Source organism: Trematomus bernacchii, unplaced genomic scaffold (assembly GCF_902827165.1).
Source record: "Trematomus bernacchii unplaced genomic scaffold, fTreBer1.1, whole genome shotgun sequence".
Lineage (NCBI taxonomy): Eukaryota > Metazoa > Chordata > Actinopteri > Perciformes > Nototheniidae > Trematomus > Trematomus bernacchii.
The window spans coordinates 10,932,835-11,003,428 of NW_022987739.1; the positions used below are offsets into that span (position 1 = coordinate 10,932,835).

Below are 70,594 nucleotides of genomic sequence, written 5' to 3' on the forward strand. Positions count from 1 at the left end.
CTGTCGGTGCCACCATTTTGATTTGGCTGTGGCTCGAGCAGTTTTTCCGCAAAAAGAAGAATCCCTGACACCATTAAACAAACTAAATATTTCATACACGCGGCAACTCAAAAGCTTCGAAGTTCAGGCTTGGGAGCACACCTATCCATTTATTACCCATCACAACTAGCATCATGAAAGTCTTATAATGACCAAGTTAGAGGTGTTATTCTTGAACTTCTAAGTTGTCCCTTGAACAGAGAGAATGTCATGTAAAGTGCAAGAAAAAAAGTGGTAAAAGTGGTGATGCTGCAGTGTGGCTATGTCCACACTTCCACGAGTAAAATATGTATGTTCGGCTGATCTGCAATATTCAACAAGCCCCAGTGTTATAGTGCATAATCCGAGCGCATCCTTACAATACCCCAACCCAGTTTGTCCGGGTCAATCAGTGATCAAGCCTGGGGAATGAGATTGGGGGGAAAAAATAAGTTTAAGACCCAGTGAACTCCACCTGCCCTTGCTGCCCTCTTTCGCCAGAAAAACACAGTTCATCAAAGGTTCACGTCTATTATCATCTTTGAATTTGGCTGTATATGCCTCGTAACATTTGGCAGGGAAGGAGGAGGAGTGAGCTTACCAAACTTACCCCGACAACCACTGCTGATATGACACACGACGTGTTCTGCGCTTCTGACCCTGATAGGCAGGGTCGTTGTTCGGTCAGACTACCGCTATAGGCTGTGTGTGTGTGTGTGTGTGTGTGTGTGTGTGTGTGTGTGTGTGTGTGTGTGTGTGTGTTGGCCCAGTTTAATAAAACAAATTGTGAAACCCCAAAATATCTCTGTTACTGGCCCTGTGTCGTAACATTTCTGAGCCCGCCCAACATCAAAACAGGTTCACATAGAGTTCAAGTCCGAGGCCACGCCCCCTCGCCATGGCGTCAGCAGACAGACGGCGCGACGTCACAGGTGAGAAAGACCCCAACTCTCCCAGTTTCTGGCTCTGCCGGCGAGGCTGCAGCGACCCCCAGTGGGGCCGGGTCCCCACGTTTTCACACTGTGTTAACAACTCCAGGTTTAGAAATGTGCTCCGTTTCACTTTTGTTAAACATGTTTGTGGTCTAAAATCATCTGAAAACTAAGAAGGTCTATGATACTAAATTCCTTTTTTATCAACAATTAGTTTTTTTTCTAAATTTGAATCTCATATTTTATGATAATTTATTATTTATAATTTCCAAAAAGTTAAATACAATTTCCAATAATTCATTTTCAATAGATAATGCAGCATGCCATTTATAAATAACAATTCACAAAAATGTGTGATTTGCAATTCTGAATTTAAAATGAATTTGAAAACATTTTAAATGTGTAATTAATTCTGTATCCTCGATTCATTAAGAAGACAAAATAAATAAAAGGTAAACATCATTTCGTTTTTAGAATATTTTAATTATTTTATTTTAAGTACACAGTTCATGTATAGTCTTGTATTTATTTACACAGTGATCATATTTAATTACTTTGAAAATTATCTTTTCTATATAAAATGATTCTACTCAATTGAAATTAAATATAGTGTTACATGCAATTTCATGTATTAGGAAGATACATTTTCATAAAAACGTCTTACATTTTTATTTGTGACATTACCCTACTATTACGACTTTAGTTGTCTTAGTTTTATATCAAATTTGAGACGGGTATTATTTTTATTTTAATATAATTTTCATTGTCAATATTTGTTCCTTTTAATAATACAAATATAATTATAATTAGTAATTCAAAACAAAATATGTTGATTATTTGACTGCAGGTGTAAGCTCTCTACTAACCCTGATGAAAGTGTCACTACATATTTAAAAAAATATTAAGTTATTAATTTTTACAATAAAAACATTTGTATCCTTTAAAAAAAAAAGACTACAAAAACGAAACTATATTTTTTAAATCCCACTTTAAGAAAATGGCTTACATCCTAAATTGTTCTTCTGTTTTATATAGGTTCTCTTTAATATGTAACTGTCAAACAAAAAAGGCATACAATTAAGAATTCATGTTAAACAATTGTTTTAATGTTTGATAAAATTATAATTATATTTTAAAAACGTATTTTACTCTACACATGCACTCATTTCACTCTAGAGAATAACAAAACACAAGCCAATAGAGTATAGTGAATATTTATTTTACTTGTAACACAAGTAACACATAAAAAAAAGTTGTTCTTGTAGGGGCTCATAACATATCTAATAAATAGATGCATAATAAATAATAAATAAACAGTCTCATAATTCATAAAGTTGTTTGTGTTTGTGTAAAAAAAAAAACCTGAACAAATTATAAAGAGGTACACCACAAAATGTAAAGCCTTAATATTATTGGATTTATTAGTGTCTGTTTTCTGTACTGCCACCTAAAACCGTGAAAGGCTGTTTTTCTACAACAAAGTTCCCACCCCAGCTGTTTTTCCCTAGATGTGTATTTGTGACAGTGCACTGTATGGAGTTATGTATGGAGTTATGTACAGACTGCGATCATAAGGCTCAGCAGTAACAACAGGGATATACTTCAGTAGACTAAGAGCTCCCACTAGTGTTACACAATGGTACTGCTCTGTTTTTTCAAAGCAGGAAATGTATTTTATCCTTTCTTCGCCCTCACAGCAGGAATATTAGATCTTCAATTAACAACCTTCAATCAGGGTTTGACAGACCTCAATAGTATTTAGTGTTTCCCTTAGAAAGTGTATTACTGGTATTTAAAGTAATGTTTCAAATAAAGATTTCTGATTCACCATGGCATGAAAAACCGTTTAAATACATTTATTTAATATTTTGTGTTAGTGTTAGTAGTTATTTTAGTGACCAAACATATTGCATCAATAGTAGAGGCAAGAATAAAAGTATTAATTTCTAAAAACACACAAATTTACATTTAAAACAAAAATAATCGTTTCTGTAAATATTTTGCTGTTCAAGGAGAAAGCTTCCTATATCAGATGTAAATGGAATGAAGTGGATTTAAATGATATTTTGTCAAGGTTGAAATACTTTGGGTTTATGGGCAAAGTAATGTCTTGGTCTTAATTTTGAATATTTTACTACAATAAAGCCTGATTTTCTAACCGTCAAAAACAACCCTGACGCCAAGCTTTTGGTAGTTTCACCAACCCAGCTCTTCAGGGAGCTGGTTAATTAAGTTAAAGAACAAGTGTTAAGGTTAAACAGCTCATTTACACTCCTACAGCTCATGGACAGCTACAACAGCTTACGATTTGGCATGTTCATTGATATCAGAATGTGAGAGATGGTACTCAGTGCAGAACAAAAACACGGAAACCATTAATCCAAAGCTTGCACACACTGTGTCAGCAGGACTCCATATTTCCATGGGAAATGTATACATGCACCATATGAGTGCTTTGATCAGCCTCTGCACGCAAAGTCCAAGTGTTAGGTTAGCCCTCAGGAGGTGATGAGGTGTGTGTGTGTGTGTGTGTGTGTGTGTGTCGTCACCCTGCTTGCTGGTCCCAGTGCAGAAAGTGAAACATTGGATGGACTGTTAAGTGCAGGACAGGGAATCTCCCACTGTACACAGGCAGAAAGGAAATAAATGCAGGGTGAGGGGCAGTAAGGTGGTAGACAAGGCTGCTATCTGATAAGAGTGAAGTACACATTGCAAAACAATAACATAGATCAATTTATCGTTATAGCTACTCATATTATGTATGCATTCAAGAACGAAAATGGTCTTGCATTAATACCATTCAATTCTCTTGTAAGTCAATTTGGATAAATCTATGTAATGCAATGTCTCTTTTCATATTAGTATTAAAAGCTACCTTTTATATCCACGTTTATCCCATCTGCCTTCTGCTGGTTTAGCCAACGTTGTCCGAGTCATCCATTTGCTCCTCTACAGCAGGTGGAAGCAACCGGTCGTATGAGAAAGCCAGCGTAACCTGTACAGAAAAAAATATTTTATTATAATATATTTGATTTAAACAAAAAAGACAAAAGGAAGAAAAAGGGAGAAAATGTACAGCAAGGAAGCTCTGAGTGGCAAAGCAATTGTTGGATTTCCTTCTTTCTTTCTTTTAGATCTCTCTCAGTAATAACATCCAATGAGAAATACAAATGTTATGGTTTCCTCAAAAAGGATTTCCTTATGCATCTGACAAAATACATTAGAATAAACATCAAAAAGCCTGAGCAAATAATTGTTGTTGGCACAAAGCACTTTTCTCCACTCAGTTGCAAAGTGAATCCTGAAAATTGACTGATTGGGAAAACCCCAGAAACCCTGCTTCAGAGCCGTCAGACAAAAAATAGCCTGTCCTTTACAATGACAAATAATGAAAGACAGAAAAAATGAGGCTATCAAAGAGGCTTCCTGTTAAACCAAATGTAAGGTGAAAGTTAGATTCCTCTTATCCTCCTGGTTTAACAGTGCCTACACCAAGTTATTTTCAAACAGGCTCATATTCAAGTTTTATTTTGTTCTTTCTTAAGGATAGTGGAACATTTAGTTGTTGGGCCGTGGTTCGCCCACACTTCTTAACAGAAGAGGAGCTGCTGGCTATAAGATGTCAACTCACATCTCCTGTTCCTAACTGTAAAACATTTTCTCTGTGGTTTGTTTGTTTCTGATCTATTCTAATTGTATTCTCAATGCAAAAGACACCCTCTGCGCAATTTTTTCCTTCAACAGAAATGAGACTCACATTTACACAAATCTTTTTAACCATTGCAAGTGCTGTGTCTTATGCACATGAAGTATTAGTTAACTCCATCTGTAGTGACACTCACAGCTAAACGAGGCTCTCTGCTTCAAGGTGCAGGATGAAAATACAGAGGCAAGCTTTGGGACAAACTCCCCTATCTCCGGCAGAAACAGGAAAATCCGTAACTTTCCGTTACAACGGTTGCAAATCAGTATTTCTTGGACAAAAATGTGTTTAACAAATAACTGAAATAAAACTCCAAAAACATTTAATGCCGTTTCTTTTTTTGTAAACATCTTTTTTTTTGTATCTGATGTTTATAAGCTGCTTGGTTTTTGCAACAGTCCCTGTAAATATACAAAACTTTACAATCAAATGCACATGATTACCGTTTTCAAGACACAAGTAGATGATCCTAAGTCATACAAATACGAGGCAACCATGAAGATGCTAATGTATGACGATATGAAATGTCTAGTAAGTTTACTAGTTAATGTTTGCACTGTTTGTAAACAGCATGACCGACACAAACAGCGTTGTGTCGGTCAGGTAGTGCAGGTGGTTGAGTCAGGACCAATGCAGACACGCTGGTGAAGGGCTTGATAACCCACTCCCCCTGGATTGGAATGGAAAAACATAATGTGGGGGACCCTCCGCGCGAACAGAGTGGTAGTGTGAAGGGGTAGGGTGTAGGGGTCGGTAGTAATTGGGCCTAAATCTCATCATTCTGAAGAAAATCAATGCATTTTGGGAGAGGTCAAGCATGTCCAGCAAGCTCATGCCCCATAATCAGAAATTCTTGCTAATGTAGTATGCATTGTAGTATGCACTGGTTATTACCCATCCCCTTTTTGTGTAGCTTTTTATGCATGTAAACGGTCTGCAGAGTCAAAAACCCTCAAAGTACACCCTGTAGCGAGTAAAACTCTAACACAGAAAAGACCTGTCTATGCTGCCCCAAAACGCCTCATTGGAGATTTTTCTTTTTCCATTTGTTTCTTCCGGGAACCTCGTGAAGTAACGATTACCCCATGGACCAATCCGAGGAGCCGTTACGTTACGTCCGCGGAGCCGTTACGTTCAAATCTCGAAAATTCCTCACACACACACACTCAATCTTTTCTCAGCTGCAGCTCCGCAGATTTCTCAGCCTGAGACGGCGGGACGCGGCGAGGCTGTGAGTCTGTGTATAAGCACACACACAGACTCACAGCCAGGCTGCGGGTGTTTGTGTGTGCTCGGGCTGGTTTCGGGCTGGGTTTCGCTGTGTCTCGCTGTCTCGCCGACCCGGAAACCACACCAGCAACCCAGCTCACACTGTCCGCTCCTCGCAGCAGCGAGCCTCGCAACGTCCCGCCAACACGGCACCCAGACCCCACGCAGCATTCTCATCTGTTTGTCATTACTGGTGTCATTTTCTGGTTGCTAACGCCATTGTAACACATAATCACTGATGTTCCGCTGTAACGGTGGTGTACTCATCAGAACAGAGTGGGCGAGCTGACCAATCAGAGCACAGTGGGCTCATAGGGAGGGGGGGGGGGCAGGAGCTCCAACAAGCCGTTTAGGACAGAGAGTGAATACACATACTATACAGAGATGCTGTATGAGAAACCAATGTGAGTTTGGAAAATTGCACAATGTAAATGTATTCTAGTAGACCTCAACAATGGAAGAATGATCAGTAGAAATGGCCATGTCATTGGACCTTTAAAATCCACATACAATGCAGTTAGAACACACCTTAAACACCCCAACTCCCTTGCAGCCATAATGTCCATCCGACAACCACATACTACATCTTTGAGTTTCTTTTGACATACCGTAAGCAGTGCCAGCAGTCCCATCATCACCCCCATCATGATATACATGTTGTCTGTGAGGCCCCCAGCCCACAGAGGACCCAGGATGGTAGCTAGACCCCCCACTGAGCGGCGCACGCCCTGATTGAAACCTGCAATACAAGCGAGACACAGAGAATCAACCTTAGTCTATTGCATCGACCCACCAAACAATGAAAGGTGTAGAACGTATTTTCCAATATGCAATGCTGTTTATGTTCCACTAGATGATGCAGTTTCTCACCTTGTGTTTTCTCAGAAGTGATTTTGGAAAAGAGGGAAACCTGAGCCACAGCTACAAATGGCAAACCCAAAACCTGCAGAAACACTCCAATGACGAATTCAGTCAGCTGCAATGGGAAAACACCTTCAGAAAAAAGTGAAATAGAAAGAAAAAAAAACACTGAGTGAATAGGCATCATGATGATTTAAAATGTTTGATTGTGTAATATAATTTAGATCTGTTGGATATGACTGAGTTACCAATTGTGAGAATGTTTTGAATATAACAAATGATTCATATAAATATGTATTAAACAAAATGTTGGTGGGGGATCAGGATTTTGTGGCAGCATCAGTTCTAGTTGACCTATGTGTACAAAATGATGTAAGCTGTTTTTCCAATGCATTCTGACCTAGTGGGTTTGCCAGGAAGATTAAGCACCAGACAGCAGAGATGTTGCAGATCGTCAGTCCGATGACAAGGATAACTCGCTCAGTAACACGCTGGCTCAGCCAGCGCACTAACAGGAAGGCAACGATCACCTCCACCCCGCAGAGGCAGTACATCAAGCTGTTCTCCAGCTCCCCATAGCCAAAGTACTTCTGGGTCATCGGGGTCACCATGGTCTGAGAAAGAAATGTATCGAGACGTTTGCACAGTGCATAAATCCCCATATAAAAAAGGTATTTCGTCCAGTTTTCTCTTGCCGAGTAAAAATGTCTGCCATCTCCTGGCTTCACAGATACTCCACTAGTTTTAGTTAAGTGATCCCTACTGTAAGGAACATAAAGATAACTTTTTTGTTCAATCATTTAATATCTATGTGAGTGTTACAGTCTGTATATCTTTACTCTACCTCCAGTGCCGTCTGATTGAAGAGAGTGATGAACTGAGCAGCCAGCAGCACAACCACCTCTTCTCTCAGGAACTCTACAGAGAGGGAGAAAGACATTACATTTAGAGAATGTGTCTTCCAGCTTTTTAAGAACCCCTGAGAGAAAGAGACCCTGTCAGTCACCCACCTCGAGATATGCTAGAGAACTTAGAGGGGCTGGAAGACTCATGGGACTCTGGTGGCTCTGGAGAGAGAGGTGGAGAGATGTGATTCAGCGTAGCATTTGAGGTAGCAGAAGGGTCTGACATGGCTGTGTTGGACGCTACCACTGAGCCGTAGGACCCCCCTATCTCCTGGGAACCCATTAGCGGCTTTTCCTCATCATTGTCCTCTTCCACAAGCCCTTGCTCGTCCTCCTCGTCCTTGCTCTGGCCTCTTAATCTGTCTTTGGCCTTCTCTTTCTCCAGAGGAGGTAGGTCCCAGTACATGAAGATTACCGCCAGTTGAATGAGAGTCCACAGCAGACACATGAACAGCTGCAGAAGGTGGAAGAAGAGCATTACAACTTCTCTTTGAGGGGGTTAAAAAAAAGTGCAGAGTTATAGCTTAATGTGGACCCTTACCCCTGGCGCTGTATATTTATTGACAGAAAAAGGACCCAGTTGGAAATCACACAACCTCAGGAAGATGTTAAATGCTGGACCTGTCAAACACAAGGTTAAACATGCATCATGTCATAATCAGATATCAGAAACAGGTTTATTGCCAAGTAGGTTTAGACATACAAGGAATTTGCCTTGGTGTACACACCCAAACATTAGAAAAACATGAGTCTTCACTGATTTTCAGGCCTAGGGACCCTTTATAACAGGGGTGTCAAACTCAAGGCCCGGGGGCCAAATCCAGCCCGGGGGCCAAATCCGGCCCGTGACTTGATTTTCTGTGGCCCCACAAGAGGTTGCAAAGGATATTATATGTTTATTATACGGTTACATGATGATTTACAGAAGCACGTTGCCCATAAACTACATGTCCCACAATGCATCTCAAATTAGACTTTTTTCTCAGAATTTCACTTTTTTTCTTCTAAATATGCCTTTTTTCTTAGAATGTGCCCTTTTCTCAGAATTTGATCAGTGTTTCCCACAGAATTTGATTCTATTTGTGGGGGCACCGCACCGCATGTCACTTATTTTTTTTTAAATGTCACTTCCTTTTTTTAAACGTCACCTCTTTTTTTGATTTTGACTTTTTTTCCAGAATTTGGCTTTTCTTTTTATATCATTTTGTGACATTCTCACTGAAGAGACTTGCAATTATTTGCCCCAGACTTCTGCTTTCAGACGTAGTTAATTATGAAGTTATTACCCTATCTGATAATAATCCAATGCAGAGGCAATAATGTAATATAATACATTATTTTATATATATATTTATATATGTATTTTTATATAGTCTTAAAGTTACAACCGGCCCTTTGAGTGCAGCCATAATGCTGATGTGGCCCGCGATTAAATTGAGTTTGACACCCCTGCTTTATAAGGAGCAGGGATCAACGGCCTACTTCAATATTTGTACCAACATTAAACTCTTCTATGACTGGCGGCCTATAGTGCCATTTATAAACATGCTTTTTTTATGTTGCATACATTCTTAAGCCAATAAAATAATACTGCGCTGTTACTGGCCAAATGAATATGCCACCAGAAAGCAGTGGAGCACTGACCAATCAGAAGGCCAGCTTGTCGACATGCCATGACTGCAGCAAAAGCAGTGGCGCGGTCCTCGGGGGCGGTGATTCTGGTCAGTAAACCAAAGATAGATGAGCCAGAACCTGTTCCGATACCTGAGGAAAATTTCAACAAATTGAGGTTAAACCTGGAGCTCTGGACATATATTGTTGCATCACGTCTTATTATCTTCAAAAAACTACAATAATATTACCATTATTTATATATCAACCTCTAAATCCCATTTAAATAAACAAATATTTGTTAAGCTTTGGGATATTTTTAGATGGTCAACCACACGATATTACCGATAATCATTTTCAAGTTAAACATGTGTCACATTTAAAAGATAATGAACAGTATCTGTTAAAAAACCAAAAGGATGATGCATCATAGTATGTACAGGCTCAAATGTATACCTTTACATAATGTACCTTTTCAGCTACTCTGGTTAAGTCTATTCTACTAGCTTAGCTTGACACCTGGAATGGATAATAAGTCAGTGTCTTTGAGCGGACTCACCTGCCACCAGTCTGCTTGACAGTAAGAGCCACTTGGAATATCCCATAAAGTACATAAAATTACCTGGAGAGCAGAAAGGAGAAGAAAAATGAAGTGAGTCATATACTTTACACTAATACCACAAAACTAATAGTGAATGAAGTTTGTTGTTTCAAGGTAGAAATGGTGGAAGTGGTGGAAATACAATAAAATAAGTGGACTCACCAATCATCTCAAAAAGATTGGCAAACAAGATGATCTTCTTAGTGGTCCGTGTTTTGTCGGACCAGTAGCCAAACAGTGGTCCTGTGAGGAGGCCGGTCAAGCTGAATGCTGACAGCGCCAAACCCAGAAAGTAAGGTGCTGCTTCTAAAGTCTGCAAGTACCTCCATATTGTGGGCAGTATTACAGCTGGGGAGACAGAAGGAACAGTTTTCATCTGATATACACTTTCTTTTGAAGTTACAGTGTTTGATTTAAAAAACTAAATGTAAAAGTTAACACATGGAAAGTGAACATTGTTTTCCAGTTCTTTTTAACTTAAACTGCCTAACACAGTGTTGCTGAGTCATAATTAGGTATATGAGGATTTAAATGAGCACACTGTAGCTCTGTTGGGATGCATTTAAGAGGCATCTTAACAATGTTTATTGCAAACCTGTGACTCCCATGAGCCCTATGGAGATATTTATCAGAGGAGTTGGAGAGGTGAACTTTAAATCTTTTTCATATCAGTGATAGTAATGCCAAGAGAGCAAGCAGTGGTAACAATTTCTCCCTGTCAATACCTCAAGCATAATCATTAATCATCTAGACAGAGAATAGTGCTTACCAAATACAGTCCCAATGTCATTCTTAGGTCAGAAGACACATGGTAAAGTGTGCTTTCTGGAAAAACCAGAGGAAATTATTGCTTAAATTGTCTTGGCATCTGTGACCATGCAAAAGTGATAAAACTAATTGAGCCTTGCTTTTTGTCACAGCTTTTAGAACATCAGTAAGTGACTATGACAACAACAAATTCACTGCATTGTAAGATAACAGTCATATACTCAATAATATCTTTATGAATCTTATCAAGAGAGCTATGCTTTAATTCCTTGGAAAGTTTTTAAAGGGTGTGGTTGAATTTGCTGTTCTTTTGTATGCATTATATACTTCCTTGTAAGGTGGCCTCTGTGCCAACCTCTGTGCCAACCTCACCCATATTTGAGTAAAATATGGACTGGTGGATTCAGGTGAGAGTATCACTGTTATTTATTACATTTTTGAGTTAATGAATACGTTTCTAAGTAACAAAGCCAGTGAGGTGACAGCTGTAAGACATATGACAAAGGTAAATGTAATCAAATGACCAAACAATGAAATAGTTAAATAAGTAAAGTGTACACTACAGTCCTTTGTATTACTCCTGACTACTCAAAACCTTGCCTAAGTATCCTTTCCCTGATCAAATCACATAATGGTTGAGTCAAAATACCTCATCAATAGGAGAAATACACACTCAACATGCCAAACCAATAACTTCCAGTACACCATGTTCCACCAAAAAACATAGAGTGAACATGAATAGTAGCCTCTTATTCAATCATTTAGGTGATTATGGGAACACTACATAGTGATTGTACTGTCATATTTTAGTGTCCCATTCAATTCAATGGTCAATGTCAGTGTTGCAACACAGGCAAAAGAAACAATAACAACACAAAACAGATCTTACCATATTCCACACCGCTAAGTAGAAATATGAGCCCAATGGTGAAGAATGTCAGCTTCTTCTTCCGTCGATAATCCATCGTATTTGGCAGCTATAATATTATTGTTATGCTTGAAGATACATGTCCATTCTAGTTTGTCTACAACACACCAAAACTGACATAATTCCGAGTGCAGTGCTTCCAATTAGAGCCTCTGTCTCTGTGCCTTTCTCCGGACAGTTTGAAAAACACTTTAAATCAGAGTGCGTGTTGTTCTACATAACTCTGAAGTGAGTGTGCAAAGAGCCTGTTACCTGAGCAGGTAATGCTTGAAGCGCCAGTCCCACCGTGCAAACATTACACAGGTATTTGCAAACGAGCAGCAATGCTTCTGCGCAGTTTAGCCCAAACTACATCACTTCCGGTGGTTTCACTTACACTTTGGAACAGTCCCAAGCAGGGAAGCCCCACTCTGCTTCGGTTTAATTCGCACACAGATTCATTGTTGCTTTTAGATGGATTAGCATTTATTATTATAATACAATTTCGACACTGTGGTTTTTACCAAGTTTTTCTTTTAGATAATGATGCTGTAGGAACCTGATCCTGTTGGTAAAATGCGACTATATTTAAGTCATTGTGTTTGTAGGCTATATGGAAAAAAAACTATTAAAAACACATTTTCACCGTACAAATACATCTAAATCATTAACTGCTATAAGGAAAATTCTAAAAGAAAAAAAAGAAAACTGGGATAAGCTTGGGAAAAATGTGTTGTGTCCTTTCTTTACATTTTTTTGTAAATCAAAAACAGACCAACTACAGTCCTAATATTAGACACACAAGATGTCATAATGAAATCGTTTTTAAAAATAGTAAATACAATCTGTGGTATCATAGCATCGGAGTACAAGCCTGCTCCAGTATAGCTCAAATAATGTGCAATCATCTATGTTATCTCTTGTTTTACAATTTAATGCAGATTACAGTTGCAGTTACTATACCACGATTGTCACAATCTGAACATGATATTCATTTAGGGTTTTATCAAACCTGCTGACACCAGTGGAAAGATAATGTTGTTTGATGACTTACTCTGACCATTCCCCATGGTGGGCATGTGGGCAAATAACCAACAGCAGGCCACTTAAAATGCATCATGTCAGAGGCACATACTTTAATAAATCTGGGACAGATTATAGTAAAAAATAATGTTTCAGACACTTTTATACCCTGACAAGAGAATTCTGAATTATTTTAAGTATTTGGGCAGCTGCGGTATTAAAGTACTGGTGCTGGCTTTCAAAAACATATATTTTACAATTCAAATCGAATATGTCCAACCGGATTGTCCCTATAAAACTTTGTGGTACTTATACAATGTTTTACTTTAATATTGTACATCATTGCTGTACTTTTTTAAGGCTACAAGCATATACGACAGTACTAAGTCTGCCTTCCATGCATACATTAAGAATATATGAATCACTGGCAGTGTTCCCTCCAGTCCTGTGACAACCATTACCACTGTCATTGGGAAGCTTGTGTCACACACAAAGCTTCTTCTTCAGCCTTAATTCAATCTTGTCTCCTGAGCATCCACATTTTGGCTTGCTGCCATGTAAGCAACTATAGAACCATTGCGTAAGACATGCTGGCAGCTGGGAAAAACTATTATTTAATTTTCTAAATACTTACCTAAGGATTTATTCAATATCTGAACTTCAAATGTTCTACTTATGTTGCTGAGAAGACATGTTGCAGACTGCTCTGTTGTTTTAAAGGTCACTTCTCGGATGTGTGTGTAGTCAATCTAAGCTATTCCCTATGACATGAACAGACATGTCAGTACTTGATTTACTGGACTTTTTGAAACCATGCATTAATTTATGCTCACATTTAATGTTATTTGAAAATGTACAGTTGTAAAAATGTTCACAAAGCCGTGTGAAATACAAAAACAACAGTACTTAGTACTTTAAAACCTTTTGTGAAAATGCAACAAAATGAAACCAAATAAACATTTATAAGATCAACTTAACAGTTGCAAGGGTATTTTCTGGTTGGAAGAAAACAAGAATAAACTCACTCACAGATTTTAAAAAAAAATAGTCATTTTGAAAAAGGTGACAGACCATCTAAGAATCAATTAGTATAAAAGAAATCTTTATTTACAGTTTACCAGCAGATGGAGGTTGCAGCAGTTCGTATGTGTCACAGTCAATAATCTGTAGTCCATCTCCTTGAAGGAAACATTTTGTAATTACAAGAGTAAAAAAACGAAATATGTTGTTTCCATGTGTGTGTGAGTTGCTCTTGGATGATATTTGCATACTCCAGGGTTGAGAATATGAATGTTTTCAGTATGCAGTTCCTTATAAAGTTGCCTGTGACATTGGGAACAACTGAGTGAGCAGAGCTGGGGGTTAGAAGGCGAGTTTCTTCATGAGGAGGTAGACCCGGGAGTCCACCTCGAAGCCGTGAAGGTTGTTGGCGTCTCCCTGCAGCCTCATGAGGAGGCCGCCGTACGACACATAGGCAGATCTGAGAGAAGAAGCACATGGAACTTGATTAAAGACAACCAATGAGATTTAAAGTTTGCAAAAAATGATAAGAAAATATTACCATCGCATTATCTGTCTATCACACACAGACTTCTGTTGGGCAAGCTAAATAATCTTGATCAATGCAATACACAGCTGATGGTGATCATTTACAAAAGAATAGTGTAGTTATAATAATACACTTAAAATCCAACTTAAGTATATTCTTCTTATAACCAGTGACATATAATACAAATATATTTTCACAACTAAATAATATTTCTAAGCTGAAAAATGTAGAATTCTTTAAAAAAAAGAGTTTCTGTGGTCATTTATATATGAGAAATTGCTGCACTAATGATTTACCAATAACAATAGCAAAGCTACTTGTTAGTATGCTAACAGTTTATTTAAAAGGTAAACATATTAACATTTATATTTATAAGTTATAAGCTTAACTTAAAAAAAGCATGTCATATTACTCACAGGCGTGTGGCTGCTTCTGTTGAAGTCTCATCACCCTCAATCTTGTAAACCTTCCCATACATCACATAATCAAACTGGTCCGCCCTGGAAATGTAAACAAAGTCAAATAAGAGCATCTATCAAAACATGCTGTACATCACAGGGAACAGGCACACTAAACATTTACACACAAATGGTGTTAGATCCTTAAAAACATGAAAGAACAAAGGAAGCATTTGTTGGTTAAGTTACAGTCATCAATGTTTGAAGAGAAAACGCCTTACCTAGAAGGCCGGTCATCCTGAGGATTGTACTCTCCGTCGTCTGGCGTTCCATCTTCATATAACGTGCTGGCAATGACCAGTCGGAACTTGTCACCTTAAAGAAATAAAACACATGCAAACAAAGAGGTTTTATATATTGGAAACTTGGACACCCTGGATTATGATTCATGGTGCTTTACACCTTAATCTAAGTGTAGCCTCACACACTGACAAAAGAGGAATATATAGCGGTTTGGCGTAGCGCTACTTACTCACATGTACACCAGAGTATATAAGGAAAAAACTAAAACTAAAGGTGCAAGTGATGATAACCAGACAATTATGTGACCACCTTGTCTAAAGGTAAAAGGATTTCTATATATTTAGGAGGTAAAAATGTTGGGAAAATAACTGATTGTTCCGAGCATACTGTATACAAGATATGTTTAGAATGTGATTGTGTGAGACAAAATCAACAATCAAAAGACTTCTTGTCTTTACCTTAGAATTAATATAGACAAGAAAAAAGAGGTTGCTTCTTACCAAGATCCACAGGATAGATTTGAATGTTCACATCCAAGATGAGGTCCATCTTGAAAGATTCACTCTCACAATGTAGACGAGATACTGTAGAACAAAACAGGAAGAAGTTGACATTGGATAAATTCATTGCTACTTTAAAAGTGAAATATACTAATTGAAAATAAATAATAGTAACACAAATGTAATATAGTTAAATGCTTTTAGAAGGTTAAATTATTAAAGCTAGACAACTAAAAGCAAAGGAGAGAGGCAAAACAACAACAAACTAAAATGTAAATAATTTCCACAAAAAAGAAATCTGGGTCTTTACCTTAAAAATATGCCAGACTTAATTTAATACTTAAGATCATACAATATTTTACAGATATAAGAATAAGGTGTACCAGTACAGTAGTAGTCCCTCCACCCTTTTCAACTTTTAATCATAATGAGATGTCACACACCTCTGTCAAACTTCATGCCATCTGGATCAATGTCCTTTACATCGAAGATATCCTCAAACAGAATTCCAGCCATCTTTACCCTCGTCTACCAACCTGGAAAGGAAAAAGACAAGTACCATTAGTCCAGCTTTTGTTGGAGGAAGAAAAAGTTTAATGAAAATAACTGATAGCTTTGGTCTGCGTTGATAGAGCCCATGTTTTAGTTAGTAATGGGGGAAATCTGATTATACAAAAACAAAGGATGTGAATGTTTCAAAAAGTCATCACATTTCTAAGCCATTTTCTTGGAAATGAATAGTATGGCTCGTCATATGTACATCAACACAAATATCTTGCGTGATAAAAAGAACAAGCAAAGGATAAGACTTAAGTTTACCGGCTTATGTTACACGACTGACTGAAGCAGTAAACTAGTAAAAACACAATGCAAAGAAAACAGCAGAAAAGGGTCGTATTTTGTGTCAGTAAAAACTGTCTTAAATGCATGTTTATGTTAGGTGTTTTGATTAAAGGTATTGTATTGTGCTGCTCGTTATGATTCTGCTATCATTTATGTCACAATGAAGATGCTGAAATTGTAAACATATTGAAAGTGATTGAGAATGTTGAGTGTTTCCAGTTGCCTTCCTGACATTAGACATATTGTTTACGAGCTTTAGTCTTAATCTAATAAAATATGCCAAGACGTAGTTTTTAAAAAACTAGATAACGCTTCTTGAGAAACATGAATATTAACTGTAGCTTGACATGTAACGTTCAATTATTTGTTGGTTACTTACAAACTCTCACTCGATAATAATTCAACAACGTTGGTGCCTGAGTTAGCCGAGTTAGCGTTATTTAAAGTATTGCTATAACGTTAGCTGACTACTACTTTATAAGTGTCTCCTATTCAGGCTAGCTGTTAGCTTTAGCATGTAGAACACCCACTTCCCCAAGCTTACCTCAAATAAGTTCTTGACCAATTTTTCTCACAGAAAAGTCTCACTCGCTATTGTTCTGCGGTGATGTCTGTTTAAATTGTGCCTTATATATATTATAGCGGTAAAACTTAATTCATTTACGCTTCAGTGTGAGACCGATTGTACCGCCATGGGAGAAACAATGTGCTCAACCTCTGACACGCAAACTGCTTCCGGTTGAAAATGCAAACATGATGTTTTTTTACTGTCAATCCCAAAAAAACTTGAATACATTATTTAAAAACTCAATGTCGTACCTATCTGTGTGTAGTTGCTTTAATGTTTAAAACACATTGTGCTTTACACGTTGTTTTGCTAAATAAAGCACGATTCACGACATCTGCCTCTACTTTCCAGCTTGCATTTCCTAACGTTTGGTTGCTAGGTGTATTAGCGTCCTATCTGTGTACGGTTGCTAGCTAATGGCTAGCTGGCTAAAAGCAGCGTAAACACACATGCCGTGTCGAAAATGGATCATATAAGTTCCAGTTCCGGATGAGCACGCTGAAACGATATAAACCTATATTTACCAAATGCATATGTGAAACGGTGAGAACGATTCCTTATCTTTTACCGTCAGATGATGTTAGCTTGTCAGCTAGTAACGTTACTAACGTTAGCTTGCCACACGTTTGCTTACAAAGGCAGAACAAATCGGATTTTCTGTTAACGGTGTTGTTTTAAAAGCTGTATACATCCAGTATAAAATGGATATCCATTTTATTTTTGTCTAAGAATAGTAGGCCTACTATAACAAAAAAGCATTTATATCGCTATAGCTGAATTCTCTAAAAACAATAATACTCTAAAACAAAAATTGCACTATAGTTAAAGTTATTTGACAGCCCTTTGTTGCCTGTTTGTTATTTTGGTGCTACACACATTTGCCTAATTATAATGTCCTGTACTGTGCTTTTGGATCTGCAGAATTGGTACAAATGTTGTTTATTGAAAACAGACTTATTTTCTCACAGTAGGTGTTTTGAAGTTTTGGGGCACTCACATGAGTTCCAGGGAGGCAGCCAAGATGGGGGACATCTTGGCAACTGAAGCCGATCTTCTTGGGATGATCAAGGAGGTAACACATTTACATTTTTGTGAATGCACACAGAGCAATACGCCAAACAGCATGAGCATCACTACAAGTCAATTACAAGAGTTTTTAAGTTTGTGTAATTTGGATGATGTCAAACTAAACTCCATTGTGTTCTGGTTAAGGTAGATTTGAAACCACTATGCTTGTTTTTTTGTCTTTTGTAGTACCTTAAGTTTGAAGAATTTGAAGAGACTGTTCACAGTTTGGAAAAGGACTGCAAAAGCAAAGGCAAGCTCGTCTCAAAGCCTCAAGGAAGTACTCTCAGAGACTCAAAGATTCGTGTTATCCAGGTAAATCATACAATTATTATGACCTATTCCTGCAGGTTTGTTAATCATTTGTGATAGTGGCAACAAGGGATGTGCTGCGATTTATCCCTAGCATTAAGCTTTTTTGTATTTTGGTATTGATTCTATCTCTAAATATTGTTGGGTTTTCCAAACATTTTGGTCATATTATCATATATACATTATCATTATAACATTTCAGAAAAAATGGTAGATTACATCCTTCCAGAGTTATTACTATTTCTCCAACCAACTTCTCTTTAACTTTGACTTTTCTAGAAAGACCTCCTTGGCTGTTTTGACGACGGAGACCACAAAGTGTTCTTTGAACTGTGGACTGAGAATATTCCCTCTGAGGTTAAAGACACGGACGCTGAGGCCCAGAGCCTGGAGTTCTACCTCTACATCCACTTCACCATCTTCCCACTGAGGAGGCACCCTGGTAGACATGTATGTTGTTTTTAATTGTTAAATACATTTCATTTAAACAAGAGCATTACTTTTCTTAAGATTATCCGCAGACAAAACACAACTATCATTGAATATCATGATATGCAATTTTTCGAAATGTCCACTAAGCTGTGCTACAGTCTTGTTCTCAGCAGGGAAAGAAACAGAATGATGTAATTGGAAGAATATTGTGTATATTACAAATGGGAAAGAAACAGAATTATCTAATTGGAAAAATATTATGTATATTACAGATGTTTTAAATTATGTTGTAAGCTAAACAGACATTTTGAAATAAATCTACTCCTTTGAAAACCTTACTCATTCTTCAGGACCGGGCTGATTTTGAGGAGAGGATTTCCCACTTTAAGCAGTACCTGGAGACTCGCGGAGCGTCATTGAGCCAGACCGCAGAGTTCCTGCCTTACTATGCTTTGCCTTTTGTTCCAAACCCCACTGTCCATCCCTCCTTCAAAAATCTTTTCCAGGTGATCAGCTAACACTATCTTTTTGGTTATTGTCAACAACTTATTATATATTATGCAACATTACTACCTGGTGCTACTTTCAGAATGAGCATAACCATATTTTCTTCCATTCTAAATTCTGTTTATTTAGGATTCCTGGATACCACAGTTGAAAGATAAGCTGGAGCAGTTTCTGTCGGTGACACTGAAGTCATCCAACACCCCACGGCTGCTGAATTTATATGTATCCTTTATTGAGACTCACTCACATGCCACATGTACAGCACAGATGGGTGACATATTGTATATTTATGAACAATAGATGATATTATATTTTAATTTAAATGTGTGTGCTGTGCCTTTCTGTTTTACAAGTTGCATTCATTTCACCACAGCTAAATAGTTGTTTATAAAATAAGTTTTATGTTTGTGCTCAACTTCTTACTTGGCCATTAAATTCGATATATACCAGTGTTATCCTACTGAATGGCCAGTGGTTCCTCTTCTGGATGAGCTGCACATTTAAATCTCAGCAAAAAGCCTTTCTGTTGGTGACTTGAGAATTCATTAACAGTCATAGCCCAGACTTGGACGTTTCCTATCATGTAAGCAAATCCTGTCTGATTTACATTTATTTATGGCCGTGTTTCAGTCTGGAAGAAAGTAATCCAACACTAACTCATCCGAAGTCATTCAGGGTAGAAGGGCAAGTGAAGGATAACACGAGTTGTTGCTTGAACTGGAAACCCAGTGGCTCGACTTTCCTCCCTCAACATGAAACTAAACCCTATCCCTACTGGCTGACAATCAAAGTACACAGATTAACATAGTGAGCATCCTCTCAAGGGCTGACCAAAGAAATACTGTCTATTTGTACATACATGAAGCATAAAAGAGCAGGGTTACATAAGCTAATATTTCAATATGTAAACACAGCAGCTGCCACAGCACACTCACAAATGAAAAGGTTCTGTGGTTAGTGGAGTTCCAACCATTCCAGGACACGTTCACATGCTTATGTGCTCTGAATTATAGGTGTTGATCTTAAATAGACACTATTATCTTCCAGTCCTGTGTAAATGTTTGTTTTCATAAAAATGTGTCCGCTTCAAACAGGATGTAAAACAGACTGTGTTTGCTATGTGTCCAGTCAAATTGAAGCTCAAAAGTGCAACTTACACAATCCCTTGTCTGTATTTATCATTGGATAACGAAACAAATACATATAATTGTTTGACTTGTTCCATTGAATGCTAGTGCGTATTCTTTAACAAGCGTCATGCAGAAGGAGGGAGGAAGGAGCACTAAAGGTAAATATCCCTCTCTAGCTACTTTTGCAATGTGATAACACAAATACTAACTGCAGACTGCCTAAACAACAACTTGTTTTGTCAACGCCAGTCACTCAATGATTTAATTAAAAACAAAAAGCTTCCCATACCTTGAAATCTTTAGACCACAACAGCCTATTACTTAACAGTGGTGGTCAAATATTCAAGATAAGGATTTCCAAACTCTTTCCCTGGCCCAAACCTCATAATATTTGAACTTTCTGTCGTAAAACTCATCATTACTTGTGCGTAATTGACAGTCCACAGCCATTCAAAGTGCCATAAGAGATGGGAGGCTTTGCCAAAGATTAAAAAAAAAAAAATAACATGTTAACCATCATTTACACAAAGAAGGTCGCTTGTGATATGAATGCTGTTAATTATTATTTGTTTCTATATGGCAACCTTTGTGTGTTTGTGTGAATGCACAGGGGCCATACAGCAGTTACAGCTCCAGCTGGTGGAATCAGACAGACGCATAAATAGCTACGTACGGAAGTTCAACAAGATGCAGGCCGACTACCACAACCTGATTGGAATCACGGCTGAGCTGGTCGACTCGTTGGAGGCCACTGTCAGCGGAAAAATGGTAGGTCTGCTTGACTGTGGAGCACACAGACACACACACATTCTAACACACAGGCTACAGGCACTAACTACATAGACTGGCACACACACTGACACAAATGAGCCAATTAGTGGTATGCACACACAAATACTGGACACCAAAAGGTTGTTTGATGTGGTATAAGCAAACACTTGAATATCAAAAAACATATCTGTACGAAACATTTTTACAAATTGAATATGCATATTAATGAATACACACATACACCTCACTATTAGACAAGGCTATTAAACAGGGACACCAAAATGGCATCCCTGCCCTCCCTCCCTCCACCCACATACAGCATCTTAAAGCTCAAGGGGCCTGCTGTGTTTTTGCAGATCTCCCCTGAGTACCTGCAGAGTGTGTGTGTCCGCCTGTTCAGCAGCCAGATGAGGCAGAGCGTGGTGCAGAGCACTGACTTCACCAGACCTGGCACTGTGAGTGAGAGCACACACACACACCTCTCTTCACCCTCATTCTCCTTCACAGCAGAATAACAAAACACAATACATCAGGGCAAGATGATTTCAGTACAAGCCTGGAAAATGTCAAGCGTCTCAAACTTTTAAACAAGCGTAGGAAAGTGCTCTCGGGGCCGTACATCACACAGGTAGTGGTAACGATGACGTTGTGTTTGAAAAGGATAGGAGGGTTAATCTGCATTAACTTGTCCACACGTCCTCTACATCCTGTACATTGTGTAGCCTGGTTAAAGCCATCTAGTAATCCTGTAGTTAGTATCCTGGAAATAGGTGCCTGGATCCTGCTGTTGCATTAACACACACAGGCTTGGAAGGCTTGTAGAAAAGCTCACAAAGTCCAAAGATTATTAACCAATTGAAATGTTACTTTGATTATAATGGTTAAAATGATGGTTAGCTGCATGAAGCAGTTTGAACAAAATACAAAATATTCATATTAAACATCAAATAGCTATGTCTTGGCTTTGTCTATGGCTTTGTCGCCATGGTTTTGTATCTGTTAAAGTGTGAGTCAAGGACACAGCTGATCATAAAACCTCAACAATCACGCTTGCTGTCAGTGGCCTTCATTGTGGTGTTAAACTGTAGTTTGTGAAATCTTGTTTCTTTCTGTTTTAAACTGAACCACTTCTTTCTGTGTGTTTGTGTGTGTGTGATACTTTTGTCCTCAAAGGGATATTACTCTATGAGTCCCTATGATGACGGATATGTAAGTTTCATATGTTTTCATCTTTACCTCCTCCATCTTTCAGGTCCCTACCTATCATCCTGCTTGCGCCTCGCCTTGTCTCCTTTCCTCCTTCCCTCCTTCTCCTTGTGTCTGCCTCCTCTTCCCTCACTATAGATATACTACATTTCATCTGTCTATATGCAGGGCCATTTTCCTCTGGTTCCTATGAGATTGTGCCCAGTTTAAAGGGATATTCAGCCTTGTTTTCTGTAAGAATGGCCTCTTTTGTCAGAGCCCTTGTTAAGCCAAACAAGAGCGTCTCTCAGGGCGGACCCTCATCATTAAATACATTTGTTCTCATAAGCCGCAGTCATTGTTCCTCCTCTAAACTCTCTCTCAAAAGTAAATGCTGTCAGTTTCAGTTTACTCTCCTTACCATTTGGTACAATGGTACAGGTTTTAAGATAATTTCGTTGTAATAAACACTTCTCTAACGTTAAGTTTGTCAAAAAGGGTGGGTTAACTACAGCTCTTTTGAAAAGAGACACAAAAGAGCCTTTCATATCATTTTGATGGTTCACATTAAATAGCAAGCAATCATGATGGAACCAATTCAATAATAATACTTATTTAAGTAATGTCCAGGGAATGTCAGGTCGAGGTTTTAACTGTTGAAGGAGAAAAGAATGGAAATGAGATTAAAATAAATAAAACCGCCACAGCTGAAATATAACGGATTAAACGGATGCTTAATTTACATTTTCTGAAGGCTAAGAGATGAACAAGTTAACTATTCCGTTAACTTTTCTTCTCCGCCATGTCAGGGACAAATCCTGACTTAGATCAGGGAGCAGCGCCATCTACTCTGACAATAACTTCAACAATAGATAGAAACGGTATCTCTTATTTAAACTCAGCTTCGACAGAGAATTCAGGTCAAGTCTTTGCTCTGGGTAGATGATTGGCTGAAATGTGTCAATACACGTGGTCTTTAAGTTTTATAAGGACCATTTAGAAATGCCTTGTTGTAGTTTTCCTTCTGCCTCTAATCATTTAGTTTGACCCCACTATGTGTACGTTCATTATAGGTGTATGGCTTTCCTGTTAGAAAGAAATGAATAGAACTGGTTCAAAATGTTTTGTATATACATCTCTTTATCAGGCCACCTTGGGTCAACGTAAGGGGAAGGCTCAAATGTCTCAGGGAAACCTTTCCCCTTGCCCCTCAGCATTTTTCAGGGCAACTGAAGTGTTTACAAAGAAAGAATTTGGGAATGAATCCAGGTATTGGTGCTTTCCCCCACTTCCGTATTACCTGCTGCACACCAAAGCAAAAATGTGGGCAGCCCACCCGATACTACAGACCACACGGATCACTCCCCTGACCTTACACTGCTCTGCTGTAGGCTTAACCACCCGGGCTTCAGATTGGATTTCAGGGCTCAAAATTCCTTTTCAATAGTAAAAACCCCCACTAATAATTAGATCTCTCACCCTTCCTCTACACACATTCACCAACACCCAATGGACATATTAGTCTTTAGTTCAGTAGTGTCCACTTTATTTTCTCTAAAAACAACAACAAACAGGGCCACAGTTCAGGTACACTGGGGTGTAACACATGAAGGTCTGGCTGTTTCACACTAACCTGCCCTCTGTGGAACTTAACAATTACTGACTTATGTTATCCTACTTGTTACTGACTGCATGGGCAATGTTGCCAAACGGTACTGTTCTTGTATAGTTGCGGATTCGGCATGTACCTTGAGCATGATGTACGCATGTCCCAAAAAAATACTCATTACCTCTTTAGACAGTAGCTAACTTTTTCTCATCGTTTTGGATGGATAACACGGAGTTGGTTGGGGGACCATTTAGTCCAAATTATGAAACAGATGAGCAGTCGCATGGGTTATGTATTCCACACTTAAATAAATAACGATGTGGTAAAATTCTAACATATACTCTTCCTCTCCGACATCTTTCTTAATCTTCCTCTCTTTTATAGGCCTCCTCGTTGCTTCGAGCTTCCATTGCACCGCAGTAAGTCTTGAATATGAATGTTTTTTCTGTTATAAGTTTATAAGTTCCATAATAAACTTGCTGACTTTGGTGTTTTTTTAAAGGAGACCCAAAGAGGTGCCAATGCTGCCCTCACTGGACTATGAAAAGTTAAAGAAAGACCTGGTTGAAGGCTCCGACAGACGCAGGGCGCTGCTGCTTCAGGCGCTGCGCTGGGTGAGTAATAATAATCTACGCCGCATCATAATCACACTTTACAGAAAGGCTAGTGTTCTGTACTTAAAAGTGTATAGTATGGAGATTTAATAAAAGGTTTTTAAGTCTTAACTTTTACCGTTCACACTAAGATTTGACTTTGACGCAGCTCATTAGTGTAGCAGTTTGTGAGCATCACTCATATTCACTCACTCCTTTGAGACTTCATTGCTGGGTCTGTTTCTCACGTCTTTTCTCAGAGACTGACTCGCTCTCTGCCTGGTGAGCAAAGAGACACCATGCTTCAGGCCTTCATCAGCAACGATCTGCTGGAGCGCTACAGCACAAAACAGGTGGGATGATAAAGTAAACGTTTTGATATATTTGTAATGTGGCAAGTTTTGACACAAAGCAGTTACTATGACAGAGGTCTCACCTGGTAAATCTGAACTGAAATGACTGTGATTTTGTTATCCTCAACCCACCTTCCAGTGCAACCAGAACCAAAGTATAAGATAACTTCTTGTCAATTGGCCTCAGAGTGTAATTAATCCCCAGACTCTAATCTAAGACAGGTGGGGAATTGGCATCTTTGCTGGCGACACACATTTGTTTCTGTCCTGCCTTGACTTTGTGTGGAGTGGGTGAAGAGCATAGACTGTAGACAAACTGGACCAAGCATTTCACATTGATTGTCTACAGATATCAGACATAAGAGCTGAAATAATCAATCATTGATACATTGGTAAAAAAATAAATGTCTGTCCAGTTCCTATCTATTTTTGAATGAGGTAACACAATGTAGAATCAGCCCATGAGCATCAGTTTTAAATAATTCCAAATCATTTTGTATATTTTGGCCACATTTGTTGAGCCTGCTCAAAAGTATGATACCGTGAAAGTACTAGATATCATTCTAAACTACCCTACATTTGATGTCTTTTACAGAAAACTGTGCTTCATTTAATGAGCTCCAGGAACGAGATTGTCCGCCAATACATGGCTCGTCTCATCAATGCATTCGCTTCCCTTGCAGAGGGTAAGTGCCTAAGCATCATTATTTCTTTTTAACATGAGTCATTGTCTGACTGGATGCATTTGTAGAGATAGCTTCAAGGAAGACCTCAAAAGCTTTTACAATAACTTCCATTCAGTTCCGCTAATGATCCTCTGCAGCAGCAACTTTGGAAATAAATGGACAATGTTGTTCGGAATGATATGATTTATGCTGACACGCATGACTTTCTTTTATGTACTCAGTGGTTGAGTTCAAATTATTTTTATTGAAGATCAATAAGCTAACATTGATTTGCAAGAACAAGGAAAAGTTTTATTGGAAAGTTAAGTCAGAAGTAGCTTTTTTAATTTTCTAAAAGTTGGAAATTACAAAACATATTATATATAAATTGTGAACCTCATGCAACTAAATGTATTCATAGTAACAGGTTGAGATGGTAGGAATATGTTTGCATCAGGTTTACCCATCATGGTGAATCTGGTCAGCTTTGCTGTGTGAAGGAGATCATTCTGTTGCAATAAAACTGTATTGTGAAATGTTTGGCTTTCACTGTTGAAGCCACTGCTTGTAACTTAGATTAAACTGGTGTATTTGAGTGTCCAGTGAGGCCTTAAAATAAATAATTTTATTGCATTTTGATCTTAATTTGATTTTGTGTTAATCCTTATAGGTCGGGTTTACCTCTCCCAAATCCCCATTCTGCTGAAACGTCTGACGGAGGCGCTGAGGATGGAGGAAAAAGACTCCGTAACGAGAGAGAACGTGCTAGTGGCGCTGCAGAAGCTCAGCCTCAGGTGAAACTCTACTCTTTCAAACAATTTTAAAACTGAATGGTGTGTTTATCAACCAAATGAAATACCAGTTTGTCGAATTAATTACCAATCATCACCTAATTGTCTTATTATTTTTGACTTGTAGATGGGCTAGTGTCATATAAAACAAATATCACCTTGACAAAAACCCTGAAGAAGCAACAGATTATTGAAATCAAATTGTTAAATCTTCTATTTGATTTAATTTAAAATTAAATTCATGCTTGCCGTTTTGCTTTAAATATGATGAAACATCAGGGATCACGTTTTCTGGATATCAACCAGAATTCCTTTCCCGCTCAGTAACACAAATGTTGTATGACATCTATAACTTTTTATTATGTCTTCTTGGTAGGAGGAGCCAGCAGACGGCCATGATAGCAGACGATCTGATTGGCTGGCTGGTGGATGAGCTGCAGGACTCTGACTGCCTGAGCGACTACACCCTGGAGTACTCTGCTGCTCTGCTCATGAACCTGTGTCTGCGAACAAAAGGTAAGGACGAGGCTCAGGTACATGAAGCACAGACCCACAGATTCATATTGCATGAGACCCCAATCTGTTGAGATTTGGCTGGGAATGTTCCTCACAATACACTTTGCTTATAAAGTTAAATTGATAAAGAAATACTCAGCATAACTCAATGGGAGTTTAACTCTCATTTATAAACCCACATTCAGGCATAAATACAACGTTCCTCTCTTCATATATGGTATACTACTATATATACATATGTATATATACATCTTGCAGGTCCTCTTTACTATATATTGTGTTACTTGAATGGAATCCAAGAAACATATGGAGGAAATGGAATCTTATAAATACTAACTGATGTCAGTGTAAATCAACTTGTATGTCTTACTAATGTATGTTTAACTGTTGGATGATTTTATTATAGGCAGAGTAAAAGCCGATATGTTTTTAGTTTTCGTTCGACACAACATTTTAGCTTTTACAGCTTCTTCTGAACACACACATTTTTTATTATTTCCTCTTAGACCATATCTATAGTGTATCTGTGTTCATGTTACACCCCTTAATACACATATATTATATATATAAACCATCAACAGATATACTCTCTTTCTTTCTCACTACTTCAGTTTCAGTTTCACTATCTTCAGTTTTGGGGCCTGCTGTTTATGCCAAAGTGAAAAAGCTGGACTGGTATTATCTTACAAACGGAGAGATAAAACTAATGGAAAAACATTTGGAGAAAATCATATTAATCAGTAAAAGGTCACCCTATCCTTAATCAAACAAATGAGTCACATTGTAGGATAAAATTATTTTGGGCTGTTAGATTGATTGTGTGTGTGTGTGTGTGCGTTTGTGTTTGTGTTGGATGTCTGTCTTTGTACAGGAAAAAGGAAGTGTGAGGAGAACGCCAAGCATGTGCTCAAGGTTCTAACTGACCTCCTTGGACATGAGAACCACGAGGTGATACACACATCCGCCCACACTGGCACACAGATGTTGCATGCCCAATGTTTGTTATGCTCACACACACATTCACAGAGGTAAAACAACATGGATGTGTAATACGTACAAAATAAATACATACGTACAAAATAAATAGCTTCACTACCAGCTGATCTGTTGGAATTTCAATAGCTCTGTAATCCAACAGACACATGCAGACTTGCCTTGAAACTACATTTATGATGCCTCCCGGAGTGTTTGAGTGTCTTGAAATGATCCATGACTTTAATTAAATCTATAAAAGATAAGCAACATAAGCTTCTTTCAATTTTATGAAAGGCCGTCAAGTCATTAACTCATTTAGTCTTGTAACGTACCATGACACGTGAATCCACTGCAAAAGATTATTTCTTCTTTGTATCTGTGTTCCTTAGCTGGTGCACATTTCTAAACGTTTTTACCATTTGGCCAGAGAAAATAAAACAGAGGATGTGTGTGTGTGCGCGTGCGTGTGTCATTTGCTCCCCCAGATTCGACCATATGTGAATGGAGCCCTGTACAGTATCCTGTGTATTCCCTCTGTGAGACAGGAAGCCAAAGAGATGGTGAGATAGCACACATGTCTTCACCTGCTTAGAGGAAACAGACGCAGTTTGTGTTTTTGCTCTGCGTTTGTCTCTTTATGTCACCACACAGCCAGTGTTTGGACAGGAAACAACAGGTGTTCACAGTCATATGACTCACTCTCTGTACAAAGATGCTGGTGAGCGGGTGGGTTGTATCTGTGTCTTAAACACAGGTTGAAAATGTTTCTGCAATGACATTTGGAGTCGCAGGAGAGTATGTATGGCTCTGGGTCCATCCTGTCAAGCAAATGTAATATTTAAGCAAATGCCTAAACATCAGTGATCATAAGTAACACAATTACAAAATGTTATATTCCACTTCAGCACTTTTGACGTCCAGCCAGTTGTTATTACACTGCTTACTGCTAGTAAAGTCGCTGCTATTGATTCTATCGGTACTAGAAATATAGCCCTTGTTTTTGTCTTTCAGGTATAAAGTCATATACTAACACCAGTGCGTTTTGTGTTTCCCTCCCCTGTGCAGAGTGTGGAGGAGATCCTCCGCTGCTACAGCAAAGAGGAGAACCCAGACCTCAACAGACAGATTAAGTTCATCCTTAAACAGCTAAACTCAGGTTAGTGAAGTCATGTTTACTGTTGTAATGATGTATTCTACTATGAATGGTATTTATATTTAAAGGTGGGGTATGTAAGTTTGAGAAACCGGCTCGAGATCGCTAGAATTTGAAAATACACAACCGGAGAAAATCTGCCACTTCCTTACAGAGCCCCTCCTCCAACACACACGAACGCGCACATGACCAATGAGGGCACGAGATAAGTTTGTGCACAGATGGAAGGCTGACAGGCAGGTAGGCCATCCAGTTATTTTAGCCGGGCCGGCTAAAATGATTGGTCGTGCTTTCTACAGTATTACGGCTTCCACAGATGACATTTTTTTATGGATTTTTTGTCAAAGCACTTTAGATATTCATTGCTATCGGGATGTTAAGAGCATTCCATGGAATATAACAAAAAGTGTATCTCGAGCCGGTTTCTCAAACTTACCTACCCCACCTTTAAGGATAAAATACTTTAACAACTTAAAGTGACATAATGTGCTCATTTATGATAATGTGTGTAACTAGGAGTTGTCATTCACTTGTAACGTAAAATGTTGGTTAGATAGCAGGACATTTAGTGTGTTTTTGAAATTGTAGTGTTTTATAATGTGTTTAAAGAATAGCAAGTATCTATTTTTTGAATAGTTGATAAATTGCTTAAATCAAAATCCCTAGTTTGTATACGTTATCATTGGGTCTATCTATGCCTCCATAGGCACATTTACTGATTATGTTACATTCTGGTGTTTTTGGCTTTATTCCAACCAGCTGATGATGAGGGGCCAGAATCAGATGATGAAGAAGAAGACGACGACAATGATGTAAGTCCTCCTCTAAGCCCATGAGACATACCCAACTACGAATGATTTCCCAACTATATGAATTTATTAACAAAAACAGATCAAAATATCTGAGGAGAGGATAACAAATGGAGATGAGAAGAAGCACGACCGGAATGAACACCTCATATTTGACACCTTTCCCACACCTGTAGATAGCAATCTCAGCATGACACAGATATTGGATGTCATGTGTGTTTAGGAGAGAGAGGGGGGGGGGGGGGTGATCTTGGTAGATTGGATTATGTGGGAAAGTGGGTTATCAAGATAATGCATGTGGTCGTAAGTGTTGCCCTTATTCTATTGCATCTGATCTCAGATGAGGTGTTTCTGTTGCTGCTATCTATTTACCATGGCTATAAGGTTAAACTGATATACTGCATGTTCCCCACTTGTGTGAGTGAGTCCAACAAATGTAGACAACACTGGTCTCTTGTTGGTGCCGTGTGACTTGGTGCCAAGCACTGTATTCATTTTCAACCTAGCTTGTAGACTCGAATAAATGTTATTGCAAAAAGTACATACAAAAAAGTATAGTCAACCCCACCAAACTAAACCTGTAGATTTGATATATAATAGCGGTAAATGAGGCCGAGGTGATGATGTCAGCTGTTCATAAATTGATTGAATGCTGATTGTTACAAAATCCACATTACTGACACTGCATGCTGTTATTGTGTTGTGACAGGAAGATCTAATGGAGACAGAACTTGAAATAGAGGAAGTTCTCCAGCCACAGCCAAGGGAACTGTCTGGAGAGAGTCTGCTCACCACTGAGTACCTCGGAGTAAGAGCAAAACACACACAGACACACACACACACACACACACTCACTACACTCCTCAACAACATGTTGTTAGATTAGCAGACACCTAAACTACTCACAATTACTCCGCTAGTGTCTTAATTAATTTGATAAGCCAGCTGAAGGTTATTAATTAACTTTGGAGCTTCCAGCTAGCAAGAGCTAAAGGTACAATACCAATAAGGGGAGCTGGTAGTGTTAACTGCCTTGTGTGCACGCATTAAACAATGAAGGAGACAAGCGGATCCTCACTTTTAAGGAAGCTGTCTCAAATATAAGTGTCTAAAAACCTGATAACTACAAACACAGACAGCACCTCCCCTGAAAGAGCTTTAAGGTGGGTGTCATCATCATGTTCATTTGTCCTGAATAAGCAACTGACCCCTCATGGACCCCTCATAAGTCCTCGAGATGTCAAAAAAGGTGTAAACTTGCTTTTATACATTCATCTCAATGGCTCACAATATCCCTGTGTCAGACCAGTATTGTGTAGTTATCCTAATAACCCATTACAGTTCAACTAGCTTTTAAAAGAGGTCGGTGATTTGCTTTGGACAAGCCCTTTACACTAGTAGACGGCTAGCTGTAATCACATAGAGGGTTTTCAGTGAAAATGGTAACGACTGTCCAAGAGTTCTGTTTTATCTGTTGTATGTCCTATATCTATTCATGTTACACTGTTGAAGGAGCCTTTGACTGAAGTTTTTCATTGCCATATCTACACTGTAGCTAATGTGCACATGACAATAAAGCCTTGAATCTTGAAACTTGAATCTTGAAAAATATGTTTCTCTATTAGTCACTCTCTATGGACACATTCTGGTTTATGTATCTGCATGACATAAACTCTACAGACTGTTATCTGCTATATATATATAAAGAGGGCAATATATTCACAGATTAACAGAGATATAACAATAGTTACATAATATATTATGTGTGTGTGTGTGTAGATCATGACCAACATGGCGAAAGTGAAGAGGAAGTCGACCCCTGTGCTGCCAGCAAGTGGTGATGAACCCCTGCAACGGCCAGTCACCCCTAGCTCTCATCGTAACGTCAATGCAATGTAAGTGAAATGAATACACAGACAATGTCAGACAGTCCTAATTGCAGTTCATTCTAAAGCTGACATGCTAATTGATGGTGTCTGTCATGGTGACACATAGTGAGCAGGATAAGGTTGGGTTTCTTGCTCCAGGGTGGGCAGTCGCTTCCTAATGATTTGCAAAATACCACAGAATACCATATTGAGATCAAGTAATGCTATGTATGTCCTCTTTCATTTTATAGTGGACACATTTACATAGCCCACAATCTGACTTTTTATTCATTTTGACAATAACTGCTGCCCACTTTCTCAACCACACGGATAATGAAGATCTTTTGAAAGTAGTGCAGTAGGTCAAAGCAGGAATGCATTCAAACACAATTTGCCCTTAATCGTAGCAAAGCCTGCATTGTTCATATACTTTAAATGAGTGAGCAAGAGGAAACTGGAACTGTAGCCGCTTTGTACTGAAAGGCATATCAAGTCAATAACAACTGTAAGACAGACATTAGAGATAATGGAGAGTGTTATTTTAGAGTAATAGATATGACGGTATGAGGGATCAGTGTACTACACATGAGCTGGCCCCAGAGATAAGGGAGCATCAACTCACTCAAGTAACTGATAGTACTAATGGCATTGTTTATCTTTGTTTGTTAAGAGTGTTGTACAACTATGTGTAGAAAAACTGTTAAGATTAAGGTTAAAAGATTTGATATCAAGAAAACTACACTGATATATTCACTCTGATGGCTCTTCTTTAAAGCGAGGAAGGAAGTCTGCCTCCTTCTCGATACAACTCCCGCCCCCCCACACGCTCGGGCAGTCGCCCCAGCACTGCTGACTCCCTGCGTCACAGTATCGGTGAGTGAGTGTCATTTTCCATCCAAATGTTTCTCAAATATTATTTAACAATACATTTAAAAGCAGAAGAGTCTATACACAGAAAGTTGAAAATGACTACTTTGACAATCTCAGAATTCTGTGGCTTTTCATCAGATGTTTGCGGTCAGATTAGTCATACATCAACTGGATATTTGTGTAACAATTACATTTCCCTTCCACCGGCTGCACTTTATTTTGTTTGTGTGGATTTGTTTGATGTGATGCCCAGTGTCCACTCAGCAAGGAAACTTCTCTGACTTCCTCACAAAGCACAATAAATAAAGACTCAGCAGAATGGCCACCAAATGGCTCATGACCTATTTTGACTTTCCATTAAACTAACGTCAGCGGGGCATCAGTTTATGTTCATTAGTTCCACAGTAACCATACATGTGTAGCAGTACTGTTGCATTGGTTTAATTTAGGTTTTGGATTTGAAGTTGAAAGCCAGATACCTACAGTAGATTCTAACTCCCGCCTTTCACAAAAACACACTCAGACTCGGAGTGCGGCCGGCTGTCCCAGGAGTCAGAGTTGGACGGGCCATATGAAGGGCAAGCCAGAAAAGTACATTCCCAGGAGGAACACAATGGACACTCTGCCAGGTAAACACACACACAACTGTAACTGCACGTGCAGACATACACACAAAATGAAGCGGTGCTTTTGCCATCCAATTGCTGTGATAATATGGATTTGAAGGGTTTTCCCACATGTAAAAAGGGTAAAAGGGACGAGCATGCAGAAATGTATATTTCCATCATATTTGTCCTTAATGTTGTAAAATAGCCCTCCATTATCCACAGAACCTAGAGGACATCATTATAAATTGTCCTTCAGAGCTGCTCACCACCACTCAAGGTTTTTCCAAAAAGAAAAAGTATATATTCACGGATTCAAGGCTTTTATTGTCATTTGTACATAGCTACAGTGTAGTTATGACGCTGAACATCTTAGGTCGCAGGCTCCTCCAACAGTGCAACACAATGAAACAGATAAAATAGTGCAAGTAAATAAAATAAAATAGAATATACTAGAAATAGTGCAGAATAGTCTATATACAAGTAATTGGTGTGGTTGGCTCGCATGTTGCGGTGAAAGTTAAAAGCACACAACGAAATGTAAACAAACACTGAAATAAAGCGGGGGAAAAAGGCAGAGTTGGAGAGGAACAAAAGACACGGCAGCCATCATCACCGGCGCCATCATACATTATATGGATCCCTATTGCCATTAAAAGGAGCACACAAAAGAACAAAGAACAACAAACAACACAATTTAAAGAACAAAAATTAAGCAAAAACGTGCTGGTTTATAATACCTTCCTTCTGACTCCAAACGAAGCACTGGAAGAGAATGAACACACAACAATAACACAATAAAACTGCAGTGTTTAAATGAGAAGCCTTCAGATTGTGTGCTTTATGATCAGTTGTTTGTTCGCAACTACCAATACACAAATTCTTATTTACAATTATTTAACTAATATATTCAGATAATAAACAACTGTGCAAGTCAGCTGAGGTTAATGTGAAACTCTGAGATGTGTGTCAGCGTATTTGTGTGTAGCGGAGAGAGTTGGCAGGAGTGTTGTTGCACAGCGATCGGTGACTCAGCGTTGCCAAGCTGCTCTTTGAGACTGTGACATGCGTTTAAACGAGGACTTCCCACAAAGAGACCCATTCAATCAAAGCTCCCCTGCTTCTCCTCTCCTTCAAATCCCTAAGGAACTTGACTCCTGAATCCCGCCAAGAGCAATGATTCCCAGGAAACCGCTTCAGTTATCCCGCCCCCCCCCATCACCCCATCCTTCCAACAAACGTAAAACACTCCTACAAAGCAGACTTAAATGGCCTCATCTCACCCCAATTTCAAGGCAAGTCTTTGATATTCTGGTGAAAAGAATCTTAGCAACACAGCAATTTGGCAAATATCAAAAGTAGATTTTTGCGTTTGTTGATAGGTTAATGAATACCCTTTTTTGTTTTGTTTACTGGAAAAGCTCTGATCCAAACTCATTCAACTCATTCGATTCAACCTCTATCAATGGAAGGGCCAGGAAGGCTTTTATGTTCCAGACATCAAAGTAGAGGACTGACACTCTGTTGCTGACTTAGTTGTTATTTGTGCAAATGTTTTGCAGTTTATAAAACATGTATGCAAATGTCAGTTCCCTGCTCCACAGGAACAAGAGATTTTATAGACCCTATTAGAGCCCTTCCCTTCCTTTTGCAACATTCAGTTTTACCAGATGATATCAGGGATGATGGAGCCAATGGGACTACTGTGAGCAGGAAGAAGAATGAAGCTGAAATCCATCCATCTATTATTGTATGGGATTGCTCTCAGGATGTAGGTCATGTGGCTCCTGTCTGATAAGGACATAAGTGTGGGCCTTTGTGAGACTGGAGGCAGAAGAGTCATATTCAATATGATCCTGTTTCTCAGACTCGCAGGCATGACCACAATTATTCTTTGTGTAAACCATTGGGGCCTTTTTCCAATGCTTGCTTTTCATTGGAAGCCCATGCTAAATATTGTGTCATTTGTAGGGATGTAACGATACCAAAAACTCACGGTACGATAATATCGCGATAACAACTCCACGGTACGATATGTATCGCAATATTGAAAAATAAAGAGAAAAAAAATTTGAATTTCTTTTTTTTGAAACATTTCTTTTGAAAACATATTTTCTTACTTGAAACATTTTTCTTTATTAAATAATAAATCTGATTTGTACAGCATTTTTGTAGGATAGTAGTATTTTAAAGTGCCAAAAATATAATAATCAGACCCTGCAATAAAATAAATCAAGTTTCACTTTAGTTTTTCAAGTCACTCAACTCAAACTCACTAACTCACTCACTCAGCATCATCAGACAGGCTTTTTTTAGGAATATGAGCATGTCCACATTTCCAGGTAGAAGCTGGAATGTTTGGGCGTTTACAATATCCCCTGCTGTGGAAAAAACTATCTTGCTTGGTACTGATGTTGCTGGGACAGAGATATGCTTTGGCCATGGGTGACAGCAGTGGGTAAAACTGCATTGTCTCTCCATCACTTCAAAAACAATACAGTGTTTGCCAAGAAGGTGAGGCTTATTGACAGGGCGAGATATAAATATACTGTTGGTACTTGTCAATGTCTCTAGGTATGTAAATGTAGCCCTGTAAATACGATGTCCTTTTGTGTTATCTGTTGTTCTATGTTCATGTTGTAACCTACTTGCAGCCATGTTGGACAGGTCTCCCTTGAAAAAGAGATCGATTATCTCAATGGGACCACCTGGTTAAATAAAGGTTTTAAAAAATTAAAAAAAAAAAAAAATTATTTTAAAAGAATCGCGGTAGATTTTGTCAGTCTCATGACGGTATCGAGACATTTATTTACCGCGATATATCGTTACATCCCTAGTCTATGAACTGCACACAGACTAGCTGTCCCTATTTGCTATCTCTGAAGTATCAATACAATAGTCTGGTATGCCAGCTATTGACTGAAACGAGTGAAGTGATGCTATCAAGGGCAAGAGGCTTGTGTGAGGTTGATGTTGCACACAGTAAAGCTGTGATATCTGTGCTATGAAACCTTCTGTGAAATGAGATTTGTTCATGGGTGTTGTGTCTCACAGCTACTGAGAAGCTCATCAGATAGAAAATGATCCTTCTAACCGTAAGAAATAAGAGTAGAGGAACTAAAAAGGAACTAAAGAACATCAATAAAATAGTGTTTGTATAGATTGCTCAATGTAGTCTTACTCTATGTTCCAATGTATTTTTCAAAAGCAAATGTTGTTTAGGCAAGGCAAGGCAAGTTTATTTATATAGCACCTTTCAACACAAGGCAATTCAAAGTACTTTACAAAAATGAAAGACATTAAGAGCATTAAGAAACATATTATAAAATGGCATTAAAAACACTCATTTAAAAGCAAAGATAATAAAACATGAATAACTGAGTTACAGTGCAGTAGGAGATATACACATCTGAAATGTTTAGGTCTGACTCTCAATCATTGCTAACTTTTTAGCAGAAATAGTTTTCTTTGACCTCACTTTCTTTCTACTTTTCTTTTTTAACTTATCCTTTCGTTATTTCAAGTGTTTCATGCTAAACGAAACCCCCTTTTGAAAATCTACAACCCAATATTCCGAAAATTCAACGGATCCTGGCCATATTTGTGTAGCATATACAATTAATTTGCTCCCAGACATTCATGTGGCTTGCTCGTTTAGTTATGTTATCACCTTTTTTTTTCATGGTGTTTATTTTGATTTGTGAAAAAGATGGAGTTATTGTTGTTATATTTGATTATAGCTACAAAGAAAAACTAATCTTTTATTTCTTCCTCTTCCTTTCCCTGTGTTCAGTGGTGAGTATGGCTCTGCATATTCAAGCCAGCCCAAAGTTCCCCGAACCTCTGAACCTCCAGCCCGACAGAACAGCAGCGCTCTGCGGGCTCGGGGCCCCGCTCTGGCCCCCCAGTTCTCCCACTCAGAGCCACAGCAGAGCAGCCGGCCCGGCTCCGTGAGCGCCACAGAAGGAGGGGGACAACAGAGTGGAAGTAAGCATATGGCTAAGTTTCAAGATATGCAAGTGTGTCCGGCTGGTTGCTGTATTATGATATAGAAAATGAAGTTGGCTTGAAAAACACGTCTACATCTAACATGGTCTGAGTTGAATTCTGTCTCTGTATGTTTTACTCAATTTTACTTCCGACAAATATTGTTTTTTTCCAACTTTATACAAACAAGTTTGACCAGAATTGTTCTCTCTCCTTTTTGACTAGGATTTACTGCAAAATAACAAATCATACTCCAATTTCCCTGAAGCTCATGTCTTAAGTTACACAAAGTAATTTTTAGCATTTTCTGACCTTCTTACTGGACTTGTGTACCAAAACGTGCCAACATTGTTTGATAGCTTTTAAAAGGCCTTTCTCAGTTGCCAAAAATTGGCTTAAACATTTTAAAGTATTTATTCATACATTCACTCACAGTTGCCTCAACCACAGTTACCCTACGTTTGACAGACCATGTGTTGTTGTGTTTAGCTGCTTCTTAGATATATTTGAACATTGTGTTTTAAATAGCAAACATGGCAGGTGAGAGCGCGTGAAAGGTGTGTTTTTGTTGGCATCATATAACTTTGCTTTTAGAACAACTAAAAAAAAATATATAATTTTTTTCGAGGCCCCTTCCCTTAGCCACATACATTTTCTTCTTTGTCAACTTCACATATTAAAATAGAACTTAGAGGATGGATGGCCTGCCCAGTAGCTCTGGTGCCTTTAGTTGGGTGATAACATCTCTCCATGCTCTCATGCATCTTAACTGTATTTGATGAGCGAGAACCTCCGGCTCTTACACAGAGTGTCCTTACCATTAAGCCTGTAATACGGCCTAATGCTTTGTCTTAGCCACCACACCCCTGTGTGTGTGTGTGTGTGTGTGTGTGTGTGTGTGTGTGTGTGTGTGTGTGTGTGATGTGTGTGTGTGTGTGTGTGTGTGTGTGTGTGTGTGTGTGTGTGTGTGGTGTGTGTGTGTGTGTGTGTGTGTGTGTGTGTGTGTGTGTGTGTGTGTGTGTGTGTGTGGTGTGGTGTGTGTGTGTGTGTGTGTGTGTGTGTGTGTGTGTGTGTGTGTGTGTGTGTGTGTGTGTGTGGTGTGTGTGTGTGTGTGTGTGTGTGTGTGTGTGTGTGTGTGTGTGTGTGTGTGTGTGTGTGTGTGTGTGTGTGTGTGTGTGTGTGTGTGTGTGTGTGTGTGTGTGTGTGTGTGTGTGTGTGTGTGTGTGTGTGTGTGTGTGTGTGTGTGTGTGTGTGTGTGTGTGTGTGTGTGTGTGTGTGCGCGCGCGCGTGCGTGCGGTCTGGCAAGTGTCAGACCTCTATCGACTATCATAAGGAAGTCAGTTCATCGTAGCTCCGCTTGAAGGCAATAAGCAGGCGCACATGACATGGCAAACCAAATAAGTAGCTTTTATTCGTTCCTTCCCTTTGAGCTAGCCTCATACTTTTTTTTTCTGAGCCACTGTCTTTTCAGTTTCTTTTCACTTGAATCAAATCTGTAATTTAGCCGTTATTATGCCTTATGATAGCTGCTTGGTGGAGTTTGGCAGCCAACCACACACTGAGACAGGCTTCCCTTTAGGCCAGGGGTGTCCAAACTTTTTTCCCTAAGGACCACATACAGAAAAATATACGAAGGTCTGGGCCACTCACTAGAGGTGAGGTATATTGCCTCATAAGTTAGCAGAATCAATCAAATGTAGGTCAATTATGCTTAATACAAAAAAAAACAGCCTATATCACAGCTCTCCATAGGGTTTACATTATTTTGTTAGCAGGACATTCCTTAAAACAGGAGACTCAGATTGCTTATCATGAGAGGAACTAGGAAGAGTTTATTTGAAGCTTGTTATTTAAATAAGTTATTATATTTATCAACTAACATTTTTTTTTCAGCTTTGAAAAGTGGGCTTCTTAACACATGAATACTACTGTGTCATATGTGTTTTCATCTATATTTAAGAAGTACAATACAATACAAGACAAGCACAAGTTTCATTTATGGGCCATATTTCATTATACTTTTTGATTTGCTGAGGGCCGATTTAAAATGGCTCGCGGGCCGCATTTGGCTCGCGGGCCGCATTTGGCCCCCGGGACGTAGTTTGGACACCCCTGCTTTAGGCCCACATTTGGTAAACACATCAGTTGTGGCTGACAGAGACGATGCTTTGGCTGAGGACCGATAGAGGAGAGGTTTCTGTAGCTGACCACCCACTCAGCCTGCACAAAGGAGGTGGGGAGCCATGCCGGCTTCGCCATGTTGACGATGGAAAAAAAAGGCATTAACCTTCCCAAGTCATGTTGACACGGCTTCACATGATGACAGATCCCCGTTATGTTGCCGGGGAAATTGTAGGAAGTGCAGCACTATCTCTGATCCCAAATTATAAAAATGATAACTAAGTATTGTGTCTGATCCCACCCACATACTCCACCCAGAATTCCAGCTCCTACCTTCTGGTAGAAGATTCAGGGTTCCCAGGAGCAGGCTGAACCGATATAAGCACTCATTCCTACCTATGTCCATTAAGCTTCTTAACATTCACATGAAATAATATGTAGTCAAATGTAATGAAATGTACTTTTTAAATGTTGGCCATGAGGGTTGTGCAATAGGTCGCCATTGTCAGTATGTGCGTCTGTGTATTGTGTTTGTTCAAACGGTGTATGACTGATGATATGTGTATGTCTCTTAATGTCCACTATGTTTGTATATGTACATGTATGCACTGCAGGACGGAGTCCAGAACAAATTTCCTTACAGGGACAATAAAGTATATCGTATCGTATCGTAAGTAGGCAGGAATAAATGTAACAGATACAAAATATTTACCTTTTCAGAAGTAGCTAATTTGATTTTAAGTTAGATCAAGATGAAATCAAATAAAACATTTCTTAGTAAACATACAGTAGTTAGGGGAAAACATTCCTGCCACAATTGTTTTTCCATCCAACAATGTCACTTGTAAGTCCCCATTCACTCAGGTTCTGTTCTTTGTGTTGTGTTTTTCTTGCAGCAGGATTACAGTAAAACTATTGTCCTGGTTGTCATGAAAAATTGGGTGTCTGATTCTCGGAATGGATACAAACATATATTTATTCTCTCTCTTGTTAACATTGCGGGATAGGGTGTCTGGCCCGGGGGTCTGCCCTTTTTATTTTATAATTCCCCCGATTCAATTTGTGAACCTCCCATGGTGTGTGTTTGGCACTGGAGGGCACTTGTAACATTAATCTGATAAAGGGGGGAAAACACATCAACCAAAAAAACATCCAAGCAGATTCTTTTTATATGTCCTAAAACATGTCAGGAGGCCATCTTCAATTTTGTTTTTTATTGATAAGTTAATCTCCTCTTTCCTAACCGTACACCCTTCCCTCCCTCTTCTCTCTCCTCCTTCAGGCAGCCAGTCGAAGAGGAGGTGAAGAGGGAGCTGTCACCATGGAGGAGCGTTATCTGTCCGGGAACATCAGGCTTCCTGTAACATCATCCCCTCAGGTTGTGATCGAGGTCAGGGCAACAGAGATGGTCCAGGATCAGCAGCAGCAGGAGGAGGCGCTTGAACAATGTGAAGGATTGTGGCTCTCCATTTTGTCTCCCCCTCCCCCCCTTTTGGCTTCAGCACAGACTTCTTCTGTAACATAATATAAACAATAACCACAATCCCCAGCCGTCCAACCCTGTGCACCTTGCAGTCTTAGCTGGCACTGATTCTCTCTACTCTCTCATCAAGGTTATATTTGGCACACTTAAATATGTGAAACACATCCAGGCAGGACAAAATTCACGTTTAGAGGAATGTGTGTATTCTAAGGAGTAAGTATAGCTCGGAGCTGAGGAGCTTAAAGATTTAAATATTCGATCATAGCTGTGCTTGAGTCTGAATACAAGCTGAAGTGTTCTTACTTAAGCATAGTATTGTTTTACCTGGTTTTCACTATATGTAAATGATGGATTAGGGGTTAAGAAAATATAACATGACTTGGCATACAGATAAAATGTTTGCTAAACTCTTGATTGTCAAAAAGGGAAATGTGTTTAACATGACGAATGGCAAATGACTTTTTATGTCTTTGAATCGATTGTACAGATATAAGTTCTCATCTTGATTTCACTATGTCCTGTATATATTGATTTTTTAATGTGGTGGAAAATATCCGTCCACATAAATAAATAATCGTACTGGCTTTACTTCAAATATTTCTCGTATCAGAGTAGCTGCTCTTGTCTAACTTATGTTCCAGGAAATGTTCAGCCTGACAAGTTGTCAGGCTAGTGCATGTTTAAAAATATATTTAGAAGTGCTTATTGCAATTAACATACACTACCCTCTATACACTATCTGACCAAAAGACTTGAATTGTGTCTTGAATCCAGCATTGTACATTTGCACTGTGTTTTCCAGGCGTGGTAATGTACAGTTTATTTATGTAAACCGCTACATTGTTGATATAATTCATTTGGAAAGTAAGTACTTTTTAAGTGGTTTTAAATAAATGTTTGACCATCTGTTTTGTCTTCGAAACCAACATGTCTTGCCTCGTTGATTGATGTGGATTTTCTCAGTTTTTGAAGCATTTTCTAAAAGCTCTGTTCTACATCCTCACTGCAGCTGATCCAAAGCGCAGGCTAGAACTATAAATCACCTCCTTTACATAATGACTGCCAGCCAGTAGTTGGCATATTGTGCCCATGCAGTGTTGTGTGCTGCCCTTTGTGCTTCACTGTGCAAAGAAGAAAGTATTTGTGTTCAACTCGTCGAGAAGTCCCACAGCAGGAAGATGTCTGCTCCCGTATCGTGTTGTACACTGAAAGCTATGTTACACTCGCTAACTCACCTGACAGCTGCACTCTTACAAATGTTCTGAAAACACGCTGAAGTAAAGTCCCGATAATAATCACAAGTATTCAAGTTATATTCTAAGATCAGCTGTCGTATGACTACTCGATACTTGCATTGGCTGCTCTGACAAAGGGTGGAAAAGGTTTAATTTGTCATTGGGCAACAGAGAGTGCTTTCAGATGACAGAATATTGTACAGGTGACAGGGCTAGACACATAGGCTGCAAAGATTGTACCTGCTTAGGGTTTTATAAAGTTTGGGTTCGGGAAAGCTTGTGAAATCCAACTGCTGTTCATAGTAGGCAAACTGTCGCGAATGTAGTCTAAGATCTGAGTGGAATAATGGGATTTTTATAGTTGAAAAGATGAATAATAAAAACGATCTCTCAAATTACAGTGTATATTTATCACTGATACATTTCCAGAAAAGATAAAGAGTGAATGAGAAAGATGTGTAATCGAAGGAACGAGCCAGGATGTTCAGTTAAGGCCTGTCTCTCTCTCTCTTCCAGAGCTGCCAGAGTAGCTCTTTACTATTCACCATTTATTTTATTTTATTTATTTATTTATTTATTTGACAGGGACAGTGCACATTGATTGATATTTCTGTAAATGCGCCAGAGTTAGCCAACAGGCTATTTTTCATCTGTAGTCCCTGGACAGATGTTGAAAGTCATCCTAAAAAAAAATTCACTTCAAATGACAGGTAAATACAATCAGTAAAACAACATTCAACATAGATGCTTATATTATGATAAAAGCATATATAAAAACATAAAAACAAAACTAAAATACATATTCACAAAGCAGACAGATAGCAACAGGTCAAGGCACATGTACAAACAGAGCGTTGTAAAGTGCAGATTGTGTCAGTGTTGACAGCTGATTTTCCACTAACCATGTTTTTAAATTGCAGGTGTTTTGTTCTCTAATCTTTACTGGGATTGAGTTCCACTGTTGTGCAGCTTTAAAAGAAAAAGAAGATTGGAATTTGAATGAACTCTTCCTTAATGGAACAACGCAGTCTCCTCTTGTTGCAGCTCTTGTTGACCTAGTTACAGGTGTGCGTATGGTGATAAAATGTCTTAGCGGAGGTGAGGTAAGGCCGTGTATTATTTTGTACATGAGGCAAGCATTTGCATATCTCATTACATTTTCCCAGCTCAACAAGTTATATTTTGTGAGTATTGGGCAATGATGAGAATAAACTGATTTCTTATCTACAATTTTAGGTGTTTGTTTGTATAATGATTCCAGGGGTTTACCACACTATCTTTTTTTTTTAAGGTTGGTTTGAAACCTTCAAACCCTAACCCAGACCAAAACCTCAAAGAATACTTCCTTTTTGTATTGTCCTCACAAGGCCTAACTAAACAAACATCTGTGTTTGCCTATACTGCAGGTGTGTTGCATTTGTGGCAAATTACGATTGGACCTGCCCTCCTATGTGTGTCATCAGTGTTAACAAGCAAATAGTCCTTTTCAATGGCATTACATGTCACACACAGGCTACGCACAGGTGTAAATAATAAAAATGAATGAGTTGAGAAACCTTGTTGGCTCACCTGGTAATGTGTGGCTTTGATATATATCAAAGTTGGTCCTTTATCACAGTAACCCACGTTCAATTCCAGCTCTTAAATACAAGCCCTAATCCATCACATTTTAATACTATATATTTATATCAAGTGGCATAACTACAAGTAGAGTTCCAGTGACTAAATTGTTACTACCCAAAAATACTTGTTAACATCCAGCCAAGAAAACACTTCATATATATATATAAAATACACATACATGCAATGTCGACTTTCCCTTCGATATGAAAAGTCTACAGGACTGATAGAGCTAGTTTAGCTCTGCAGGTCTGACTAACACTCACATTTGGTCCCTGGAGACATGACATATTCAACAATTAATATGGTGGACTCTGCCAGTGAGCAGCGGCACAATGTGAGGAAACAGGACCTTCATGACAGACTGACGCACTTGCAGCAGGTGGCCGTGTAACCCGGAGCTCCAGCTGTCACTTCAACTGAGAGGAAGCTGCTGTTTTCTATCAAAACAAACGTGTGGATAAAGGAAAATTATCAAACATTTTACACAGCTTTTTTTAAGGCACTGAGGGGATTCAGATGTGAGCCTTTACAGCACACAGTGCAGAAAAGTATTTTCCCTCCAGCTTGTATCTGAACAAGTTGTATTGTCTTCAAGGCAGAGTTATAAATCAGACAAAGTGGGTAACAGCCCAGAGCCCTAAAAGCTCCTGACTAATTGCAATTGAAAGCTCACATGATAAGGGCCTAATTTCTCAGCTATAGGTATTGAAGAAGGCTCTTGTCAAAATCAATTTTAAAAGTTCCATTATTTCAGTTTTGTACTTGCAACAAATCTTACACAACAAAGCTACTCTGGAAGAAATACATTTAAAGAATTGGTCCGTGGTTTTGCCCATCACTCTCAAATGGCATCATAACAGTTGACTAATTTACTCACTTATTTCCCAATAAAGACCGTAGGTATAAATTGTAACAGCGAAGAAGTGTAATTATACGACCTTCAACCTTGACCTTACTTGTAATAAGAGTTAAAACACTTAACCCAGACGCCTGTTTATGAACTTGTTAAGTGAACTTGCCGTGAGAAAATGTGAACATAACAGTGGGAATGATGGCAAAGAATCCAAAAGTAATTCCCAGTTAGTAGACACTTGACAACACTCCAATCTCCAAAGACAGAAGCATCTTCCACTGAAGAGCCCTCACTGTCACCAAGATCACTGGCACCACTCTCAGTTTCGTTTATCAGTAGATATACCATGTGCTCCACTGATAAAAGGTGACGCCAACTAAGAAGAGACAGCGTTTCAGTGTCTCTGTGTACTGAACCTCCTGTTTCCTCCTGACCGGTCCTTTTGAACACACAGATAGAGGTGACCCCCACTACTGCCCTTTTTTGTCGTAAACAGTCGAAGCTGTGTTTTCCCCTGAGGCTAGTTAAAAAACATTACATATTGACAGAAGGTATTATTGTCAAAGCTTAGGATATTTTCCAAAAGACAGTATTGTTAAAGGTTTAAGAGGCCACCTATCAAATAGACTAAAGCAAAAGCTTATTTGGAATTCACCTTTTACATTTTTGACCTTCTCAGGAATGTCCACACAAACTGTCCATTAACCTTTAGCATGAAAGCTTCTACTCTTTTTTTGTGTGTACACTAGAGCAAATCCAAACAATGTTTTGTGAGACCCAGTTAATGCCAGTTTCTGACTTTGGGTTATGGAACAGGAAGGGGATAACATCTGAATCTGAATCTGAATCTGAACAGCGAGCCCAGTTGCCTTCCTCTGGCCTGGATATTGGTCTGGATGACACCAACCTCTCTAGAATAGCTAATTATTTTAATAGAAAACAACCGTTAATTAACTCAACTTGAAAATCAGCTATTTGCTTTGGACTGTATCAAATGGTTTTCATCATCATATTAAGTCTGCCCAGGTGTCACAGACCTCGAGATGTAGAACCTTTCATGAGAACCTTATCTCATGAGCAAAGAAAAAGAAAATTGCCAATCCCAAACATTTCTTCGATTCGAAACACAAAGGCAGTTGAACAACACTGTTTTCACCAACTCTCCTTTGACCTTTAGCACTTTTAGGAATTCTCTGTATCGGAGTAAAGTTTAGGGAAGAAAAAGAAGAATGTACATTTCTAAAAGCAACTCTGATTAAGAATTTGTCTTGAAAAATGTACTCATAGAGGTAAAAATACACACACAAAGCGTACTTGTCCCAAAGGAACAAATACCATTTGGCTGTGTTCAGCCCTCCAGCAGCAGGGGGGAGTAATGAAGAGAACGCCACACGAGGGTTATCGCTAGGCTTGGTAGTTTATTCTTGATCAACCGCGTTTTAAAACAACAACCCAGGGCTTATGAGGACCATAAGATATGGTCAAATGCTCAGCCAAAAGTGAGTAAGTTGACCTTGAGTTAAGAATGTACCGTCCTATTCTCAAATTGTTCTGTTGCTGCAAGATGCTAATTACACACATTTTCCAAAATAAAATCATATAATCATTGATATCATTCGTGTGACTTTACCACGGGGACACTGCAGTCGTTAGTAAAAATCAGAAGGTCACTAAATCACTAACTGTACAGGAAGGTTAACACTACCAAGGCACTACCAGGAACTTCATTTGGCAGAAATCAGCAAAGCGTGAAGAACTTTCAATTTTAAGTGATAAGGAGTACTTCAACCATGTCCTCCAGTGGGTGCTGGTGACCTTATTAGATTGTTGACTAAACCCGTAGGGGCCTCTGCATGGTTAGAGGGGGGGGTGGGGGGGGGGGGCAGGTGTTTACCTATAGCCACAGCTGACAGGGGCCTTCATAACAGTCCGATCACATGCCTTTGTTCTATCAACCTTAAACATCCTCAGTTGACGGCTGAGTGGAAAAGAAGGAGGGGAAAGACAAAGATCCCCTCGAGCCACGTTCTCTTCCCCAGCAGTAAATTCTTTCATGGTGACTGAGGAGTTAGCAACCAGGGGCCCCCGCTCATCCCAAGAAGGAAGAGACCATGGATTTTCTGAGGCTCGTTCATTCTAAGTACACTTGACAAAAGTTGCACAGAGTGAAAGGTAATCCTTGCCCAAATCCCTCAGGTGTGTTAAACCCAACAAAGGATTAGCACTAACTTCCTGTGTCAGAAGTACCGGCAAAAGTTTTCCATATCTTATTGACAGTCGTTTTTTGTTATTAACACAAACACTGCAGCTCACATACTTCCTCGTTCTTCGATAAACTACAAAAGATGAAAGGGAGGTGAGAAGGAAATGGTCGCTAATGGAGTGATGCAGGGAAGGACGAGGGTGGGTCATTTCACCTGTTGCCGATAAAGATTGAACAACTCTATCACTTCCCAGCATGCAGGTAGTTAAGAATGAGAGTAATGGGTAAACAATTCGATAAACTACTGTTTATCTATCTTTCACTCTTAGTGTTGATCTGTGGACGTTTTGAGAACAATACTTTTTACTCAATGATGTTAAAACAATGCTACAGATAAGAGGTATTTGATATACCAACAGTAGCACTATAGTTGTTGAAAATGACACGTTAGTTGTTGCTGCTAAGAGTTGCCTGCTGTTGTTTGAAACAAGATGGACAAGAGATGTTCGGGTTAGGATTAGGGTTAGGTGAACCAAAACAGATGAGTTGAGGACCAACAAATCAAAACAATGAGCTGAAAAACTCTATAACACTAGAGGACAATTTTTTCTAGGTGCAACACTACAAGTGACCCCTTGACCTTACAAGTTTTCATTTGTAAAGAAGGGACGATATGCACAGCTTTAAAGTTAAAAACTCTGCAATGTCATTATTTATTTATTTGTAGAAGTTGAATTTTAAGTTAATTATTAAAGTAAATCAAATTGCAGTTACAAGTTCATATCCTGGCATTAGTTTCATTTTGCAGTAAGTCACAATGATCTGATAGGGCTCAGTTTCTTTTTTGGCTAATGGCTCTGGTGGCCGTCAGTGACAAACGCTGCCTTTCAAGCCGGGGAAAAGATGAGGGACTGTGGTGTCTATCACCACTTCCCTCATCTACAGAACTCTCAGAGCCTGAACCCACAGAGAGGGAAAAAAACAAAACGGGAAAAAACACCGCCAGCAGGCAACAGGATGCACATGGCCCTGAAAAGGATGGCTGGCTGGATCCAGGAAATGGAGAGAGGAGGAAAGGAAGGAGAGATTTTGGAACGCAGCTATGTTCGGATTTAAAAATTCCTGTTTTGAATGACGGAGAGACATGTTGTTGTTTCTTCCATAGACCATAATGAAGGGGTAAGAGCACAATTTGCCACAGCAAGGGTTAAGTGCGGTAGTAATGGTGATAGCTGTGAAATCAGCATTTCACCCATCATCAGTCTTCCTCTTGCTTCCATGTCTGAGAGGCCTTAAGAGTAAAAAAGAAAACCATTTAATGTCAGATTCAGATTTATTAACTCACGCATCGTGGTTAGTACTTGGTGCGTACAAGCACAGACAAATCATATTGGGGTCATTAAATATCTTTGTCATTCACCAGATTGTATCCCTTTAGAGAAAGCATAACTTGCTTTTGTTTTCCAGAAATTGTCTGCAAAAAGTGGGATTCATGTTTCACAAAAAAAAAGCCATACCTGGTTTGAACAGCTCCCAGGCTATAACAAAATGTCAATTGACGTGTCATTTGTATAGCCTAACAAATATATGAAATATTTAGTTACACAATGGATATGAAAGGCCAGGGAGCTGATAAAACCCTGTTGAGCCTGCTCCAGGACCTCTCTCTGACGTCAGTAGCATACCGGAAGGTTCATATGGTAAGAACAGAATCATATTACTAATAGATGAGTGAATCATTGTGGCTCTGTTAGCTAGTTAAAATCCCTGCGGGCAAAAGGTTTATATGAACCTAGGAAATTCATAATCCAACTGCTTAGAGAACTGACACACACTGAAACTTTAACATCACTTATGACTCCTCCTTTTATTATTTGCTTAAATGATTTGTTCCTATCGTCCTTATTTAACTTTAACGAGGCAACTTGAGGGCTGAAAACCCAGTAAACAAGTCTACTGTATATTGCGATTGTACTGTTCTCATATTAGCAAACAATTCCCTACCTACTCACATATAAAAGACACAGAGCAACACTGCCTGACAACCTTGGCTTTTGGTTCAAATGCTGCAAGACTGATACACTTATAAGAGGCAAGACAAGCACTATGACCATGACAAGTTTCAATGTTATGTAATCAATTAGGGATCAAATTGTTGATTGATTTGTATATCTGAACCTCTCTGAAGATGCTCTGAAGAGGTCAATGTTCAACAGTAGTGGAGAGAATCTGATTTACGCACAAATACCTCCAGACTGTAATTGAATACTTCCATTCTCTGCTACTTCTTACTTCTACTACACATAATTTCATGGGGAAATATTGTCCTTGTTTACTCCTCTGCAGCTATCTGACAACTGTGCTTATTAGTTACAGAAGAAGTTACATATAATACATTATTATGTTTAGTATTCAGCTTTTTTCAATCTGCTCAATTTAGCTCTGCCTCAATATGCTACACCCCTGATGCTTACACATTAAAGTCACAAATCCAATGATACACGAATCTTAATAATATAACTGGGAATGAACTGAAGACATTTTGACATATAGGTATTTTTTTGGCTACTTTTTGTGCATTCCTCTTATTACACTTTTGTAGTTTAAGTAAAAATGTGATGAAAGATATTCACTTGTAATGGATTATTTTCCAATCCACCTGTTTTATACATCAACAGGAAACAGCTGACTGAGGGAGAACAATCACAGTGGAGGTCTATGGAAAAAAGTTTAAAAGATTTATAATAACTCGGTAGGGATATTAAAGTCGTCCTCTAATGGAATATATAAATATATATAATTTATATTTGAGTGTTGTATGTCTTGAGTCTCTTCAATAAAGCTGCTGCTGATGATGATAGGGGTATAATTACCTACGGAGAAGTTCACATTCTTAAAATGTTATTCAGATTAGAAAATGTGAACAAATAAATTAACATGGGGGGTGGGGAACTAAATCTACCTTAATGTCGTCTCAGCTTTTTAGAAGTTGGAAAACGTTTTAGTTAGTTTTAATTATTTGTATACTGCAGGGTAGCATGTGAAATTTACTCCAGGTGTAACTAAAGTCTTATTTAAGTGTTATATTTCACAATATTAATCCAAATATGTAAAGTAACTAAAGGTACAAAATACATAGTGGACTAAAAGCACCCAATTTACCTCTGAATTGTAGTGGTGTACAAGTAGCATAACATGGAAATACTCAAGTAAACAAGTATCTCAAAATTGTCCTTAGGTACAGTAGGCTACTTGAGTAAATACACTTAGTTACTTTTCACTTCTGGTTAGACTTTAGTTTTCCAGTAGGAATCCAGTAAGCACGAGTATAAAGCCAACATGCAACCTGGTGGATAAGTTATTCCACCCCACAGACCTTTACTAATGTAACGGAAAAAATAAAATCCAATAACTACCACAGGGCTTTTTGTTAAGCTGTGATGGAGTAGCCTACTATGTGAAGTAAATCCTGTGTGTACATGAGGGGCGGACCCTTGATTTCCCTGCAGCTCATTCATCATCTACATCCTGTGTGTAGTGGTCTTCCACGTAACTGCAGCCACCCTTAAAAGCACTTCTGAGGGAGGAAGAGAGGACGCAGTCCCGAGCACACGGCACCACATCCACCTCCACCAGCTCCGTGCATCTGTCACCATTTGCACCAACCAAGACCGTCGCGATGGAAAGGATTATTTTATAACTTTTTCCCATCAACCGGAGAGACACAAACTCAAGCCATTCCACTTTCCTGGGCTCAATAATCGGGTTTTTATCGGTTTATTGTCTCCAAGCCACGGATCGTCGCAAGCAGGAACAAAATGTGAGTGTCGTCTTCATCATTTTAGGCAAGATTGACAATTTAACACCATCTTTATCTGTTGGTTTTATGCACCTAAAGGCAACAACTGAAAATGTTGAATCTTTTAGCGTAGTGTAATTCAGCAAGACTGTGCATTTAAAAAAGAACATGAAACAAACATATTTTAACTTTTAAACAAATAGTTTATAAGTTAAATATTTAATTGCCAATTTTAACAGATTGTTTTATGAAAACAAAGCAGTATACTATAGATCGCAAACATAATAGAGGTAATGCTGATTTTTACCAGTATCCTTTATTAATTGTAAAGTCCCGACACAATTATCAACTTTAAGATAATTGAAGTGTGGCATATTGTGTGCTTTCGTGTCAACATGTGAGTCCAGAACACTTACAAGTGAACTTTCATTATCAACAAAGATAACTATACGATTTAATTTTTTAAAAACGAATTGACTGCCATGTAGGCTCTGCGTCCATAATTAGCCTTGATTGACCTTGTTTGTTTGTGTTTTTTCTGTTTTTGGTGGGGGGTTACTCTCCTATTCACCCCACATGGGAGTCTCTGGGGTCGTGAGCATAACGAGCCCTGGCACGACTTGTTGTAAATGTGAGAATTCTGAAGCTCCAGGGGTTACTTCACGTTCTAAGTACATTCCACGTGTTCTTCCAGAAGTTACACTGGTTAAATAAATAGTGACAAGTGTTACTTTACTTGTGTTATGTTTAAAAATGGAGGGGATGATACACCTCTGCTGCATGTCTTTTGTTTAGAGCAAACATAGTAAAGTCTTAGGGAGAAGCACTGTCTTTTATGCAAATCCTATTTAAGTACATGCTGATCATATTATGATGTAAACCTGCCCTCAGGCTGTTCTTTGCTTTGCTGGCTACATGAAACAGCAAGAAGTATGTTTTGAGTATACATTGATATTGTTTTAAACTGTTTTTTGTTAGTGTACTGAAAACATTTCACACAAACCCCAAATTAAAGTATTTTCTTATGGAGCAGTTATTTGCAAAAAATAACAACCGGTTTTCATTCCTTCAATAATGAAAAGAAAGTTCATAATAATTTTTAAACAACACAATACAACATTTTGACTTTCAGAGTTTTCAGATTCATATTTGATTCCTTATTGCAAGTTTCATGCTTAATGGCATCCTCTACACCACACACATTGTAATGAAATGTATAATATTACTACAATTCAGTGGCAAGTCTTAAGTTGAATAAAATGGAAATAGTACCTCAAAATTGTACCTAAGACAGAACTTGTGTAAAGGTACTCAGGTACTATCCACCACTGCAGTTCAATTAGTTTGGGATTAAAAACAGTAAATGGCTCTTTCTGATTATCTAGATGTTTTTGCCCTAACTCTGACTGGCTGTGGTCTTTGTCTTCCCACAGGATGAACAACAGAGACCGCTGGAAGGTGTACAAGAGGGTGGGTGTCATGTTTTTCCTGGCTGTGGTCGCGCTGACTGTTGTCCAAAGAGGAAGCATCAACATGGGGGCTCCCTTCCAAATTGAAAGGCAGGCTCGGACAGATGCCTCAGAGGGGGCGGAGCATGGAGCTGCTGGGGAGGACAAAAGTGACTTGAACCTGGGAATGAAAGGTTTCTGGAAGGCTAGCAAACACCAGCTGATGCCTAAAAAACGGGCCACCACACAAAAGTCCCGGATCACTGAGGACAGCAGCCCGAGAACCTGGGATGTTACCAACTCCAACTGTAGCATCAACCTCAACCTCTCAAGTCAGAACTGGTTTAATAGCCTGGAGGAGAATTTCAAGCAATTCATGCTTTATCGACACTGCCGTTACTTCCCCATGCTCCTCAACCACCCAGAGAAGTGCACAGGCGACACATATTTACTCATGATAATAAAGTCTGTTGCCACCCAGCATGACAGAAGAGAGGTCATCAGAAAAACCTGGGGCAAAGAGCAGGTGATTGATGGCAAGAGAGTAAAGACCCTTTTCCTTCTTGGTAAACCCTCCAGTGTGGCAGAGAGAGCAAACCACCAGAAGCTAGTGGAGTACGAGGACTACATCTATGGGGATATCCTCCAGTGGGACTTCCTAGATAGTTTCTTCAACCTCACGCTAAAGGAGACTCACTTCCTCAAATGGTTCCACACCTACTGCCCCAGTGTACGCTACGTCTTCAAGGGGGATGACGACGTCTTTGTCAGCGTGGACAACATCTTTGAGTTTTTAGAGGGCAGCAACCAGGCAAAGAACCTGTTTGTGGGCGATGTGATTGTCAAGGCGAAGCCCATCCGTAAAAAGGAAAACAAATACTACATCCCCCTGGCTCTGTATAATAAGACACACTACCCTCCGTATGCAGGTGGAGGGGGGTTTCTGATGGATGGGAATCTGGCGAGGAGGCTTTACTTGGTGGCAGACACCCTTGAGCTTTACCCCATCGATGATGTCTTCTTGGGCATGTGTCTGGAGGTGCTTCAGGTCACTCCTATAAAACACAATGCCTTTAAGACGTTTGGCTTGGTGAAAAATAAGAGCAGCAAATTGAACAGAGAACCTTGTTTCTTTAAGAGCATGATTGTGGTACACAAGCTGCTCCCGTCGGACCTAATGCACATGTGGCATATGGTCAACAGTGACCTGGTGTGCTCACAGAAAGTGGAGATCCTATAGCTTGATGGGAGCACCAGGTCAGGACAGCACCAACACGCTGAGCTGTACCTTGGTGGACACCGTGATGCACGAGAGTCCCAGTAAACTCTCCCTTATGTGGGGAAGGACCATGGACCATATCAGAATTAGCTGTTTCTGTTCAGTAGTGCAATTTTTTGAGGATATTCCTCAAAAGTCAAGTAAATTATACAGAGATTTTAAAACGTTGTAGAATTGTGTATTTATATTGGCATTCTGAAGGACTTAATTATTTCAGAGACAACCAAAGTTTAACTGCTTCCTCAACGGTCTTGCTGAGGAGGACAGTTATTGCTTGGCAACTACAGGCTTTTTATTTCATTATGTAATATTTGTGAGGTTCTCCGCCTTATCACAGTCCTCCCCTCGTCAGTGGCCAACACCTTTTTTTCTCCTTCCTTCTGGTTAGATATGGTTGAGGTTTTTCATTGCCAAATCACCAATGGTAGCGATCCGACTTATATTAATACCTAAAATGTAACCAAAAAAAGTGTAGTATGAGGACAAGTGGTAAATAAACCATGAATATGTATTTGTAGCAAAAATGTGCTTTCTGATAGGTCAGAGGGAAATAATGTTTAGTTGGCCAGTGTGATCTTGAGAATAAAAAGGCAGGTGCCCTGGATGCTGGGGTTTGAAAGCCATTGCACTTACTGCACAGCGTTTAGTTATGCTTGCATTTTGGGTTTGTATTAAGTGTTATACATTTCCTTCACTTGAGTCAATGTGTAATTCTGCAGTGGCTTCAAATCAAGTAAGAGACGATTCTCTCTACCTCAGTGATTCGGTCAATTTAAAAAAAATCATAATTAGTTTGGGCTTTTCTACTGTAACCCTGTTATCTTAATATGAAGCACATGTTCCCTAAAGTGTGTTTTTGATCAATGATGTACTGTAGAGGTCCTTGCACTATTATTTTGGAATGTGACTGACTTGATCTACTACTACTACTACTACTACTACTGGAAACCTTTAAAATTAGATGTCTAAACTTGTTACATGTTTGCTGTCTGTGGATTTGAATGTGCTGATATACTTGACATGGATTTGGTTAAGGGTTTACAATGACACTGTGAACTAAAACTAATGCTGGTACGAGAAACGACATATTAATTTAATCCTCAATAAAAAGGAGGAAAATAAGGGGTTCTTGCATTTAATTTAAAGCCTCCAATGAGCATAATAATGTGATGTTTGATGATTATAAAACTGAATGTTGTGGGTATAGTGGGTGATGGTGATGTAAATATATGTAAAAAATCAAAATGTACAAAGAATGTCATTTGTAAATTAAAATGTTAAAATGTTCTCTTTGAAAATCTGTCCTAAATTGGCTGTTTTTGTGTTTGGTGTATCGGCATTGAATATCTATGTAAAAATCCACATCAGGTCACACAACAAAAGTGTTGTCGGGTATCTGTTACACTACTTAACAATAAAAAAATTGCTCGGTTATGAAAATCACAATGGTGTAGTCTAACAATATATTAAGTGCTCATTTTTATCAATGTTCAGCAACTTAACACGCACGCATGTCTTCTTAGTCTGCCTGTGATGAGATAGCGAAGATGTGTGACTTGCATTATTCCTACACTGAGTGTGACGCCATTGCTGGATTATAGCAGAACATCCTTTTTAGTGCAAACAAAGAATAACATTGAAAGACAATGAACTTCATCTAATAATCTTCTTTTTTTATATATGGTAGATTCTCTTCAACACAGTCTATTGTGTTAGTTTTCCGAAAGTATCTGTCCATCCTCCCGACTGGGTGTGACATTTCACATAGTTTATGTTAAGCATCTCCGTCAACTATTGTGTCTTTTTCACTGAGAAGAACCCCTGAGAATGAGGCTGACGGTAAACCGTGAGGAAATTAAGAGCTTTAAGTTGGCCTAAAAAGTAAAAGAGACAAAATAAATACCTTCCTGTTGTTCTTTACAATGTCCTACAGGACAAAGACAATAAAGCCTCACCGAAACTGGATCCTCTTGATATATTGTGTTTCCTGAAGGGCGCACTTTGAGATAAAGCTTAACCAGATGAATCTCAACTGTCCTCTGTGTGGAACACAATGAACAAGTGATACAGCGTTAAACCTTCCAATAAAAATAGCTGAATCATCTATTGTATTTTCACAAGTTTGATTAATTCACTATGTCCGCAATGTGCAAAGCATATTACTAACAAGCCCTACATTTATATTTTAAGACATTGATTTGGTTCAACCAAAACGTACTAAAGTGATGTAAGAGTGTGTGTATAGGCACGAACCAAATCTTAAATTTTTGTATTAGATTGAACTAAGGCCGCACTTTTAAACTCCCTTTTTTTAAAGAAAGGATATCCTCTCCATGATATTGTGTAAAACAATTAGTCAGTTAACATTGAGAGTAGTGAAAACATTCCGTACCCAAAATCTATTATGTTGTTTTACTTTGTGTACTTAATGCAGTTTTTACATTAGGAGTGTTAATTGTAAATGTGTCTGTATGTGTGTGAAACAAATACATTTCTACCTGAGAGCAACAGAACAAACAATGATTCATATCTCACTGCCTTCTGTGTCTGCTAAACCTGCAAGGAGAGAGGAACACAAACCCACAGCTAAAAGATGTGCAGTTAACATAGGAACAATAAAGGACACACTATTGTTGCTAGGCTGTAAACAAACAAGTGATTTTTCCCTTGCTGAAAAGCTATCGTCTAGTGTAAATGTCCCACTCAAGTGATGATATTTGAATGTATGCGAGCCTGCAGACCAAGAGCTGCACATTTGTCGAAAGTAATTGGAGGAAGCTTTTTGATGCGAGTGTGGTCAATGGGGTCGTCTGACAGAGGCTGCCGGGTTTCACACAAGCCCTCTATTTTCTTCAAAGGCCTCTGGAGCACCATCATTGGCATGGCTGAAGATGGGAAAGTTGTTGCTGGGGTTTAAATTAAAAAAGAACATTCCACACTGTACATGCTGCTGACTATGGCATCTCTATCAGCTCAGACAACGCAGACAATCTCATCCAGCAGCTGCGTAAGTTACAAATCATGTTTAGCCCAGTGTAGAAAGAACAGTAAAGATAATAATTGGACATAACATGGTGTTCCACATTGCCGAACGTTACTTAATATTATGTAGTTTGGTGGATGGATTACACATGATACTTAAATGAACTTTTGCACTTTTTATGAAAACAAAACAAATGCTTTTATATTGTCCCTTAATTTGGAAAAACCTGGATTGAACTAAATAATCACTAAAACATTTGTTGGTAAAGGTTTATGCAAAGTTATTTACTTTCTTGCCAGATTTGGATGAGAAGATCGTAAACACTCTATATGCTAATTATAAAACTACAGCAAAGCATTGTCACAGTATACAATCAAAATGATGATTGAATAACAGTGGTTCAAAGTCAGCATCTTAACATAGCACTGCTATTAAATCAGCAGAGAAACACACGAATACATTTCAGGAGCCATTGTTAACAAAGAAGGACTCCATGTTATTTACCTATGTGTTTTCCGATCAACTCCAGACTTGTAATGTTTGTTAGAAACAATGCCATACAATAAGGCTGAACAAAGATCTCTTTGATTTCAGTTCAAACATTGGTCCCCATCTGCTTTATGACGCCGGAATAATTAAATTGTTTGAGTAAGAGAGCAACAGCATCAATAAAGATTTCACATGCATTGTTCTCTGGCAGGGAGGAAACAAACAGTTTGTACTGCTTGGTAACATACATTTGAGAAATCTCAGTAAAAAAAGATAATCAGCATTGTGTGCCCACTCAGCAGATCAGTACACTGTAGTCCCTGACTCCACACATCACACTGGAAGAGAGGCCAAGGCAATGCAACTTCATCTGTGCTATAGGACACCATGTACTTGACAAAGATCCATTGTGAAGAGGACTCGGAGCTGTATGCTCCCCTTTAAAGAGGGTCCTATTTAGATCAGCCACTCTACACATGAGATAAAGTATGAGTCTGTCCTCTCTCCTCTTCACAATGTCCTATTGACTCAGTGTCCACTAATGAAGATGCTTATGGTTTGTCAATGAGTAAAACCGCAGCACCCTCAATCATATCCTCTCCCATTACTTCCTATAATATGCTGAAGCATAAACAGAGTTTAGGGGAATAGATTGAGAAACAGCCCTTCAAGTGATCCCAAAGGAAAGCAAACCGGAGTGGTAGGTCTGACATAACGCCTCAGCTAGCATGACGTTGTCACTGTTCAAGGCAGAGAGTGCTAATCTGCATGGAGGTATTCAGTGGCACCTTCAGGAACAAAGACCCTGTTCAGCTGAGGGATGACAGCACACTGCTGTCCCGTCTGGTGTCAGACGGAGGGTCACTGTTAATCACACCAAGGCCTGCTGCCCATGAGAAATAAGAAATGTATGATTTTACAGAACCAACTGGAACGGTCTCATCTCATCTTACCCACCAACAAACATTTATGCCCAGATAAATTCATGTATGCACATTACTGCCACTCGAGAAACACTGTTAGTCTATATTAATCTCCATTTAGCATAGGAACTGTGCGAGTATTGTAAGCTAATTTAACAGAAATGCATGTATGCCTGCCATGTGAACAATAAAGGGGTTACTGATTTGACAAGCTGAAGGTTGTTAAACATCTTTAACATTTTAAGTAGTTTTGAAACTCATTCAAGTGGGAGTTTAGTACTCTCCTACATTAACTATTTAATTGGCCGAGGACACTGCCTTTAACCAGTATCCCCGATAGCTGTAGGATGTGAACAGTCAAAGGTCAATTACAAAATTAGCCTCACTTGCATACAAGTACTCAGTATGCAGTTTCCTATGAGATATTTTTATTGTCTCAGGTGTCAATACACAAAACGATACCTGATATATACTGCCCCCTTGTGGAATAATAAGGGGTGGTCATCTAGCCATTTTCAGCTCATTTAAGACGTAAGTTACATTTTTGGTTGTTTGTAGACAACGCATTCAGGAGTACAATAGGACGAGCATCCGTCCCCATTTAGGGCATCCATGACACTACAACAACCTTCCAACAATATACAGGTTAACAGAATCAAACATTTTTCTCCAGGACTCCTAGGGTTTACTCAGCAAGTGACGGTATTACTTGAAATGTTTCAAGCTTTTCAAAGTAAAATATATTTCAGAGATGATGTGTTGCATTGGTAGGTTGCAGTATAAATGTATCAACTTTTATATTCTAACATTTCAAGTCTGTGACACATTCAATGTTTCAGATTGACATGGTTGAAAAAGGATAGACATTTAAAAATCACCACCTACAAGGTTTTATTTAAATCATGTGAAAATCTTCAGATTTTCAGATGGGGAAAAGAAATTAGTCAATGCACTACAAATATTTTATGTTACATAGAAGAGGTTCTTCCTCTGACTCAGACATTGACCCGGCCCCACCAAACAAACATGACAGAACATCTTGCCATTTCCTTAACACCCAACTCATGAGCACTGACTCAAATCTTCTATCAAAATATGCTTTACACAGAACAGTAAAAGTTGGCACCTAAAGCAAACTAAAAACGACAAAATAAAAAGCAAATAAGGTGTGTATCTTTTTTTTTTTTTACAAAAAGGTAAAATGAAAATCATACAAACTGTTTAAATTTACACAATGTATCTGACAAAGACAAGCATATTTTTCACAGCAAACTTGTTTGCCAGACCCGTTCCATTTTACTCCTTCAGAAAAGCAAGTTATCAGAGGGTTAGAGGTGCAGGTTTGCACTTGGGACATTCAGTACTCACAAAGCACTTGAGCTGAGAAGGTCAAAAAGTACCATTCTGGCACACAAGGGTGAAGGTTTGTGGGGTCTAAATAAAGGGCTAAAATGCCCGTCAACAGTTAAATATATATCAATGACGCTTTCTGGAATGTCCAAAAGCTCTGAAAAGTGATGAAACCAGAGTCCATTCAAAAGTAAAAAATGACTAAGGATTTAGTCATCAAACTTAGTTTTCTTCCCCTGGGGCTTGGCAAATCCACCACCACCTCTTCCACCTAGAAATGAGAAGAAAAATGTGTTTACTAGCCAGCATCTTTAGGTACAAACAAAACAAATCATGAATACTGTGCTTTTACCCTGAAGGGCAAAAGTATGAACTAGTCAAGCAAAAAAGAAATTGACAAAATACCATATATAGTTAGCCATATTGTCAAGATGAATACAAAACAAAAAGATTGCTTGCACTGCATTAGCAGCTGACAAATCAATAGCTAGAGTCCACTGTTGATTGTCACTTAGTCATTAAAAGGCATGAATGTGACAGCGATTGAGGATAGAACCGGCAGACGATAACACACACCGGTACCGAAGACATAGCACTGCCTTTATTTTTCCTCCGAACATTTCACACACGAGTACTGAACAACCAAATGTGTGCCAAGAAATGGAGGGTGTAACAATTTTCTTAAAATGTAGAAGGGCAGACATTTTAAAATATAGTACTTTTATTTACCTCCGAAGCTTCCTCGCCCGCGTCCACCGCCACGGGAGTCTCCTCTTCCTCTGCCGCCACGACCACGGCCGCCAAATCCGCCGCCGCCAAAGCCACCACCACCGCCGCGACCGCCGCCAAATCCACCTCTGCCGCCGCGACCGCCAAATCCACCTCCACCTCGACCACCGCGGAAGCCGCCTTCACCCTTGGGCCTGGCGTAGTCCAGGCTCACCTTGGTGCCATCGATCTCGCCATCATCCATGGCCTCCTTGGCTGCCTTGCAGTCATCCTCATTGTTAAAGTCCACAAAGCCAAAGCTGCAAGGAAAGGCAGAATTTAACATGCAAATCTGTACAGTCACTGCTGGACAGAGTAGTGTTAACAAGGACTGAGAAGCCACGAGGAATTTTTGACAACTTACCATTTTGATGCTCCTGTTTCTCTGTCTGTGACTATCCTGGCTGCTGCGGCACCATCGAACGCATCCCTGAGAGTCTGATCTGTGGTCTCCTCAGAGAGACCCTTGACGAACAGGGTTTTAGTTGGACCTGGTAGCAGAGAGAAGTCGTCATTAAAAAAAATGGTTTTGATTTCATTATCTTCGGGGCTGATAAAAATTATTTATCAACCTAAAGCCTCATGGGAGGACCAGTTTAAACTACCAAGTTTCAGAAGGAAAAGTTTTCACATCTGGCCACGCTATCAAATCATTTTATTTCTGCAAAGATCAGTTCTGAATGGTCAAGTTTGTGGACTTACCAGCGTTTCCTCTGGCTCCGTCTCTGCCACTGTTCTGGCTGTACTCCAGGCGGATGGAGCGGCCATCAATATCTGTGTTGTTGAGGTTTTCCAGGGCATCCTTAGCCTCCTCTGTGGTCTCAAATTCTACGAAAGCAAAACTAAGAAAAAAAAAACAACATCAGAAAAGTATAAGCTGATAAATTCAGAAAAAGCCACAAATTGATATCAAAATGTTACCATTGTTGACTAGTAGAAATGCAAATCATAACAGTTATCGCTGAATATAAACTGTTGCACAACAGACAGACAATCTCCCTAATGCGAGTAGGGCCTGCATAGCTTGTTCTAACTGTGCATTGACTCTGCTTCTCGTGCGAATCCATTCAGAATCATGAGTAAGATTTAGAGGAGCTCATGAGAAGGTGAAGTGTTAAAATATTTATTTCCAGATAACAAATTATAACTTATAGAAAGTCATCCTTAAAACCATTAACATAGTATCATTCCAGATTCTTACCCTTTTGGTCTGCCGTCTCTCTGTGGAATCCTAATAGAGACAGCCTTATCAAAAGTGGCTTGAAGTGCCTCTTCTGTGGCAGTGAAGGACAGATTATTCACCACCAGTGTTTTACTGGCTGCTCCTGCTGCTGCTACAGAAGAAAAATAAACAGGTGAGATTGAGAAGAATTTTCGTGGATCTACTGGAAGTACTATGCGCATCAAAACTGTCCAGTTAAATGCAACCTGCCCTTTAAATTGAAATACATAAACACGTACATCATGTCTTAGAGCTTTATTATACTTTAAATGACAAATCAATAGCCAGAGTCCACTATTGATTGTCACTTAGTCATTAAAGGCATGAATGTGACAGCGATTGAGGATAGAACCGGCAGACGATAACACACACCGGCACCGAAGACATAGCACTGCCTTTATTTTTCCTCCGAACATTTCACACATCAGTACTGAACAACCAAATGTGTGCCAAGAAATGGAGGGTGTGTAGCAATTTCCTTAAGTCAAAGGGCAGCCATTTTAAAACTTCAAAAAATGTGTTCCGATCCGATAACTACTAAAATCCCATACAGCTCAAATACAAGCTTCATAAAGCATCTGAGGAGTTTACCTCCAGCCATGGAAGCTCCCTTCTGGCTCTTATCTCCAACGTAGTCAACCATGATGGACCTCCCCTGGACATCAGCACCTTGAGCTTCCTCCAACATCTTCTCAGCTTCAGCCTCAGATTTGAACTCAATGTAGGCAATGCTGTCAAAAAGAGAGAAGAAATTACTTTTCAAGAAAAAAAAAACTAGTACATTACTAACCAAAATACTGGTCAAAAGCAAATGAAAGGGAGGTTTGAGTACCACTTATAAAGCTGCAACAACTAGTTTGACTAATCAGTTCAACTGCAATTTATCAATTGTCAGTTTGTATTTTTCAGCCTCTCACAATAGGAGATTTCCTAATTATCCGTTATACATTCTCTATAGATTACACTTAGGCATGAATGTGACAGCGATTGAGGATAGAACCGGCAGACGATAACACACACCGGTACCGAAGACATAGCATTGCCTTTATTTTTCCTCCGAACATTTCACACACGAGTACTGAACAACCACATGTGTGCCAAGAAATGGAGGGTGTAACAATTTTCTTAAAATGTAGAAGAGCATACATTTTAAAACTGCAAAAACCTAGTACATTACTAACCAAAATACTGGTCAAATACAAATGAAAGGCAGGTTTGAGTACTAGGAAATAAAAACCTACCACTTATAAAGCTGCAACAACTAGTTTGACTAATCAGTTAAACTGCATTTTTTATTTTATTTTTAATTATTTATGAAATGTCAGTAATGTATTTTTTAGCCTCTCACAATAGGAGATTTCCTAATTATCCGTTATACAACATCACCTTTGACATAAAAAAAAACTGGGATGGCCTTTCTTTTTTTTTTAAACAGTTAAATGTTTCTACCAAAATTGTAATCCATAAATAAAATATACAAAAAATGTACTATATCGTACAAAATGGTGGATTGAAAAAAAGTACAATTTCCTTACACTACATCAGTTTCCTACACAGTTCTCCCCCAGCTTGTAGGATCTCAGAGTTTGTATTCTTTATGTTTTTACAAAGTGACCTCATCTAGACAAAGGAAATAAACTCAAAATGTCCGCTTGTCCTTACCCCCTGTTTGAACCGTTCTGGCCTGGCGGTAACCTGACATCAACAGCAGCCTCAAAGACTTCCTTGAGGTCTTCAATCGTGGCGGAGAAGGGAAGGTTCTTCACAAACAGTGTCTTTGAATCCCTCTCTGTGGGATAAAAAGAATCGTCAGTTTTGGAATAACTTATTTTCCCTATAATGAGAAAAGTTCTTTGCTAAAATCAATTAATTTCAGGAAAAGACCATGTAATTCGTTTGTAAATAATCTGCATAGGAAAAAGTCATGAATGTGACAGCGATTGAGGATAGAACCGGCAGACGATAACACACACCGGTACCGAAGACATAGCATTGCCTTTAGTTTTCCTCCGAACATTTCACACAGTAGTACTGAACAACCACATGTGTGTCAAGAAATGGAGGGTGTAGCAGGGCAGACATTTTAAAACATCCATTTTAAAATGTTGGTGTTTTTACCTTTCTTTCCATCCTGTGAAGTCTCCTTGCTTTTGGCTCTGTCCAACTTAAGCTCCTGACCCATGAACTTCTTGCCATTCAGCTCTAGAGCTTTCTGCATGTCCTCCTCCGAGGAAAACTCCACATAACCGAATTTTCTGCAGAGGCAAGACATTCAAGGACCATTAGACATACTTTTTTCAAGACTGATATTATATAGATTTATAGCAAAAATTCTAAGGTGTAAAACACAACAGTACCACTAGACCCCAGTCATGATGTGATAAAACCATTAATGATATGTTACAGATTAACATTATATATATATATTTTTTTAGTCACTGCCATCCTAAAATTAAGAAAGGTGGAGATTTAAGTTTCCAATAACAGGTACTTTTACCTGTAAATAGGTTTATATTGTTTGTTTTCAAATGTTGCTTACTTGGATCCACCTAAACGGACATCAGTGACTTCAAGGTCGTTCTTGGTGAAGAACTTCCTCATGGCATCTTTAATTTCATCAAAGTCCTTGTCGGAGTTCAAGTTCCCAACAAATAGACAGAAACCTGAAAAATGGGGAATGTAAAATCAATGACTTGTTTGATTTGTGTGAAAACATTTTAAACTTCAAGTTGATTCAGAATAATAAGTAAGTGACATCACACATCAGTATTAAGTCCCTTGTTGTTCATCATAATAAAATGTTGACATTTGATTGATGGGTCAGTGCATTCTGCTTACCTTCACCATCGGACTTTGCCTTCTTGGCAGCAGGTGCCTCTTTCTTGCTCTCTGCCTTCCTCTTTGCAGGGGTCACTGGGGCTTCTGTAGAGACAAGAGTGTTAAAATCAATTTAGAAAGAAAGTCTGGAACATTCAGATAGTAGTAACTGCATTGCAAATCAAATATACATGCTAGTTAACTTTTATTGTTTTGAGATAATTATCTTTTTTGTATTGCCTACTAACAAGGCAGCACTTGAGTGACATTTATTTGAAAGATGTTAAAATGTTCCATCATAAAAACTCACCCTCTTCATCATCCTCATCATCATCCTCTTCATCATCATCATCCTCCTCTGACTCTTCCTTGGCTTTCACCATCCCTGCTTTCTTTGCCTTTGCTGGAGCAGGAGCAGTGTCCATCTCTTCTTCAGATTCTGGAAAACCACAATCATTGTTTTTTTTTAAAACCATTGTGAACAAATTCAAACTATTGACCTGTTGTCTTTAGCCAAATCAGATACATAAAAAGGTGACATCACACAAAATCAGTATTAAGTCCCTTGTTGATCATCATATAATATCCTATGATGGCAGCTCACAGGTGAGTAACTCAATTATTATCTTTAAAAGTAATCCCGGTTGATCTTACCATCTTCATCCTCAGACTCCTCTTTGGCAGCCTTTTTGGCGGCTGGTTTAGCTGCAGCCTTCTTGGGGGGTGGGGCTTCTTCTTCAGATTCTTCATCTTCAGAGGATTCCTTTGCAGGCTTAGCCTTTACTGCGGGCTTGGCAGCAGGTTTAGCTCCTTTCTTGGGGGGTGGGGCCTCTTCCTCAGACTCATCTAGATATCGGAATTGTACATTTTAGAAACGGGTAAAACATGAACAAATGTGCAGACAGTTGCATTGAATTCAATAAAAGCCACAAGCCAAAATGTGACAGCGATTGAGGATAGAACCGGCAGACGATAACACACACCGGTACCGAAGACATAGCACTGCCTTTAGTTTTCCTCCGAACATTTCACACAGTGGTACTGAACAACCACATGTGTGTCAAGAAATGGAGGGTATATGGTAATCTTCTTAAACAAGTAGCTTGTGAATAGACTGGTTTTCCAAAGACCAAATAAAAAAATATTCCTGAAGTAACTAATGTATGTCATACCATCGTCCTCGTCATCATCTTCATCTGACTCCTCAGCCTTTACAGGCGCTGCCTTGGCGGGTGCTGGTTTGGCCTTTGCAGGAGTCTTTTTGGGTGCTGGGGCCTCTTCTTCAGATTCCTCCTCTGTAGGTTAATGGACACAGCACAACAACATCAGCATGTGCTATCTAGTCTTTCAATCCCTAGTATTCATTTTGAGTGTGGGTCTTAGTCTGCTCAGCTTAAATATAAAAAGGGTGGACTAGATGTTTGGTGTAGCAGATATTACTATTTCCCATTAAAACCATTCACGTGTAACATTAGTCTTTTAACTACTGACCATTTATTTCACAGTTTTGTACCTTTTAGAATAATCAATTCACTTTCATTACAATTTTAACGTGCCAGAGAAATGTCTCTTATGATTCCATCATGCTTGACTAATGACTAATCAAGGAAAAGTAAATGATAAAACAAAAAGTTTATTTTCAGGACTTTTTGTTGGTGTCTATAGACTGGGAGAAAACAATCGAAATAATCATACAAATGCAAGGATTGGCTGATTCAATTGACTTCAAATAAGGAATTAAATAAGCATACCCCAAAAAGCTATCAAATAAATAACCGTGTTATGAGTTTGCTTACCTGAATCCTCCTCACTTTCTGCTTTTTTAGCAGCAGCTCCATTCTTAACTGCTTTTGCTGGTGTGGCTTTTTTCACCACTTTGGGAGCCTGAATTAAAATAAATAAAAAGAGAACATTAATACCTTTAAAATCCAGAAAAAATATTTTAATTTAAGAACCGAGAATCTTAAATAGTCTGTACCTCTTCCTCCTCACTGCTTTCCTCTTCACTCGATTCCTCCTCTACCTCCTTTGGTGGAGGGGCTTTTTTCTTCTGAATTGCCTGCTTGGTCGCTGCCTGCAAGAGAAACGGAAAATAGGAAATTTTAGAGCACCGGTTTAGATTAACATTAATCATGTTCAGTAATAGCCGGCTCTATGGGCGGTAATCTGGTTCCTCAGTTTTCACCTCGTGTCAATCCGAGCAGGCGCACAACCCACGTGGAGCTCAGGAGGTCGGGTAGTTAGCATGCTGGCTAATGTAGCCGTTTGCCGACATGCATAGAACGCATGGTGAGCAAAGGAGGGAATTGCAGGCAGACGAGCAATATACTAAAACGAACATTTAACACCGTTCAAGAACGATCGGTTTACCATAACGTTACAAATTGATAATAACGTACTGCTCTGCATGTGGCCTGTTAACAACCACGCTTACGCGAACAACCATGTACCGCCATCCAGCATAGTACGTACATTAAAGGCATTCCAATAAATCGTTTGAATATCTCAATTATGGTAAAAATTGACAATCGTGTGTGGCCTAGTTTAATCTGTATTAAATGCATCTCTTAATCCCATGCTTTAAAATCGAGAAGGCGCTTGAAAGCCATCTTGAGTTTTTCGCTAACCATTAGCAGGCCAGGAAAAAACAGCAATGTACCAACATGGCGGATTTGGAACAAACGTTTTAATAACGTGGGTTTTCAATTTCACCTTTAATTTCCACCAAACACACACGTTATGAAACGTACGTAATTATTGAAGAGAACCAATAAGCAGCAAAATACCCGCATTCATTTGTAAGCGGAGTTAATTCCGTTTTTCACACAAACGCAGCAACTTCTCCATTAAGGCCTCATGTCTAACAACAAAGCTTATTTTAATCACAAACGCAAACACTTAAACAGGAAAATGCAATCAAGTTGGTCTTACCTTTGCTAGTTTCACCATGGTGATGTTGTGTGTTTCAGCGAAACACAAGGAACTGGACGTATGGAAACAAGAAACGAAATATTTAACGGATACACGTGGTGGTTCAGCCTACTCGATGGGACATAGGGCAGGAAAGACAGAGACTTCGAAGCCGCGCTCGATGCTCTCTTGTTCTGCGCGTTCACGTCGACCCGCCCACATTGCTATCTCAACCAATCACAAGAGCAGCGTGCTTGCGCCTCGCCTACATACACATTTGCATGTATTTCTCCACACAGGAAATGATTTTTAAGTTGACGGCAAGTAAACATTATTAAATCCATGCCATGTTAGATACGATTTTGTTTCAGAGGATAGTGCAATGACATGCTGAATTCTACCGCAGACAGATAGTCGATACTTTCAAATTGACACTTACATTTAGTATTTGGCTACAGTCAGTAGGCTACAGAGCGCCTTTATGCTCCATGCAGCTGTTTTCATTAACCACGTGGCTGGGGGGCAGTTGCCATCAACGAACTACCACGTGTGGCCTACCATGCGTAGTACTGGCTTCCATTTGCAAAGAGCAGTGCAACTTCATTTAATCTTATTAATTAGCCCACACATTTTAGTTAGTCTTCCCCACCTTATTTACAACAACAATCCACATTTACATAATCTGAAATGTACATTTGTTATGTTGTATGGAGTAGTCTGCTAGGCTTTATTCAAGTGAGTTCAATTTAATTGGGAGTATGAGAACTTTAACTTCATTCAGAATATGTTATTTTCATTGATTTAAAAAAAGTCATTGATAAAAACAACAACCTAGATAGCACATTAGGATGACAGAGTGGATTGCCAGAAAGGCAGTCAAATATTGAAGTGGTACTCTTCATTTAGTTGAAGTTGTGGAGCTTTTGAGTGATTCTTGTTCAGCCAATGAAATTTCCACAACTTGTCATGGAATTGAACACATTAAACACTTTTTTAACAACCCTAAGTGATGGCGAGATGAAACCTTATGAAGCTTTGAAGCTTTCCAGCCAGTTGGTTCTAAAAAGGGTTCATCTCATGAGGCTTCATCTGAACCCCTGTTGGTCAAAGTGTGGTGTTACACAGGCAGAAATCTCAACAGTGGGATATTTCTGTGAATTCCCAGAATAACTCTAAACAATGAATATGAATATTATATACCTGCCCAGTTACTCTTACAACGAATTAGTATTTGCAGTAATACAACTAGTAATCTAAGATACTCACAAAAGCACTTGAAGTATGAAGTGACCGCAGCACTGTTGTGACAGGGTTTTTGCATGTAACTTTTGAGCAAAGCATTAAATCCCCATTTTTAATCAGTCGATGCTTTCTACAGATCTATGAAGGTTTTAATTGTCATTGCCATGGGCATCACTAAAAACAGTGGTGGGGACAATTTCTCCATATTTAACATCAGCATAGCAGAAGACAAAAGTTGCCCACAACCACTGGATGTTGAACCTCGAGCACTTGCATGAAGAACCAATGCACAGACCTCTGGACCACCAGGGTGTTTTAAAAACCATGAACGCACAACTATAGGTATTGCTGTGATTGTGAGTGAATTTGAACCTCTATGCACACAACGAGCAGCCAGGTATTGAGGACAGAGTATGACATAAGTAACACATAAATAAATGCATAAATACAGAATAAATACAGGAATAAATAAATGTGAAAAACACAGAAATAAATACATTTAGAAATAATTACAGGAATAAATATACACTAAATAAATAAATGTATAACTGAAAAAATATAAGTTGAGAATAAAACAGAACACACATATCTTTAATGTATTTCTACATTTATTTTACGAACATTAATATATTTATTAATTGATGTGTCTGTGCGTGTTTCACACAGTGTTGTTCTACATGGTCGCCTATTCTGTGGATACGACAACATTCATAACAATTGTACTTTCAATTGCTTTGAAAGTTGTGCACGTGTCTTTAACAATATCTTTGAGTTGCTATAATATTTTATTTAACTTCTTCTGACCAGTCCCCCTTTTCTTTGGAAGCTTTGTGTTCTAGTGACTCTTCTCTCTTCAATAAATATTTCAAAAGCTTACAGCACCGGGAGTTTCCGACATATTCATGTTCTGTATAAACCTTAAAGCCTCCTGAGACAAAAGTACAAATTGTGCTATTGGGCTTATTAAATAAACTTTGATTTACTTTTATTGATGTATTTGGCGCAAGAAGTACACTTTACTTCAGAGCCCTCAAGAGCCAGATATAAATGTTTATTAGCTCAAAAATGGTGTCGCTATTAAAGGTTTTGCTACTAAACTGAAACTCAGTAGCAGGAGCATAAGGGATGGGATTTCTAACAGGTTTGAGGTCTTTCATTTTGAAGCTCTTCTCAGTGAGATCACGCACACATTTAACAAGCAGCACAATTCACACTAGGGGGTTAACTGCTGCTGAACACACCAGCTTCTGACTCAAAGACAACAGCTCTTCCTCTCAGCCACAGCCATATTATGGACTTTTGTTCAGAAATGATGAAGTCATAGCCGGAGCGTCCCATTCGAGATAACCGTTTTTGTTGTTTGAATGGAGTTTTTTTTTAAATGGGAAAAACACCTGAAGTTTGTTAAAGTTGGATAGGCCGAGGCTTAATGCCATTGTTTCTAAAGGACATATTAAAGATACCTGACTCCAGACGCCCTGGTAGCCTTCTGTTTTCGGAACAGATGTGAGAAATTGGACTTCCTGTGATGAGTTTCAACAAATGTTTTTACAATATCTCCTCTGTCAAGTCCTCCTCAAGTGTAAAATAGTTAAAATGTCATGAAATAAACTTTTGCATTGTAACGGACATGTACTTAAAAGGTAAAATACCATTGAACAGATTATAAAGCTCGAAGGTAAAAGCTTTTAATTTAAGATAATGTTACAATGTAAGGTATTAATGCAATATGTGTGTGTGACTTAAAGGTGGGGTAGGTAATTTTGAAGAAACCGGCTCGAGATCGCTAGAATTTGAAAATACACAGCCGGAAGAAATCTGCTACTTCCTTACAGAGCCCCTCCTCCAACACACACGAACGCGCACATGACCAATGAGGGCACGAGATAAGTTTGCACAGCTGGAAGGCTGACAGGCAGGTAGGCCATCCAGTTATTTTAGCCGGGCCGGCTAAAATGATTGGTCGTGCTTTTTACAGTACTACGGCTTCCACAGATGACATTTTTTAATGGATTTTTTGTCAAAGCACTTAAGATATTCATTGCTATCGGGATGTTAAGAGCATTCCATGGAATATAACAAAAAGTGTATCTCGAGCCGGTTTCTCAAACTTACCTACCCCCACCTTTAAGTAAATGTACTTTGTAACTGTCTACCGCTGTTCATTGTTCAAGATTGAAATGTAAATTTGCCTGACGGTTTCTTCCCCTCTATTCACATGTAGCCTTTCATATGTGATGGTTTCTTCATTCTCGAACTGTTGTGGAGCAGAAGTATAAAGTTGCAGGATTAGTCTCAAGTACCTCAAGATTGTACTTAAGTACAGTGCTTAAGTAAATGAGCTACTGTCTACCACTGCATTGTTCATTTACCTATTGTGAGTCGCCTCGGATAAAAGCATCAGATGGAAATGTAAATTTGCAAGAAGTGGACATTATTCAGATGAGTGTTTCTGCCCCTCTTTTCACATGTAACCTTTCATACGTGAGGTTGGCTTCATTCTCCCATTATCCTCCACAATCTGCCTAGAAGTATTTTAATGTTGTAGCTGTTCAAGATGGTCATTTTAAAATGTAAAAAATATACTGTTAGTTAAACCAATAATAATGCTAGGGCTGCAACTGACAGTTATGTAGGCACATTTTTCTTTTTTCTTAATGCTGTGTGATTAAAAGGATAAACACAAATAGCAGGATAGGCATACATATCTGCTATATCTTGCCCCACTGAAAAGGCCCTGCACCGATACTGTTAAAGGTCCCATGTCATGGCCATTTCTACTGATCATAATTCCATTGTTGAGGTATACTAAAATAGATTTATATTGTGCAATTTTCCAAACTCACATTGGTTTCTCATACAGCATCTCTGTAAACTACGTGTATTCACTG

General features: G+C 38.9%; 5 protein-coding genes and 5 non-coding genes across 14 annotated transcripts; 2 read left to right on the forward strand and 8 right to left on the reverse strand.

Moving 5' to 3' along the window:
• Window positions 1-2,214: 2,214 nt before the first annotated feature.
• mfsd8l1 (major facilitator superfamily domain containing 8-like 1) lies at window positions 2,215-11,918 on the reverse strand. Its single transcript, XM_034147879.1, has 12 exons — window positions 11,558-11,918; window positions 10,063-10,248; window positions 9,859-9,921; window positions 9,333-9,452; window positions 8,230-8,309; window positions 7,794-8,142; window positions 7,628-7,701; window positions 7,184-7,397; window positions 6,793-6,915; window positions 6,531-6,661; window positions 3,826-3,945; window positions 2,215-3,571 (listed from the first exon to the last, which is right to left on the reverse strand). Exons 1-11 carry the CDS (start codon window positions 11,631-11,633, stop codon window positions 3,865-3,867), a joined length of 1,497 nt encoding a protein of 498 aa, XP_034003770.1. The 5' UTR covers window positions 11,634-11,918; the 3' UTR covers window positions 2,215-3,571; window positions 3,826-3,864.
• Window positions 11,919-13,683: 1,765 nt separating this feature from the next.
• polr2h (info polymerase (RNA) II (DNA directed) polypeptide H) lies at window positions 13,684-17,777 on the reverse strand. 2 transcript variants are annotated; one of them, XM_034147675.1, is made up of 6 exons: window positions 17,757-17,777; window positions 15,792-15,884; window positions 15,349-15,432; window positions 14,827-14,920; window positions 14,564-14,647; window positions 13,684-14,078 (listed from the first exon to the last, which is right to left on the reverse strand). In XM_034147675.1, exons 2-6 carry the CDS (start codon window positions 15,862-15,864, stop codon window positions 13,961-13,963), a joined length of 453 nt encoding a protein of 150 aa, XP_034003566.1. In that variant the 5' UTR covers window positions 15,865-15,884; window positions 17,757-17,777; the 3' UTR covers window positions 13,684-13,960. The 2 variants fall into 2 exon arrangements, with proteins under 2 accessions (XP_034003566.1, XP_034003565.1); XM_034147674.1 differs by lacking the exon at window positions 17,757-17,777 and adding an exon at window positions 16,736-16,919.
• On the forward strand, window positions 16,994-41,485 carry LOC117496012 (lisH domain-containing protein ARMC9). Of its 3 annotated transcripts, none has more exons than XM_034147670.1 (26): window positions 16,994-17,302; window positions 17,728-17,831; window positions 18,014-18,139; window positions 18,416-18,586; window positions 18,919-19,074; window positions 19,205-19,297; window positions 20,339-20,363; window positions 20,816-20,973; window positions 21,333-21,431; window positions 22,150-22,185; window positions 24,155-24,189; window positions 24,273-24,384; window positions 24,624-24,716; window positions 25,312-25,402; window positions 26,052-26,175; window positions 26,549-26,688; window positions 27,560-27,636; window positions 28,149-28,223; window positions 28,729-28,819; window positions 29,576-29,628; window positions 30,335-30,433; window positions 31,405-31,520; window positions 32,269-32,366; window positions 32,887-32,992; window positions 36,762-36,955; window positions 40,359-41,485. In XM_034147670.1, exons 2-26 carry the CDS (start codon window positions 17,757-17,759, stop codon window positions 40,379-40,381), a joined length of 2,466 nt encoding a protein of 821 aa, XP_034003561.1. In that variant the 5' UTR covers window positions 16,994-17,302; window positions 17,728-17,756; the 3' UTR covers window positions 40,382-41,485. The 3 variants fall into 3 exon arrangements, with proteins under 3 accessions (XP_034003561.1, XP_034003562.1, XP_034003564.1); XM_034147671.1 differs by having other exon boundaries at window positions 17,731-17,831; XM_034147673.1 differs by lacking the exon at window positions 22,150-22,185.
• Window positions 41,486-50,032: 8,547 nt separating this feature from the next.
• b3gnt7 (UDP-GlcNAc:betaGal beta-1,3-N-acetylglucosaminyltransferase 7) lies at window positions 50,033-54,286 on the forward strand. The gene is made up of 2 exons (XM_034147676.1): window positions 50,033-50,293; window positions 51,706-54,286. Coding segments are annotated over exons 1-2 (1,257 nt in total). The 5' UTR covers window positions 50,033-50,291; the 3' UTR covers window positions 52,961-54,286.
• Window positions 54,287-57,805: 3,519 nt separating this feature from the next.
• On the reverse strand, window positions 57,806-66,704 carry ncl (nucleolin). 2 transcript variants are annotated; one of them, XM_034147677.1, is made up of 16 exons: window positions 66,483-66,704; window positions 65,530-65,625; window positions 65,348-65,435; window positions 64,724-64,846; window positions 64,206-64,397; window positions 63,862-63,990; window positions 63,573-63,656; window positions 63,274-63,397; window positions 62,853-62,989; window positions 62,397-62,523; window positions 61,326-61,465; window positions 60,714-60,846; window positions 60,215-60,354; window positions 59,877-60,003; window positions 59,474-59,772; window positions 57,806-59,015 (listed from the first exon to the last, which is right to left on the reverse strand). In XM_034147677.1, the coding sequence occupies exons 1-16, from the start codon at window positions 66,498-66,500 to the stop codon at window positions 58,954-58,956; spliced, it is 2,019 nt and encodes a 672-aa protein (XP_034003568.1). In that variant the 5' UTR covers window positions 66,501-66,704; the 3' UTR covers window positions 57,806-58,953. The 2 variants fall into 2 exon arrangements, with proteins under 2 accessions (XP_034003568.1, XP_034003569.1); XM_034147678.1 differs by having other exon boundaries at window positions 59,464-59,772.
• On the reverse strand, window positions 59,274-59,411 carry LOC117496266. Its single transcript, XR_004557266.1, has one exon. It is a non-coding gene; the product is annotated as a small nucleolar RNA SNORA57 (small nucleolar RNA).
• Window positions 61,060-61,197, reverse strand: LOC117496264. Its single transcript, XR_004557264.1, has one exon. It is a non-coding gene; the product is annotated as a small nucleolar RNA SNORA57 (small nucleolar RNA).
• Window positions 61,708-61,845, reverse strand: LOC117496267. The gene has a single exon (XR_004557267.1). It is a non-coding gene; the product is annotated as a small nucleolar RNA SNORA57 (small nucleolar RNA).
• LOC117496268 lies at window positions 62,661-62,798 on the reverse strand. Its single transcript, XR_004557268.1, has one exon. It is a non-coding gene; the product is annotated as a small nucleolar RNA SNORA57 (small nucleolar RNA).
• Window positions 64,488-64,625, reverse strand: LOC117496265. The gene has a single exon (XR_004557265.1). It is a non-coding gene; the product is annotated as a small nucleolar RNA SNORA57 (small nucleolar RNA).
• Window positions 66,705-70,594: the final 3,890 nt, after the last annotated feature.

Bases quoted from the DNA above. Each gene is read 5' to 3' on its own strand.
- LOC117496012 (XM_034147670.1), top strand. From the start codon at position 17,757: ATGAGTTCCAGGGAGGCAGCCAAGATGGGGGACATCTTGGCAACTGAA. The intron at 20,974-21,332 runs GTAGGTCTGCTT...GTGTTTTTGCAG, and splicing joins CCACTGTCAGCGGAAAAATG to ATCTCCCCTGAGTACCTGCA. The intron at 36,956-40,358 runs GTAAGCATATGG...CTCCTCCTTCAG, and splicing joins AGGGGGACAACAGAGTGGAA to GCAGCCAGTCGAAGAGGAGG.
- polr2h (XM_034147675.1), bottom strand. From the start codon at position 15,864: ATGGCTGGAATTCTGTTTGAGGATATCTTCGATGTAAAGGACATTGAT. The intron at 14,921-15,348 runs GTAAGAAGCAAC...TATTTCTTTAAG, and splicing joins AATCTATCCTGTGGATCTTG to GTGACAAGTTCCGACTGGTC. The intron at 14,079-14,563 runs GTGAGTAATATG...TTCTTCTCTCAG, and splicing joins ACAGAAGCAGCCACACGCCT to ATCTGCCTATGTGTCGTACG.
- ncl (XM_034147677.1), bottom strand. The intron at 61,466-62,396 runs GTAAGGACAAGC...TCTTTTTGACAG, and splicing joins CAGAACGGTTCAAACAGGGG to CATTGCCTACATTGAGTTCA. The intron at 60,355-60,713 runs GTAAGAATCTGG...TTTTTTTCTTAG, and splicing joins AGAGACGGCAGACCAAAAGG to TTTTGCTTTCGTAGAATTTG.
- mfsd8l1 (XM_034147879.1), bottom strand. From the start codon at position 11,633: ATGGATTATCGACGGAAGAAGAAGCTGACATTCTTCACCATTGGGCTC. The intron at 9,453-9,858 runs GTGAGTCCGCTC...AATTTTCCTCAG, and splicing joins GTCAAGCAGACTGGTGGCAG to GTATCGGAACAGGTTCTGGC. The intron at 7,702-7,793 runs GTGGGTGACTGA...CCCTCTCTGTAG, and splicing joins GTTCTCTAGCATATCTCGAG to AGTTCCTGAGAGAAGAGGTG.